This window comes from Microtus pennsylvanicus, chromosome 5 (assembly GCF_037038515.1).
Source record: "Microtus pennsylvanicus isolate mMicPen1 chromosome 5, mMicPen1.hap1, whole genome shotgun sequence".
Lineage (NCBI taxonomy): Eukaryota > Metazoa > Chordata > Mammalia > Rodentia > Cricetidae > Microtus > Microtus pennsylvanicus.
Genome location: NC_134583.1, coordinates 94,978,640 through 95,050,728, shown reverse-complemented (window position 1 = coordinate 95,050,728; position 72,089 = coordinate 94,978,640). Strand labels below are relative to the sequence as shown.

The window sequence follows — 72,089 nt, the reverse complement described above, 5'->3', positions numbered from 1 at the left end:
ATTTGTTGTTGGGTCCAAACTCATTTTATTTCTTTTGAACTCTTACTCAGTAGCAGAATATGGGTTCTCACTAAAATTATATGTAGTAGTTATGTTAATCATATCCCAGGATTCCAGATACTGGGCATACTTATCAGATTTCTCATAACTGCTAGGGATCAAAACTCGTATTTGTACAGCAAGCTCTTTATCCACTGAGTAATCTCCCAAACTTTGCAGATTAATTGTTTTTGCTCTAAATTCATGAGATTAGGAAAGATGGTAAGACCTATGTTGAACCAGTTCTATGACAAATAGTCCGGAGGTAGAGCTGAATGAATCAACTTGAGCTCAAATACCTGACAATGATGAGGGAAAACTGTAATTATTGTATTCTTGGAAACTGAGAAAATGAGTGGGTATGGGAGAAGAAAGGGGATAAATATCACTTAATAACTAATTTAAAGAAGGAGGTAACTCCTTTTTCCACAATTTGCTAGTTTATCCAGATCAGTACTCCTTGGGTTAGATGATGAGGAAACCTGACATTTTTAAGGTAACTCTGCTTGTTTCAAGTAGAACTCTTTAAATATAACCTCATATTCTAGTCATTAAACAACATTAAATGTTTTCTATGTTCATTTGGATATCTCTATGAAATTAGCACAATTAAATGAACACAAAGGTAGGCATATAATACAAATTAATGTTACATTTTATTCTGAGAATTTTCTGACATCCATTTGTATAAGTCGTCCCTTTAACTGTTTGCTCAATGTACCTGTATACCTAGATTTATATTGATGTAACAGGAAAATATTGCATAAAAAGTGATTAATTATGATAATGTAATAATTTAGGTATTTCACAATCTATCCTAAATTTATCACACATATTTTATTCAGGTTTCACTCCTCTGAACAAAACATCATCTTTTTGACAGGAACACACATTGCAGGGATAAAGTTGTCACTTCAAGTTATTGAATTCAATGTAACAGGGAAATATGTGATTCAGTATAGAGTTAAGAAGAGAGAAATTATTCCAGATGGTTGGTGTGTATCCCAAAGAGTTAAAATTAAAGCTTCAGCATTATTTTGACCTCAATACAATCTTTGTGAATGCACTCTTCACTTCCTTATTCCTTAGGCTGTAGACTAGAGGGTTCAACATGGGTATGACCATGGTGTAAAAGACAGATACAATTTTGTCAGTGTCCATGGAGTGACTGGAGCTGGGCTGCAAGTACATGAATATGAGTGTCCCATAGAAAATGGAGACAGCTGTGAAATGGGATGCACAAGTAGAGAGAGCTTTGCGATATGCTGCAACAGAGTTCATCTTTAGAATGTTGGCAAAAATGAATGTGTAGGATATTAAGATAAGTATAAGAGCAAAAAAGATATTGAAGCTGGCCACATAAATAAGAACTAGTTCATTGACATGTCTATCAGAGCAAGATACAAGCATGACTGCTGGAATATCACAGAAAAAATGATGGACCACATTGTACACACAGAAGGAGAGAGTTAAAACATTTGCAGTATAGATGGAAGCATTCAGGAAACCACAGATAAAGCATCCAATGACTAAACATGCACATACATTTGTTGTTATGGTGGTGGCATAGTGTAGGGGCTTACATACTGCTACATAACGATCATAGGCCATTGAGACCAAAAGGTAGTTTTCCACATTGGCAAAGGTTGCAAAAAAGAAAATCTGAGAGGCACAAGCATTGTAGGACATGATCTTGTCTCCTGAAAGGAATCCAGCTATGACCTTTGGAGTGACCGTTGAAGAGTAACAGAAGTCCACTAAAGACAGGTTACTGAGAAAAATGTACATGGGAGTGTGAAGCCGAGAGTCAAAGAGAATCAATAGGAACATCCCTAGGTTCCCCACCAGGGTGATGGTATAGATGAGGAGGAAGATGATGAAGAGGGGAAGTTGCAGGTGTGGGTCATTAGTGAGTCCCAGAAAGACGAACAATGTCACTTCTGTCTTGTTCTCCATCAATGATATCAGTTAGTCAACAGGAGGCCTTAAACAATTTTTAAAAAGAGAGACAAATAAGGGGCAGGAGAGATGTTTCAGCAGTTGTAAGTACTGGCTTTCTATTCCAAATGACTCAGCACCTATATGACAGTTCACAACTGTCTGTAATTCCAGTACCAGGGGATCTGACATCTTCTTCTAACTACTTCAAGCATGAGACACACATGGTGCACAGACATACATGTAGGTAAAGCAGCAATACACATAGAATTATTTTTTTAAAAAACTTTAAGAATAGGTTCTTAAAAAATTAGAATCTGTAAAATCATAATTAATTTTCTACCAAAATAAAAATTATTTATATAAATTATATGTGTGTTTTAACCAGTTGCAGAAAGCTTAATAAATGTGTGAAATGATTCATTTTAATTTATCTATGTGCCAGTTCACTTTTCTTGAACTAACATTACTGGCTACTCTGCTAAAAAAAAAAAAAACTATAGAAACATCCTGTTCTCTGTCAATGACATAATGACTTTGATAAATTGCTAGATCCATCTAAATTTTGAAGTAAAAGAGATAAAAATTTCCTACATATTTGAATAACATAATTTTCAATTTTTGTTTTGAATATTTTCACCCATTGCAAGCTAATGATCAAAAATAATTTACCTTAACTATAATGAATATTTTTTCTTCTGTTTATTTTCAGTGAACTGAGTGTAATTAAGTTATATATTAATTTTAATTATAATTTAAATATAATCTTGGTTACTACATAGTTGTTCTCATTAAAAGTCAAGTAAATGAGTTCTCCAAAACTGTGAAATGTTTGTTCTGAGTACTAAAAGGTTCTGAATGGAGTAATGAGCTTTAATTGCAGTTTAACTTTTCTTGGCACACACATTGTCATGCTTTTAATGTAGCAAATCTCCATACATTGATAAGGATATAACCAGAACCAAGAAGTTATGATTAGTTCAACTAAGGCTTTATCTTGAATCAATATTTCTAAATATTGTACATAATAGATTTTTTTAACTTACAGGTATGTTAGAAAAGTGTTCAACCTCAGAAGCAGTTTATAATGAAAAAAAACATTAACTTAAACCCAGAGAGCTCAAGTTCTTAGAAGAGATACATATTGAGATCATCCAATGACTACCTAGAAAGTACCTAACTCTTCTAAACACAGTATAGCCATCTACAAAATAAAGACCTATTTGGGGTATTATTGTGAAAGTATAATAGTGTATCAAAGGTAATGCATCCTTTCCAGCATAAGTTGCCATAAATGTTTTTGATCTTGGCCATTCTTACAGGCATAAGATGGAAACTCAGAGTTCTTTTGATTTGAATTTCTCTGATGGCTATGGATATTGGGCATTTTCTTAAATGTCTTTCAGTCATTTTAGATTTATCTGTTGAGAATTCTCAGTTTAGGTTTATACTCCATTTTTTATTGGGTTCTTTTGATGACCAATTTCTTGAGTTCCTTGTATATTTTGGAGATCAATATCACTTTTGGGGATATACCTAAAGAATGCTCAATCATACCACAAGGACATGTGCTCAACGATGTTCATAGCAGCATTATTTCTCATAGCCAGAACCTGGAAACAACGTAAATGCCTCTTGACCAAATAATGGATAAGGAAATTGAGATATATATATACACAATGGAGTATTACACAGCAGAAAAAATAATGACATCTTGACATTTGCAGGCAAATGGATGGAGCTAGAACACATAATACTGAGTGAGGTAACCCAGACCCAGAAAAACAAATACCATATGTGCTCACTCATAAGTAGCTTTTAGACATAAAAGAAAGGAAACCAGCCTGTAGTTTCACAATCCCAGAGAACCTAGACAACATTGAGAACCCTAAGAGTGAAATACATGGATCAAGTCTACATGGGAAGTGGAAAAAGACAAGATCTCTTGATTAAATTGGGAGCATGAGGACCATGTGAGAGGGTTGAAGGAAAGGGAAGAGGAAGTGAAGTAAGGGAGGGGAGCAAAGAAAAATGTATACTTCAATAAAATCAATAAAAATTATAAAAAAGAAAATGGTTAATAAGCAAGCCTTAGTGAGTACTACTGATATTGTCATTACTATATGAAAATAGCATACAGGGCTTTAGTTCTGAGTAAGCTTAAATCTTGAAAACTTTTACTCCAAATTGCCCTTTCTGCATTTGGGTCCCTGGGATTTTCTGTGCCTTGTCATGAATCTTAGTTTGTTTTTACTCTAAGAATATCAATGTTTGTCACCATTCTTTTTAAAAGTTTCATTATTATAATCAATAATTTTAGGCAATACATTCCTCTTTTGCTAATTTTTAGTTTTACTTTTCTCTGAACATCACCCCACAGAAAGAACAGAGATTCTGGAGCCCAAGTTCCTAGCATATGAGCTTTGTTTATCTCATAGACATAGTGTTCTTATGGTCTAACAATACTTAAACTTTCTTGTTTGGCTTCACATATTTGGAAGACTATTCACTCTGTTATTTCCCTGTGATTATTTACATGAACATTTGTCCACTTTAATTATATACATATACCCTGAAAACGCCAGTCCTATGTCATATGATACCTTCTATCATTTGCTATATTATCTACAAAGGCTGTGTTTGTGTGTATGAGTGTTTGTGAAAAGTAGAAATGAAAGTACTGTTTCCTACATTATTTGTAGGAAAAAACTAAAAACTAAGAGGTTAATGGTAATCTTAGTTTTTGTAAGCAGTATGAAAAACACTCAAGATGCAAGAGTTAAAGCTTCCATCCAGCAATGAGCCTGAGCTCATAACATAGGTGTTAAAATGTGGTTGAGAGAATATTTGCTTATTTCTAATCCTTTATCTGTGTACAGAAAGATTATTTTATCTTCTGGGTTTGTATATTTTGATTGTTTTTTAATCTCCAAGTAAATTTAACATATAGTGATGAAAATAAAGCTACATCAACAAAATTACATTTTATACTCTGAGAATAACTTATTATATGAATCATTGTCTTTTGCAGTATGTTGACATCTATACCTAGACTCAGTTTTGGAAAAGCAACCCTTAGCTTTTAAATTGTTTTAGTCCTCAAAACTCTTTTTAAACAACTGTTTTCAAGTAACTTGTAGTAGGTATACATAGCCCATTTCTTTTCAGGAATTATACTTCTCACTAATGTAGATGGAAGCTTATTAGTCCCAAATAAACACACAAAGGCCTTTATTAATTATTAACTCTTAGGCCTATTGCTTGGGCTTATTATTAACAACCTCTTATAACTTAAATTAATGCATAATTCTTATCTATATTTAGCCATGTGGCTTGGTACCTTTTTGCAGTAGGGCATTCTCATCTTGCTTCCTCTTATTCTGGGTGAAGCCTCTATCTCTGCCTTTCCTCTTACCAGTATCTCTTACTCTGGTTTCCCCACCTACACATTCTGCCTGGCTACTGGCCAATTAGTGTTTTATTAAACTAATACAAGTGACAAATCTTTACAATGTAGAAGAGCATTATCCCCCAATCAATGTTTCAATCTTGTCTAAAAGAAGAGGGTAAGACAGAACTTCTGCAAAGAGTAAGCTCTTAATTCACCATGTATTACTCCTCTTCCTTTGGAAGAGTCACTTACCTCCTTATAATGAATACATACTACAGGAAACCAGACAAGATTACCCCTCTCCCATAGTTCACAGGTTGTGTCTGCATATAAAAAAATAAAGTCTGTAAGAAAACCCATAAAGAATTTGCCAGAGAGGAGTTAATCAATGGGATTTTTTTTGAGTGTTTTCCTTCAGCTTACTTGAAGGCCCATAGCTGATCTTCAGGTTAGTTCAAAGACCTGCATGTGTTAAAAATTACTGCCATTCAGAAAATAAACATCTGATGATAATAGCAAGCAGTATGTCCCCTGGTGTGCCACATTGGGATTTCAGAGGCTAGTGCATAGAGAAGTAGAGAATTACAGACACTTAGAGAGCTCTGGAGAGTTCCCCTAGAGTGTATCTGAAGATGTGCATTCTGTCTTCTTAAGAGAAAAGCAATTAACCTACCTTGGGGAGCAAACTAGTTTCTGTATGTTAGAAGTTAAATTTCCTTTTTAATAGATAATGAAAATATAAAAGTCATACATATTAAATGAGGTACCATGTGCAATATTTCTATACATAACGTCTTTTGTAAAAGTTCAATGTAGATTAAGAATGTCTGTCTGCTTAAGCACTATTTCTTTATGGTAAAAACTTTCAAAATCCTTTGTTCTAAAATTTTCTTTTCATTTCTTCTAGTCTAAGTAAAAAACTTTCAAAATCCTTCATTCTAGAATTTTCATTTCTTCTAGTCTTTCCAAAAACATAATACATCATTGTTATCTATAGTAACCTTTGTGCCCAATAACACATCTCAGCTTCTTGTTCCTAGCCAACTGTAACTTGCTATAATATTAATGATTCTTGATTATTTTTATGTAATGTCCTTTATAGTACTATACAGAATATTGTGTTTCACTTTTTACAAAAAATATGCTAATTTATATTGACCAATATTTTTTTAAATTTTTAATACATTTATGTGTTATTATGTATTTATTTACTCATCTATGATGTTTGTGTATAGACCTCTGAGAATAACTTGTAGAAGCCAGTTCTCTCCTTCCTGCATATAAGTCCCAGAATTTAAACAAAGACCATCAGCTTGAAAAGCAGCTCCTTTATCCACAGAGGCAGCTCACCATAGCCCACATTCATCAGTTTTCTATGGACTGTGTAATTATTTTTCTACTCTGAAAATCAGAAATACCTTTACAGATGTAAAATTTGCTATTGTTTCCTATTTTGTAATTTTTTCTTATTCTGTAGACTATTTTCTTTGCAAATCAGGTTCTTTCTACATTCAAAGTCATATTTTTGTTTGTTTCTATTTGTTTTGTCATTTGTTTTTAATTATTAAATGAAACAATTTAAAAAACTGAAAACACTCCATCCATTGTAGTGTAGTGTTCTCAAGTGTCTCCCCTATATTTTCCTTTAGTATTTTCATAGCTTGTGTCTTTCTTTTAATTCATTTTTTTATTTTGAAGATAACGTTGTAGTTGGAAAGCTGAGGTGTATGTAGTTTTATTCTTCATATAGATATCTTAGTCTCCTTGTTTCATTCATTGAAGTTGCCATGTGTTCTCTTGGGAAATGGCCAAGCAACACATGGCTATGAATATACAGATTTAATTCTAGAATCTCTGCTTTATTAATTTTTGGGACATTTCCTGCAACTGGAGACTGCTCGTTCATTTTCCTGCCACCCAGGCCCAAATAATCACACAGAAACTATATTAATTACAATGCTGTTTGGCCAACAGCTTAGGTATGTTCCTACCTAAGTTCTTATATCTTAAATTAACCCATTTCTATTATTTTGTATTGCCACAAGGTCTACTAGTAAGGTTCCTTTTAGCATCTGTCTCCTTCATCTGCTACATGGCTTTTCTTTGGCTCCACCTACTTTCTCTATATATATTTCTTCCAGCTTGGCTATATTCTGCCCTGCTATAGACCAAAGCAGCTTATTTATTTGCAATGGTAATAAAACATATTCATGGCATACAGAGGGGAATCCCATATCAATATCCCATTTGATCATGACAAGTACTTTTTCTAATACACTTCTTGATTTAGTTCATAAGTAACATGTTGAGGAATTTTTATCTATATTCACGAGAGATATTAAGCTTCCACTTCCCCATTCATTGTGCCATCTTCCATTATTGTGCCCTGGTGTGGGACAATGATCTGTATCCTGTTATATTTTAAATAAACATTGATTGGCCAGTAGCCAGGCAGGAAGTATAGGTAGGACAACCAGATAGGAAGTAGAGGTGGGTCAATGAGAAAAGGAGAATTCTGGGAAGAAGGAAGTCCTAGTCTGGACTCATGACCCAGCCACAAAAGAAGTAAGATGTGACTGCCTTGCTGAATAAGGTAATGAGCCACATGACTAGCATAGATGAGAATAATGAGCTAATATAAGTTATATATATATATACATATGTTTATACATATAGTTATAAATATGTATACATATGTTTATACATATAGTATACATATAGTATACGTATGTTTATACATATAGTATATATATATATAATATATATAATATATAAGTTAATAAGAAGCCTGAGCTAATGGGACAACAAGTTTATAACTAATGTAGACCTCTGTGTGATTTCTTTGGGACACGGCAGGACAGAAACCCTAACAACAGTGCCCTATCTTGGCTTCCTTTCCTGTTGCTGTAACAGAAAATACTGATAAAAGCAACTTAAAGGTTAGATACTTAATTTGGGTCACAATTCCTGGTTATAGACTATCATTACAGGGAATTCATTCTCACATTAATCACAAGTTTATCCAGGGTCAAGGGGGTTAGCTTTGCTGAGTACAGCGTATGAACTATTTCTGTATACCCTTTTCCTCCTTTAAGTGGTTACTTCTGCTTCTGTGTATGCCCCTTGTCCTCCCTCCAAGCAGTTATTTTTCTGCTCCTGTCTAGACAATAAAGCTAGTAGCTGCCAGAAACAGTTGGTTTTTCCAGCTAATTCTTGTGATTTTGCAAAAAGCTCAGAACCGGTGTCTCAACAAGCTCCTGACCTAACAATGCTTTTTGAAAATTTTTTTATGTCCTTACATTTCCATGTCCTTACATTTCTACGTTCTTACGAGAGAAGGATGCCATCCACAGTGCCCAAGCCTTCCAATACATCAAGGTCATCCCCTGCAGACACAGATTAATCTAGACAATCCCTTAGTACTTTCTACTTCCGATTTCCTTTCTTATTTCTCCTAATTTCTCTCAAAAATCAATGCTCTGTCCTCTTTTTCTTTGTATTTGTGTGTGTGTGTGTGTATGTTCCAAAATATATCATACATTCTATTCAGTCTATATGTTGTTGCTTGTATTCATATGATTTCATTTTTTATGATAACAGTAAAATTTGGAAAAAGTTTTTAATGCTTGTTAGAATTCATTTGTGATGTCACCCAGTTTGTTTAATGGAATGTTTTGTTATTAATTCAAATCATTGGTTATTAATGTTCTGTTAGGTCCATTGATCATGTTTTATTGCATTTAGTGAGCAATGTTGTGAATAAAGAATTTGCAGTTAGAAAGATGGCAATGATTTGAAGCTCAGGGTGTCTTTGAGGGTTCCCTGGCAATGGGACCAGGATCTATCCCTGGTGCATGTGCTGGCTTATTGGAGCCTATTTCCTATAATAGGATACCTTGCTCAGTCTTGATGCAGGTGGGGAAAGTTGTTCCCTGCCTCAACTTGATGTGCCAGGCTTTGTTGACTTCCTATGAGAAGGCTTACCCTTTCTGAAGTGTGGATGAGGTATGGATGGGCAGAGGAGCAGGAGGATGGAAGGAAGGGGGAACTGTGATTGGTCTACAAAATAAATTTAAAAATTAGAATAAAAAAGCTGTTTTATCCATGTTTTATCCATCCATATGCTGCATTTTAGTCCTTCTTATGCATTATTACCCTTCTTATCCCAATGAAACCCTTATTCCCAACAAGTTTCCTTGCTACTTTCATATCTTTTTCTCCCTTTTTCCGCCTAGTGACTTTTTAAACTTTTTATTGATTTTATTGAGCTATACATTTTTCTTTGCTTCCCTCCTTTCTTCTCCCCTCCCCTTCTACCCTCTTCCATGCTCCCTATGCTCCCAATTAACTCAGGAGATCTTGTCGTTTTCTACTTCCCATATAGATTAGACCCATGTATGTCTCTCTTAGGGTCATCATTATTGTCTAGGTTTATTTGGGTTGTGAATTGTAGGCTGGTTTTCTTTGCTTTATGTCTAAAAGCCACTTATGATTGAGTACATAGGATGTTTGTCTTTCTGGATCTGAACTACTTTCATATCTTTTATGTGTCAGTCACAGAGTTAAAATAAGTTTGCTTATATGAGTGTTGGTACAAAGTTACTTACTGAAACTGAGCAACTTGTAATTGAAAAATATAATACCTTATTCAATATTAACTGCTAATAGTCATCAGAGATGGGTAGAGCCCCATGAGCCTTTTTCTTTTCCAGTATGAAATATTGAGGGGCCCACTCTTATATGGACATTATGCAAGTAACTTCAACTGCAGTGAATTCATGGGCATGTCTAGAAGTCTTGTCATACCTAGAAGACACTGTTTCCCAGAAGTCCTCTCAACCTCTGACACTTAACAGCCTTTCTGACCCCTCTTTCTCAATGTTCCAAGATCTTTAGGGGAGGTAATATATATTGACTGTTTAAGGATGAGCAGTCTACAGCCAATAGGGAAGAATTCCCATGTGTAGACTTACAAGATATTTTGCCATAAGTTCACTTAATTATAGAAGCCAAAATTACCCACTTGTGGAGGCCCGAAAATATGATCCTATTTCCACATTGACCAAAGGTTAAAGACTTGGAACTTACCTCTAGTTCCTTCAAGGTTATTGTGCTTCTACCTCAAACAAAGTTCCCACCTAGATGTCTGTCAGAGAGTTCTGCTCTCTCAAAGTTATTGTCAACAGGTGTGGCTAATAACCAGACCTTGTGCTCCAGGATTAGAGAAGTAGATCTGTTCCTTCCTCAAACAAAAGTCTAAAGATGCAGTTCCCTTAAGGATTCCAGGGAGTGGTTTGCCTACAGAATGTTTTGGTCTAGGGTATAAGCATGACTTATTTTGTTGTAGCAACAGAATGTCTAACTATGAATGCAACCCATGACCTTCAATTAGTATGTTCATTTCCTCGTATCATATTAATGCAGTCTTTTGTCTTATACCTTCCTTTTGGGGTCAGGGGTATTTTGAGCAGTTGGAAATTAAATGCGGGCGAATTTTCAGTACTCACTGGAATTCCCTTCTGATACTATCTTATACGCTTCTCCATTTTATTATTTTTATTTGCATCTTCATATTCTTTACTATATTTCTAAATCCCCGAGACTCTACTCTGGTCCCCAACACCCACTGTGTTTTCTGTGAAGGCTGGAAACCAGGAAGGCTAATGGTTTAATTAAGACACACTTCAAAGAACTGAGAAATGGGAAGGGGGAGAGATCAAGGACTTGTGAGCTGGTAGCTCCACTATCTAGAAGTGACAGAAGAGAGACGTCTCTCTCAGACAACAATAGGAAGAAAGAGAGAAGAAGTGGAAGGAGGGAAAGAGAGATGGAGAGAGGCAGAAAAGGAGAGAAAGGAGGGAGTTTTTACTTCAGTTTTTACTTCAATGAGCCTTCTCAGTTTGAATGATGGGCACCCATATTGATCAGGGCAAATCTTTGCTGATCCCACAGCTTCCAGGAGGAGTTCCTTTCAGAAATATTATTATAAGCTCTCAGAAAGACATAGGTTGGGACATCCTTGTTACTGAATTTTTCTATTGATCTTTCTTTTCTTCTGTTTTTAATCCTGACACTGTTTTGCCATGTAACTTAAATTTATTTCAAAACACTAATCCATGCATATCACCCTCTTCATTGCTGATAATCCATGGATTTGCTAATAAATTTGTCAAGAATAAATTTATTACTAAAGTATTACTTAATACAGTCAAAATAGAGCATAAAACAACCATATAAAAGCAAAGTACATTTCTTCCAAAAATTGGCCACATCTATGTCCATATGCCCTCCAACATAAAGGACTTTCAGTGGGCTCCAATGCATAGTCTGTATTGTGTTCTTATCCTACAAACATTTGCAGCAACACAGGTAGAAATGAATTGCTAACTGATGTGTATCTTATTTGTGTTTGATAAGAAAACCCCAGTACCATTAGCAGTCTCACTTGGATATTACGACTCTGAATATACCTGTATTCCTGTTAGGTATCACTTCAGGTAACTGAACTCAGAGTTGGTTTTTGTAAGTCAGGTCATATCAGAGAAACCATAGAAATCACTGCTCCATGAATGGGGGATTAGTTTTTGTTGTAAATAAGAGATAAAATAGTCAGATGTATCTGAAAGAGTCCAAAGCAGAAAGAATAAGAAGCAGACTAGACATGGTCAAGGGTATCTTTAAAAGAAGTAAGAATAGCAAGAGAGAGAATAGCGGCATTAGTGAGGACAAGGGAATAATTTTGCCTTATATAGGGAACCAACTGATATCTTGGAGGAGGGAAACCAGCTACACACAACAGCCTGGGAGCTATCATAGCGGAGGAGGAAGAAAGGTGAAAAGGGCCAGAATTCTAGACTAGACTTTGAAATGCATAGCAAGTATGTACGAGTAGGGATTGAAAGAGTCTAGAAGCCAGCATGGATTTTTATATACAATGGCATTTATAGCCAAGAAAAATGACTTTCTTAGCCGGGCGGTGGTGGCGCACGCCTTTAATCCCAGCACTCGGGAGGCAGAGGCAGGCGGATCTCTGGGAGTTTGAGGCCAGCCTGGTCTACAAGAGCTAGTTCCGGGACGGGGACCAAAGCTACAGAGAAACCCTGTCTCAAAAAACCAAAAAAAATGACTTTCTTACAGAACCCCAAGTGTTTGTAGGTTCCTGATGAATACTGACCTTGGGCTTTTATCTGTCTGCCAGAAATCCTTCTATAGTCCAGCTTGAGCTAAGCCTATGCTGTCATTTCTGTACTTACACACTGACCCATGCAGTGTGAGAAACTGGAATTTCCTTTCAACATGAGAATTTTTTAATGTGATTAAAGTTGACTTAGTGAGTAAAGGTGCTGTTTGCCTAAGCTGAGAGCCTGTTTGATCCTCAGAACCTGTGTGGTAGAAAAAGAGACTGCCTTTCACCAGTTGTACTTTAACCTTCAAATCAGTTCTCTGAAATGCCTGTCACACATTGTACACTTATACATGCGCGCACACACACATGCACACACAGACAGACAAGTGATGGATAGATAGGTAGATAGATAGATAGATAGATAGATAGATAGATAGATAGATAACAAATTAAATATGATTCGATGGGAAAACATGTGAGAGAAATAAATCCAGAAATTGCACACCTCAAATGTGTAAAATCAGTATTGTAAATGCTATTTTGCCCTGAAAACAATCTTTCTGAACGCACTCTTGACTTCCTTGTTCCTCAGACTGTAGACCAGGGGGTTCAACATGGGGATGACCATGGTATAGAACACAGATACAGTTTTGTCAGTGTCCATGGCATGACTGGAGCTAGGCTGCAAGTACATAAAAATTACAGTACCATAGAAAATAAAAACAGCAGTAAAATGGGATGCACAGGTGGAAATGGCCTTCTGATGCCCTGCTGCTGAGTGCATCCTTAGGATTGTGATAAAGATCATTAGGTAGGATATTAAGATGACAATGAGAGCAAAGAAGATATTGAAACTGGCTACACAAACAAGAATCAGCTCATTCATGTGTTTATCAAAACAAGAGAGTACCATTACTGCTGGAATATCACAGAAGAAATGATGCACTACATAGGGCTCACAGAAGGAGAGACTGAATGCATCCCCAGTGTAGATGCAGGCATTCATGAAGCCACAGGCATAGCAGCCTGCAATCATGCATACACACACACCTGTAGTCATGGTGGTAGTATAGTGTAGCGGCTTACACACGGCTGCATAGCGATCATAGGCCATTGAGGCCAAGAGGTAATTTTCTACAGTAGCAAAGCCAGTAACAAAGAACATCTGAGTAGCACAGTCATTGTAGGACATGACTTTGTCTCCTACTAGAAACCCAGCCATAACTTTCGGAGTGACTCCTGAAGAGTAACAGAAGTCCACCAGTGATAGATTACCAAGGAAAATATACATGGGAGTATGGAGTTGAGAGTCCAGGACAATAAGCAGGATCATCCCCAGGTTCCCCATCACGGTGATGGTATAGATGAGGAGGAAGATGATAAAGAGAGGAAGCTCCAGGGCTTGGTCATCAGTAAGTCCCAGCAGGATGAACCCTGTCATGTCTGTGCTGTTCTCCATTAGGGTTACTAGAGAATCAAAGAATGCTCTGTATCAACGTGTCAAAAGTTACAAAAAGATTAAGAAGTTAAATTGAACATCACATTATCAAGCAACATGTACTTTGATATTTTCTATAAAGGCATGATCTTGAGAGAAATGATTGCAACTTATAGGGCTAAAAGTTATTAAATCTGTAGAATCTTTAACAATGTTCCGCCCAATTTCAATTTTATAGATTGTTAGCAAACATGTAAACAGTTTAAGAATCAAATCAAAATGTTTTTCTGACTGAATCTATTTTCTAATTCATTACTCTTTAGTTCAGTCAAACACGTGTTTCTCATTTGCCAAGAACTGCCATAAAAACTTTACGGTGTATTAATTGCTTCCTCCCAACAGAATTTTGTGTTTGACTGCCTGTTATAATCTTATAAATTAGGAAGCACAAAAGGTTGAGACATTTATTCATATTTATACAAGTTTATTTTGGTGATTTCTGTTCAAAAGTCAAGTCATTGTGTGTGTGTGTGTTGTGTATCCTAATCTATTTTTTATTACTTTAAAAAAATACCAATCCAAATTTCTACTTCCTCCCCTCCTCTCATTCCCCTCCCACTCCCTCCACACATCCTCCCACCCACCCCCAATCTTAAGAGAGGGTAAGTCTCCTTGCCTTGTGGAAAGTCCAAGGCCCTCCCCACTACATGTAGGTTGAGCAAAGTATACATCCAAAGAGAATAGGAGCCCAGAAAGCCAGTACGTGCAGTAGAGACAAATCCCAGTGCCATTGTCATTGTCCCCTCAGTCTTTCCCAACTGTCAACCACATTCAGAGGAACTAGTTTGATCTCGTGCTCATTCATTCCAAGTCCAGTTGGAGCTGGTGAGCTCCCATTAGCTCAGGCACATTGAAGTCAAGTCATTCTTATAGCTATTCTAAGTCACTTCTAATTCTAATAGTCTAACATATTTAACTGAACTTATGCCAATGTACAATTTCCACTTTGGTTCAGTCTCTATTTTGAGTTTCATAATGAACTAAGTGATTTCACAGGTAGCAATTCTATCTTGTTTACTGAGTATTTGCATTTCATCAATGGAACAAGAAACAAACCCAGAAATGAAGGTACAAAAGTACCATTAATAAGTTAATAAGTCCTGAATTGTACTTTATCTCCACCAACACACGCTCATTTTATGCATCATACAGCTAGGACACATTAATAGCATTGTGGTTTAAAGCATAAACTTTTGACTAAGTTGAAGATAATACAAGGTGTACTCTGAAATTATCTTCGTACAACTCAATGCCTAGTGGATATGGTGGGATAACTAACAGGATGGAAATGAATAACCTCAGAAAGATTCTTACTGAAGATCTGTCATCAGATATAGACACAGAGTTCATCTTCCTGGAAATGGTGCACATAATATTGGACATTTACTACACCAATCCTGATCAAAATTTCCTGAGTATCTTGTTCTCACATGCAAAATGTAGACAGTGCTGAGACCTGCTTAAAGATGTTACTCTGAGAATTTAAACAACTAATATGTAAAAGGCAGAAAAATGTGTGCTCAGCACAGTCAGGAAAGTTTTGTTTATCATGTTACTGTTAAACTTTCCTAGTATTGTATATACTGGTTTGATCAATGTGGATGCTGACACACAAGACTTTGATTTTCAGTAAAGATTTCCCATTTTAAAATTTTTCTCTCCAATGTGGAAGGACTTGTGGGAGGGGAAAATATGACCAAAATACATTTAAACTTTAAAATTATTTTAAATAATAAAAACAAAAATGAATAGCTGTCTCCAAATTGTTTCTTTCTATATTAAAGCCACTAGGATTTTCTAAGCTTTCTGATGGTGTCAGTCCATTCTTCTTCCACAAATGTGATTGGTGATTCCATGATTCAAGGTGAGTCTGTATTTTACTTTTGATATGATGAATTGATTTTAACTAATCATCTCATCTCCAATGAATGGTATACCTTAGCCAAACTAGAGTCCATAAGTTGAAATATTCCTGAATTATGGGATGTCTTCACCTCACAGTTCCATCCTAGATGCTATTATATCTGAGTCTCTTCTCATGTAGTAAGAGCATATTTAATTTCTTGATTATAATTGAAGCTTTTGAAGAAGAGTCATCCAATATTAATTATTATTCCTGACTTTTCATCCTCATAACATCAATTTATAAGATTGATTTGAACATTGTTTTCTATCTTTAACAAATACAATATTAACTTAGAAAATACTTAACTCTACAACCAGTAATGAAAGCTTTTATAAATATATCTGTAAGTTCCTGTGCATCTAAGTTTTGGGAGACAAGTAGCATTTTCATTCTTTACTATTAGGAAGTTGACAATTGAAATGTATATATATTCTAAAAATTATGTGTCCAGTTTTTTAAAAAAGGTCAAGATTCAAAAGTTAAAGGTGTTTTCAACCTAATTAAAATTCTGTGAATTTTATTCATACCACTGTCAACATGTGTAGGTGTATTAGTGTTAATTGGCATGAGATCACAGGGCAAAAGTTAAAGTACACTTCAACTCTTGTCATGAAGGAAGCATTCTTTCACTTTGAAGATTATATGTTTTCTTTCCTTGTTGCCTTCCTCTAATAAGAAGCAAATGCATAGTTAACAATGTGAGAGTATAGCTTAATCAGCTAGGATAATGTATGCTTTGTTTTGTTCATCATTACTGAGAAATAAGCATGATGTGTCATAAGAATATCTACATTCCTTATTATGGAAATTTTTAGATTTACCTCAGATTTTGAAAACATATTGAAATCATCTAATCTTCTTTTAGAATAACCTACAGTGAATTTAGTTGCCTTGATGGTTTTGCAGACAAAAATTATGAAAAGTTCATGGAGAATAGATGCTTACCAGTTTTCTAGGAGAGAACAGTCAATCTAGAATAGCATTCTGAAATTCCCAGATCAGCCATGGAATAGCGTGTAAGTGCTGTGTGAGAAGCTCCCTCTCAGGCAGTGGTCAAAAAGTCCCAAATACTCTACTACAATGAATGGAGAAGTAAAGAGTATTAGCACTGATTAAGGCCCGGTTACTCCATTAATTCTTGGATCTCTGGAAGAGTCTCTGACTTCATCCTAACATGCTTCATGGACACAATAAAATTGTGTAGCCCACAAATTGTGCCTGTACATGGTGAAGATCTACAAAGCTTCTCATGAAGAGGTTAGTAATTAAAAGTCGATCAGTGTGAATTTATCTTTGTTTCTCTAGACCTTAGTTGAAGGCTTGTAGCAAATCCTCATTCAGGTCAAGAAGGCCTTTAGATGCTAAGAATGATGATCATTTAGATCAAAAACTAATGGCCAGTGAAGCATGGCATATGGTGTGTGCCTCCTAAAATGACATCACTTTGAGTTAAATTATACTTAGAGGCCAATACAAGGAGACGTGGGGCCTCCTAGAGACCATGAGACCTCTAGAGAGTGATTCAATGAGATTGTCTAAACTTCCTAATCCTACAGGGTAGAAGCAATTAAGTTGTCTGTGGAGATTCAGCTAGTTATTTTTATTATACACATTTTTATTACTTTTCTTTCTTTTCTTCTAATTGATGCATAAATTGCATACAGAAATATCTCACTTTCCAATGTGTAGCTCTGGAAAATCTCATTCAAATAATACTAAGATAACATATACAGTGTCATCTAAGTCAATTGTCTGAGCTTCTCTTAGATAACTTTCCATCCCACTTTGATAGCTGGATTTATCCAAATATGTTTGTCATGCCATCATTAGAGCATCCTTACAAGAATAACTATGACTGAATACTGTGAAAAACTATACACCAACAAAATGGGTAACACTGTTAAAATACAAACTTGGGATAATGTTCATTCTACCAAAATTGACTCCAGCAAATCTGTTTCTAAATATTTTTATATCCATAGAAACGTGCTGCTCCCATCCTTTGTCAGAGAAGCTTCTTTTTGCAGTGGATATTGCTTAATGGAGAGTCTCATAACTGCCAAAAAACTGAGAATAAGTGGCCATGAGCACTTAATTTGGGGGCACCATCCATATCAACTTTCCAACCCAACCTTTCTTCTGTTTCTTCTGAAGATACCCTCTCTTCCTCCTCCTTCTCCTTCCTCTCTCTCTCTCTCTCTCTCTCTCTCTCTCTCTCTCTCTCTCTCTCTCTCTCCTTTCACTCTATCTTCCTCCTTCCCTTCATTCTCTTTAATAAAACTCCACACTCAAGCTTTCTCTGCATAGAATATTCTATCACTCAAAGCAGTTTGGACCTCACCCACCATGGGACACACTGCCAAGGTCCCTCTAGCACTGTATCATAAAAATGACTCCATACAAACATCTGACAGGCAAGTGGCCTTAGGCTACCCCTATACAAAGATCTTTCAAGCCACGAAGAGCTGAGACTTAATAGGTTTAGAAGCTGCTCCAAGCCTTTTGCCCATCTGTCTTGCCTCATCATAAGGGAAAAAGACCCCAGTTTCTAGTGTTTAGTATTTGGTGCTCATAGACAAGACCTTAATTTGTGGCCTTTTATCTATTTTTTAAGTTTAAATATTAATAACATAAAACATTTTATAACTTAATATGTCCTATAGCCTTATAAATTTAAATATTTTAAAAACTGTTCCTTAAAAATTCTAGCTTTTTAGAATTTTCTATAAAACTCTAAAATTTCCTCTAAAAAAAGTAAAAATCTCTCAACTGTGTGTTCCTGCAATATCAAAAATAAAGTTTTTTTTCTTCAGGATGGAGAAAGCAGTGCACAGCCACAATCTACATAAGGCATAAAACATCCTCCAATAGTGTAAAGAATCCAAAGCTCACTATCTGTGACTCATTAATAATCTGTTTTCTCAAGAGGTTTCACTCACCTCTTTGGCCTCACCCTCAGCAGGATATATATGTCCTGCCTTCTAGATCTCAGTATACTTCATTTCATTGTGGCTGGCACTTTTGAAGACTATAACATGGCACTAGTATTTCCAAGACTACTATGGTCCACCATTGCAACTGGGCTCTCTTGCCCTTCACACGTTTGCAACTGTGTTGAACCATTATCACCTGGGTGATTCTTAATTAACACAGTTTATCTGCCAGAGCAAGGTACTTTCTTGCATTTAAAAGCATGGAAGTGCAGGTTTAATAAATTATTAAACAAGCATTGTTTTTAAATTCTATTGTTCATGAACCTTGTTTTCAGTACAGGACATGAATTATCATTCAAAAATACATCCTCCAAAATATCTTAGAGACCCATTGCCTCCTTGGTAGATCACATGGTCACCCATAATCAAGATGAAGGTGCCATCACATGACAACTGAATTCAGTTCTGACTAAGAGGGACAGGCTTGTTCAGGATCTGCTTGGATTTAGATATAGGCAGGGGAGGGAAGGAATACTTCAACAAGTGTTCTGTTTGGGAACTAGGGATGAGTCTGAGAGAGTGGGGTGTGCATAGGATGGAAGTGAGTCTTCAGTTAACTTTATTGTTTTCCCAACCTGATTGGGTAGTTCATTCACAGAGAATGCCTGCTAGTGTTGGAGGCTGGATACTGGCTCCTAGGCAAAAGTGGCTTGAAGGTTAGCAATTGGAGCCTTTTAGATTTGGGCCATTTCCCTGGCCTGCTTGGCTGGTGTGCTTACAAGTAATGCCTGCTGTTGCTGGAGGCGTAGGATACTGGGATGAGTTGGAGAGGGAAATAGATGTTGCATGGAGAAATCCATTGTCCTTAGTGAAAAACTTAGTAAAGGTATAGGTACTTTATGCAATGGTACTCTTGGAAAAACAAGCTACCACTAAAATAATTTAATGAATTCATGCAATTACACAGATTTACTTGCTTTTAAAACATCAAAGGAAACAATACCAGCATATCAAAAGTATATCTGTGTGCACTTACACCCCAGGGAGATTATTGCTACACAACATCTAAGATACAAAATCAGCCTAGACACTGATCATTGAGTAAATGCACCTTTAACACGACATATAAACACATGGGATATTATTATACTTCCCACAATGATGTTTTCATAACATTTGCATCAAAGCTGGTAAATCCAAAAATCATAATGTTAAGAGAAATAAAAGCAGGAACATAAATACTACACTATCTTCAATATGTGAATATTAAGTGATAAACTGATTGTTAAAGACTAAAAAAAAGTAATAAGTTCTAGTACTCCTCCATAACATGGGAGACTACAACTCACCATAATGCTGTAAGATAAATATTCAGTGGTCCCAAAAACCAAATCTATTAAAGGAGAAAACATCAGTTATCATGATTGGGTAATTACATACTTGGCAATATCTATATAATATCACAGTAAACTATAAATTCATCCTAATTATTATATAATAATAAAAGAAATGTTTTATAAGGTCACACAGTAATTCACAGGCATTGGAATTGGTTTGGAGGTGTGTCCCTGTGAATCTACCAGGCTGCATGTGCCTTTTGTGGAACATAGGTCAAGGATCATGGGGACAGACCTGATTTCTTGGCTCTGCTAAGCCATAATAAATTTGGTAGAGACTTTTGCAGCCAGTCTTCCTCTGTGGCAATTCCATGCCTCACCCAATGCTGTCTAAAATATCTACAGTTTATGTGGGGAGTCATTCCGTATATGTGTTGCTTTAACTGGTTAATGATTAAAGGGGAGATGATGTGGGATTCCCCTCTGTATGCTGTGAATATGTTTTATTACCATTGATTAAAAAAGAAGATGCTTTGGTCTATGGAAAGGCAGAATATTACCAGGTTAGGAGAGATACAGAGAGAGAGTAGGCACAGTAGCTGCCAAAAAAGAGGGACACTAGAATCTTACCGGTAGGCCACAGCCTCATGGTGATATATAAATTAATAGAAATAGGTTAATTTAGATTTTAAGAGATAACTCGGAATATGTCTAATCTATTGGCCAGACAGTGTTGTAATTAATATAGTTTCCATGTGATTATTCGGGTCTGGGTGGCCAGAAAATAAACACGCAGTCTCTGTCTACTTACAGTGGTTTGAATGAAAAATGTTTCTCATAGGCCCATGTATCTAAGCACTGGCTCTCCAGGGGTGGCACTGCTTTAGGGAGTTTGTGGGACCTTTAAGAGATGTAGTCTTGATGAAGTATGTCACCGAGGGTAGACTTTGGGGGTTTATAGCCTTATCTTACTTCCCATTTACTCTCTTTGATTCCTGTATGTGGCTGAAATATGATCAACCATCTTTTTGCTCCTGCCACATGCTGCAATACCTTCTCACTGTTATGAACCCTCAGTCTGGCACCATGAACAGAATAAGGTATTTCTTCTAAAAGCTGTTTTTGTAGGGGTATTTTATCATAACAACAGAAAAGAAACTAATAAAAAATATTTTAAAATTGAAGTGACAATAAAATGTATCTCTACTCAGCTTCTGTTCTCTGCACTCTTACAGAATTAGCTTCCAATGGATGCCACCACCATTATTCCTATAATTATACTTGCAAAATCACTGATGTGAGCTTGAATCAGGATTGCTACATAATAGGCATCCCACTGGGATGCGAAATGCAGAGACATTTGTGTTCACCTTAGGTATCATAGTCCAAGGTCTCATAGGAACCATGCATCATTGTCTCAAAACTGCCCTTGAGGTCCTCGCTCTATAGATCTTTTTTTTCTTTTTTTTTTTTATTGAGAAAAGGAAGAAAAAAAAAACAAGTTTCCACCTCCTCCCAGCCTCCCATTTCCCTCCCCCTCCTCCCACCCTTCTCCCCCTCCTCCCACTCCTTTCCCCCTCCCTCTCCAGTCCAAAGAGCTGTCAGGGTTCCCTGCCCTGTGGTAAGTCCTAGGTCCTCCCCCCTCCGTCCATATCTAGGAAGGTGAACATCCAAACTGGCTAGGCTCCCACAAAGCCAGCACATTACATAGGATCAAAACCCCGTGCCATTGTCCTTGGCGTCTCATCAGCCCTCATTGTTCGCCATGTTCAGAGAGTCCAGTTTTATCCCATGCTTTTTCAGTCACAGTCCAGCTGGCCTTGGTGAGCTCCCAATAGATCAGCTCCACTGTCTCAGTGGGTGGGTGCACCCCTCGTGGTCCCGACTTCTTTGCTCATGTTCTCACTCCTTCTGCTCCTCATTGGGACCTTGGGAGCTCAGTCCAGTGCTCCAGTGTGGGTCTCTGTCTCTATCTCTATCCATCACCAGATGAAGGTTCTATGAAGATATGCAAGATATTCGTCAGTATTGCTCTAGGATAGGGTCATTTCAGGTTCCCTATCCTCAGCTGCCCAAGGAACTAACTGGGGACCTCGGCTTGGGCACCTGGGAGCCCCTCTAGGGTCAAGTCTCTTGCCAACCCTAAAGTGGCTCCCTTAACTAAGAATTGTGGTTCTGTGCTCCCCTGTCCAACCTTTCTTTATCCCAATCCTCCTGTTTCCCCAAGTCCCCCCTCCTTCCCTTCTAACTTTTCTCTCCCCATCTCCCCTTACCCCCATCCCACCCCACCCCAAGATCCCAATTTTCTCCCCGGCAATTTTGTCTACTTCCCATAGCCAAGAGAATAACTATGTTTTTCCTTGGTTTCACCTTCTTACTTTGCTTCTTTAGGTTCACCAATTGTAGACTCCGTGACCCTTATTTATAGCTAGAAACCAATTATGAGTGAGTACATCCCATGTTCATCTTTTTGGGTCTGGGATACCTCACTCAGGATAGTGTTTTCTATTTCCATCCATTTGCATGCAAAATTCGAGAAGTCATTGTTTTTTACCTCAGCGTAGTACTCTAATGTGTATATTGATAAACAGAACAGCCTCTCCAAATGCTTTCAGGATAATTTTCTCATTGTTTTGCTGAATGTCATTTGATTTCCTTGTATCCATATAAATGTCCTTTATCCATATAAATGGTCTCTGAGCCACACTATTGGTTTTACTTCTAAATATAATTTTTATTCTTTAAGTAGCTGGACTCAAAAATTCTCAGACCTTTGCATTCTGTATAGTGAACACTTAATAGCTTAGTGATCTCTTCTGCCATTCTAACATGTATCCAAAACCCTTACATGTCATGCCACATTCTGCTAGTTTGCCTTTCCACCTGTCAAGTGAAGACAGGGTACTCATTCCAGAGGATGCACTTCTCACCAGACAACTGAACCAGCTGGTACCTTAATCTTGAAATTACCTTCAAAGCTAGAAGGAAACTTATTTATTCTTTATTATCACCAATTTCTAGGTGTTCAGGTATAACCTAGGCAGAAAATGTTGGTAAAAATTCAAATGTATTTCAAATACATAAAAATGTTTAGTTTATTTTGCAAGTAAATTATGAGTAGAAAATGGAACAGATTTGAGCTGAATAGCAGCACTAGCCTTAATCTTGTGAATATAATTTTCAAGGTAATTCCGATGAGCATTCAGGAGACAAAGGTGATAGAATATCAGTCTTTGGAGGAACTGCCTAAATATTCGTGATCAGAGTGCTTGCACGTGGACAGAAAATCAAAGACTGTTCTTAAGGGATCAGAAAAAGTAATAAGGAATATATTAATAGGAACTAAAAGAAACTAGGCAATTGTTTACCTGTTGAGCTACCCAGTCTAAATCTAACTTCTTACTGCAAGAGTTCTCTAGGAATTAAATACTATTTTCATATTGATAACTCTCAAATGTATTACTTCATTTTAGTTTTAAATTTGTTCTGGGGCATCCAAAAGAAACTTCAGGTTTAAATGTTCAAAATGAAGCTCATTTCCTCTTTCTGCTACTAACTTTATACTATTATGATATTTCTCATCAGCCATTTACTATTCTACTTACTTAAGCAACTGGATTACTAGTTTCTCACACTTGCATCCAACAAATTATTTACTTTTCAGAAACATTTAAATAATCCATAATGGTAATAAAAAAACATTAGGTCCATTTCATGTGTGACTTAATCTGTGTCTACTATTTCTCTGTTGATTTTTGTCTACATGCACTGTTAGTGAAAGTAGGATATTGAAGTTTCCTGTTACTACTGTGTTATAGTTAATCTCTAGATTAATGACTAGTATTGGATGTATCAAAGTTTAGAATATATATACATATATATGTTCAAAATCATAATTTCCCACTTATTAATTGCTCCTTTTGTCAATATGAAGATTTTTTAATCACTGTTTCACTTTATCACTTCTGATTAGTTTTCACACGAAGAGTGAAATTCAGATTTTGTAGTGTTGTATATGATTCGGGAGATTCAAACATAAATTACATCATTATATTTGTTTAATAAAACACATAATATTTATGATATTTATACAAATTAAATTCATAGGTAAAAGTCCTCAAGTGATTACTAGCAAGAGGGAATGATAAGAATGATGAAGAGTGACTTTGTTAAAGAAGTTACTCAAAGTCTATTAAAAGAAGTTCTAGGACAGGAAAATATAAGATTCAGTTATTTTTTAAACAAGTTTGATAGCTTGGATTCAGACAGCACTTGTCAGACTGTTCACTCCCAAACTCTACTTTTTTTCTCTTCCAGAATAATTAGATTTCAGGTAGTCACTTTGTCATTCAGCAAGACATTTAATACCAATAGCAATTAGTCATGTCCATGAGACAAAATTCTGGATAGAAGATTGTGCTCTGCAGTAGTGTGCATAACCAGTACCTGAACCGGCAAAGAAGACATTGCTCACCTCTTTTCATTTTATTTCCCTGGATAAACAAAGAAATGAATAAGAGATACTTTTACTACTCCAAAAGATGAAAGAAAGAGACAATGGGAACAGACATTCACCCTAGCATAGCATATAAAACATAACAGTCTAGACAGTTCATTTACACAATTCTACATGAGTTCTGCTATTTGAGAAATAGTGTATATTTATGGCTTCATATTTTGTATCCTTTCAAATAATATTTTATCAATTCTTTAATATTTTCATACGATATGTTTGCACATAGCCACTCATCCACCAGTTCTACTCATAACCAGCCTCTCATCCTTTCCCACCAAACTTTGGGTTTTATTTTTCTGCCTTCTAGCATATAAAAGTCTAATTGTGATCCCAGTCTTGGGAATGAGGCCTGTTCTGGTGTATAGCTGATCTGCTCACAATCACATGGCTAAAGAAAACAGAAGTTGTTAAATTTCAATAATTCCTCAGCTAGCAATAAGTTTTTGTGCCCACTTCCTCCTCCTAACCTGGAATTTTTTATGGCTGAGCCTGCGCAGATGTTATGTGTGCTGGTCACAATCATTGAGAGTGCCTATGTATAACTGCCATGTTGTGTACAGAAAACACTGGTTGCTAGATGTTGTCTATTGTGCCTGCCTCTTAAAGATCTCCCAGTCTTCTTTTTCACAAAGATTCTTGAAGACTGGGAAAGGAGGTCTGATATGTATATCCCAATTAAGACTGAAAAATCCACAGCCTCTTATTCTCTGCACGTTGGACATTTTTTTTATTCTTTAGGAGACTAGCATTATTGTTCCACATTTGCTGTGATCTAATGAAGCTCTAGTCACCCCAAAATGGCAAATTCTTACATCCTCTCTCAAAATTAGTATCTCCTTCATATTTGAATCTTGGTAAGGCTTAACTGCCGTCTTCTGGGGTAGAATGGTAGAGGAAATGCATACATGTTCTACTTAACATTTGAATAATTCTGTGAGTTTTATAATAATCTATGAGAATACTGCCTGAAAATGCCAAGTAAGCCAACTGAATCATGCTCTAAAGGATAAGAGATCTAGTGAAGATGAGCAAAGATTGCCTAGAATATAGCCAGTATCATTAACATAAAATAAAATGAGACTATTCTGGACCGCCCAGATCGGCTGAAATAATAAAACATGCAAAAACTCATGAGTGAGCCTAGACTAGAAACAAAGGGCCTTCCCTGTCCAGACAAGTATATGTGGTAGCAAACCATTGCCTTGAGCCACTAAATGAAGGAATTTTCTGCTACACAACATATAAATGATTAATTGCAAAAATTGTGTAAATCTCTAATTAAAGCTAGGTGTTGAGCAGACTTCATCTTCTCAATGGTTTTCTTTAAGGCATTATGGACCTCTTTATTTCTTAAGCTATAGACAATTGGGTTCAACATGGGAACTACTATGGTGTAGAACACGGATGCCATTTGATCATTGTCCAAGGAATGACTAGAACTGGGCTGTAGATACATGAAGATTATAGTTCCATAGAATATGGTCACAGCGGTGAGGTGGGATGCACAAGTAGAGAAGGCTTTCTTCCTTCCTTCTGCTGAACGCATCCTCAGGATAGCAATGAATATGAAAGCATAGGAGGTCAAGATAACTATCAGAGCAAAAAAGACATTGAATGATGTTATGATAAAGAGCACAATCTCATTCACATATATATCAGAGCAAGAAAGATCCAGGATTGGAGGGATATCACAGAAGAAGTGATGAATCACATTAGAATGGCAAAATGAGAGATCAAAGATAAACCCGGTTATAGATAGAAGATTCAGCTAAGCTGAATACATAGCAGCCAATCACCATGTGAGTACACACTCTAGTAGTCATGGTAGTGGTATAATGTAAGGGCTTGCAAACTGCAGCATGTCTGTCAAAAGCCATGACAGCAAGTAGGAAACAGTCTACACTCGCAAAAGACACAAAGAAGAACATTTGAGCTACACATCCCCCATAGGAGATAACTTTATCCCCTGTGAGAAGCCCAGCCATCACCTTTGGAGTCACAGCTGAGGAGTAAACACAGTCTGCCAGAGAGAGATTACTGAGGAAAAGGTACATGGGAGTGTGGAGAAGGGAGTCCACCCAGATCAACACAATCATGCCCAAGTTCCCGATCAGTGTGATGAGATAGATGAGGGTGAATGTTGTAAATAGGGGGACTTCCAGTTCTGGGTTGTCAGTTAGTCCCAAGAGTATAAATGTACTCAGTCTGCTGCTGTTTGCCACATACAACATTTCGATATTGTATTTTACCTGTCAAAATCATGAAAGGACATGAACAGGTTGATGAGTGTGTCTTTCTCAGAGTGCATGAGACACTGGGTTCAATGCTCAGTAATCCCCACAAGTAAGCACATGATATAACATGAGAACACAGCGTAATGAGTTGTGGATTTATATTGCTCAAAATACTACTTAATGTATAGTTAAAAGAAAATGAATAATCATTATAGCATTCTAAATATATATGATATTACTAATAACAGCAATGATGTATGCACATGTTATTGGAATATAGAGAATGAGAAAAAAATTGTTTGAACCTTATCACTCAAACAGTTTATGTAGGTAACTGTCTAACTTTCATTGAAATTTTCTTAGGCAAAATAAAACTTTCACAAATATTAAATGCTAGCAAAGGTAGTGTTTCCAAAGTAAAAACAAAGAGGAATTTTCAAATGCCATTTTGTGCTACAGTATAATCTGTTGAAGTTTAAGTTTGACCACTTACCTTCTTCAACTAAATAATCTCATTATAAAATAGCCTCCATAGTTTTTAAAGTCCATGGTAAATATCTGCTGTAAATATGATAAATCCTTCAGCAAACAAATATTTGACACCAGAATAATTCAAACTTGGGCTTATTACTCTATTGCTCCACATGTAATCCATGAGCATACACTTAATGCTCTCTTCAACATATATCCTCAATGCATTCCTCAGTCACTACCTCCAGGAGAGCTGCTTCCATTTGGGTCATAGTGGAAAGAACCGAGATTTCAAATTAGTCCCTAGGACAGATGGGATAAAGAAACCACATATCATATTCAAATATCTGATCTTAAAGATGGTTGGTCTGACAAATAAGTATTCAAGTTTTGTCTTTTCAAATAGAGAGCACATCTTGCTCAGACAACATCTTTTAATTGTTTGTTACTTATCTTACAATTTCACACATGTATCATATCAGTCATTCCTGTTACTCTCTCCTGTCACCATGTCTCAACTTCTTTTAACAGTGTTCAACCCCTCTCCTCTCTAATGGTGTCTTTCCCAAATTCATGACTTTTAATTTTGTTTTGTGACCCAGGCCATCTGAGTGACCATAGGATTAGGACTATACATTGTAACATACTGTGGTTAATGAAGGATACACACTGAAGGTAATATCTAACCCCTTTTCTGAATCTAGCAATAATAGCTTAACAATGAGGGATAGTGTCCCATAAACCCTTCTTCATTTATGACTGTTACTGAGTCCATTCTTTGTAACTCTAAATATAACACTAGCAACAATCTTCTTTGGGCCAGACACTGTTGTGCTAAGTCTTATAGATTCACACTTTAAACATTCTAAATTTAAGCGTGAGAACCTAAACAATAAATTCTTTGGTTATGATGCTAATTCTCTGTGAATCATTATACTTAGAATAGAGCTAAACATATAAGAAAATGCCATTCTACCTGGGAAGCAAAAATAGGAAGATTGTGAGTTCAGTCCTATCTGGATGACAGAGTGAGTTCAAGGCCAGCCAGAGTAACTCTGACTCTGTCTAATAATAAAAAATTAAAAGTAAATAAGAACAATGGGTGGGAGCAGAACATCCCAATAAAAATTTTATCTGCCATGAACAGGATCCTGGGTTAATGGTCCAGTACCACAAAACAACAGAGATTGAAACACATAAGATAGAGAAAGGACAGAGAAGCATATAAAGGTACAGAATGACCCAAGAAGTATAGAAATGTAAGTCAATCTGAGATAGCAAAAGTGCCTGAGCTGTACTCTCTATGAATTTGCCTAATGTGTGTGTTTGAGAATTTAGCTATGACAGGTTTTTCATGGTATTTTATGAATTAAAAGTCATAATCCATTAGTGGATGGTAAAATTAAATGATGAACTGAACCAACAATTTAAAAAATTCTGTTAAATATCATGTGTATTATTATTAATGGTTTCCTTTTTGCTTGGTTGGTTTTGTTTGGTTTAGTGTTGTTTTGTTTTGTTTAGTTTTATTTTTTTGAGACAGGATTTCTCCGTGTTACAGTCCTGGCTATCCTGGAACTCACTTTGTAGACCTTGAACTGGCCTTGAACTCACAGAGATCCACCTGCCTCTGACTCCTGAGTGCTGGGATTAAAAGCATGCACCAACGCCACCTGGACAGTAAATGGTTTCTAACACAGGTGACAGGTGTTTTATGTCACTGCTCAGCTTAATGCTTGCAAATATTAACTTATTTAAGACAAAAGGAATAGAAGGATAAACCTAAAAGATGAGGGGAAGTGGGAGTATGTGGGAGCTTTACTTATTCCATGAATGTATTTGTGTTGGTGTACCTGAATGTGTGTGTGTGCGTGCATGTTTGCACGTGTGTGTGTGTAGAATGTGTTTCTTGTGTCCCAATATAAACTGTACTTCTACCTAGAAATTCCATATTCACATAATGCTTGATCATGGACCCATAAAAATCCATTTAAGTACTGTAATAATGTTGCTTTAGAAACATATGCTAAATGGCTCAACAAAGAGGAATGTGGTTGTTTATAGATAGACTTCATTAAGTCCTTCATTTGTTTGCTTAGTGTGTCAAAACTCACTTATTGAGCACACTCCACGTCAAAAACACTATCTTAAAAATGGATTTCAAAATATATGATAATGATGCCATCTTCTATTTGGAAATGTCCTTATTGCCTCTGTTAGAGTAAGCATTTGTGATTCCTGACACTTGGTAAAAAGGTGTGAAGCCAGGAGGAGATTAGATACTAGAAAGATAAGCTCTGATCAATCAATAGGAGAATAGTTATCCCTGTACCTTTGCACAGCAGATATGCTGTTTCTGCAGTCTGAACAAAACAGATTCAGCTAGAAACCTACCTTGTTCTTTAAGGGAGTTGGCACTGTGTCATTTGGGATCCAGGTGGAAGACCCTCTCAAAGAGGGAAAGCTTCTGATGAAGTTATCTCCTAATGACTAGTTGAACAACAAAGTTCTCCAGAGACAGACAGATACAAGGAAAAGGTGATTTTTTTGTAGTGGTTACAAAATAGTCTCTAACCTGTCACCCAGGGATGCTGTGAGAAAAAAAATAAGAAGTCTCTGATTGCACTCTGTGAAGTGTCCAGCAACTCTAAGAGGAAAGAGTACACCATTGTGAACTGGATATTAATTTTAACTTGAGATTTGCTTGAGCTGGATGTTGTTGATGACTCATAATAATATGCAATTGTGAAATAAAACTTCACAAAAGAGCAATTTTCTATATTTCAATAAATAAATAAGAAAATGCCTTTGGCACATAGGCTATTCCTTCTAAAATGATGTCATATAGATTCATGTCGGATACTAGACACCAATGTCTTGAATTCAAAGAACTTATACATGCACAAAGTCCACAGAGAAATTGATGCCCAGGAGGACATCCACAGATCTTCATTCCACTCAGCTAGAGAAGCAGTAATTAAATTGTCTACAGAGACATACCTACATCAGCATTTTGAGGGAAAACAGTCATGCTTTACGCTACCTGGAGCTTGTGTGTGTATGAGTGTGTGTGTGCGTGTGTGTGTGTGTGCGCGCACACACACACACACGCACACGCTTTATTGTGTAGCTACATCATACAAATGAAATATTCCCTCTTAGAGGAAGTAGGGAACTTCATAAGATTGGGGGAACTAATGAAACTTATAAAGGTGTGAGTTTACATGATTCTCAAAGCTTAGAAAGTTACCAAATGCATGATTCCATAACTTCAGGTTGTATAAGCAGCTAGCAGTAACTCGGGGAAGAGAGACTTGTAGCTCTCTACAAGCCGTATTCAGCTGTTGTGTTTCATTTGTGCTGGTGTAGGATTCCAGGCATGCCGCTGCCTTTGACGCTCTCACGGCTCTCTACTACAAGGAATCTCTCATCATCCTCCTTTAAGGAGCTGCGATGTACTCATTTGTTCTTCAAGGGAGATTTTTGATGGAATTAATTTTTGGTCTGTTCCTGGCACCCCACCCCCTTCTCTCTTCAATGATTTTTTATTAATTTTTTACAACTCGTTTTTTCTCCCCCAACCTCCCCTCTGCACCCCATCTGCTCATTCTCATTTCCATTCAGAAAAGAGCAGACCACCCATGGATATCAACCAAACATGGCATATCAAGATGTGGTAAGACTAGGCACCACTCCTTATATTACGGCTGGACAAGCAACCTAGTACAAGGAATAGGGTTCCACGAGCTGGTAAAAGAGTCAGAGAGTTCCTCTGCTCTCACTGATAAGAGTCCCACAAGAAGATCAAGCTACACAAGTAACATATATGCAGAGAGCCTAGGGCAATCCCATGTGGGCTCTCTGGGTGGTTCAGTCTCTGTGACCCCTATGTTCCCAGGTTAGTTGATTCTGTGGGTTTTCATGTGATGTCCTTGACCCCTCTGGCTCCTAATGCTCTTTTCGTCCTCTTCCACAGAATTCCCTAAGTTCCATCTAATGTTTGGCTCTAAGTCTCTGCATCGGTTTCCATCAATTTCTGGATAAAGCTCTATGATGACAATTGATCTATGGAGCCTTCTCTTAGATGAAAAGATGTCCATTCATGTCTCTCTAGGAAAAACAAATTATGTACCATGAGTCTGCTTTTATTCAATTCAAAATATTTTTCTTTTTATTACTTCTTTTAGCTTCATATTGTTAGTTTCAAAAAATCAAATTTGAAAATATGAATCCTTTCACACTGCTGGTGGGAATATAAATTAGTGTGTCCACTATTGAACTCAGTCTGGAAATTCTCTAAAAGACACTGAAAGGAAAGCACCTTATGATCTTGATATGCTCCTTCTCGGTATAAATGTCCACAAAATAAGTCAGCTTGCTCTAAAGATACTTTCATAACCATGTTTATTGACGATATGTTCAAAATAGTTGAGTTATATTATTAGATGAATTACCAGTCAACAAATTAATAAACTATGATAGATCAATGATGATGATAGATAATAGGTAAATACGAGATAGATAGACAGATAGATAGATAGATAGATAGATAGATAGATAGATAGATAGATAGATAGATGATAGATAAGATAGTGTATTATTAAACTTTAAAGCAAGAGTAATTCATGTCATTTCTAAATTAAAATTATCCATCATGCAAGTGAAATAAAGCTTTCTATCAATACGTTTCTCTCATATGTGATATTTATAAGTAAAAATATATAAAAATAAAAGTAGAGAATTATATATAAATAAAGGATAAAGTAGCTAATAATGAATAATAGTGTTAGTAAATATGATCCAAATATATTCAAGGCATGTACAGAGTCCTATTGAAAACCATCTACACATTCTGTAGACTTGTTCATAGAACTTCAGGTAAAGGAAATACAAAATAGACTTGGCTTACAAGAACAAGGGGTAGTAGGTTTCTGTGAGCATTTTTTCTTTTTATTAATATGGCTCTGGTATTAGCAGAACCTTCATTATAAAATAGGAGAAATGTCATAGCATACACAACAGTGCATCTTCACATTGCTACACTAGCTTCTGATTTTTGAGAAGAAGATTGTTTTGTGCCACTATATTTTGATTTCTTTATTTTAGCATTTTAGTTCAGTCAAATTATTCTAATGTCACCAGATTGGATTCATCATCTTAAGACCACAAATTCTTTGCTTCTCCTTTTCCCAAGAGTTGGTAACTCTTTCTTCATACATAAATTCTAAGTCAGACATAGGTCTTACATTAGCCAGTGTAGGATGATACTTTTAAAAAGAGGAATTTGTGAGTTTAGAGGTGATGAAGTATTTTACTTTCAGATTTTGAATATAATCTCTTGACAGTATCCTACATAAGCTGCCTCGGACACTAGAAGGCAGACTATCATATGGTGATGCAGAAAATAGACCAGACAATACCCAAGTTCAATACCAATAAAAGAGTAGAACTATCTTAGGCCTTCAAGTTCAGTTGACCTTGTATAATATAAAGAACCTCATGGGTGAACATGGATGAAAATAGAATTGTATTGTTCAAATGATTATATAAAATACTAAACCATCGTCTTAAGACATTAAATTTTGAGAACGCTTGTTATACAACAATAGATAACTGATTAACCATACAGATTTTTTGGGGGGGGGATGGGGGTTCGACACAGACTTTCTCTGTAGCTTTGGAACCTGTCCTAGAACTAGCTCTTGTAGACCAGGCTGGCCTCAAACAACCATACAGATTTTTAAATCTCCTGGATTCAAATTGAGTGCTGACTGGACTGAAATCCCAAGGTCCAAATCAGGAGCAGAAGGAGAGAGAGCACGAGCAAGGAACTCATGACCGCGAGGGGTGCACCCACACACTGAGACAATGGGGATGTTGTATTGGGAACTCACCAAGGCCAGCTGGACTGGGTCTGAAAAAGCATGGGATAAAACCGGACTCGCTGAACATAGCGGACTATGAGGACTGCTGAAAAGTCAAGAACAATGGCAATGGGTTTTTGATCCTACTGCACGTACTGGCTTTGTGGGAGCTTAGGCATTTTGGATGCTCACCTTACTAGACCTGAAAGAAGGTGGGAGGTCCTTGGACTTCCCACAGGGCAGGGAACCCTGACTGCTCTTCGGGCTGATGAGGGAGGGGAACTTAATTGGGGGAGGGAGAGGGAAATGGGAGGCAGTGGCTGGGAGGAGGCAGAAATCTTTAATAAATAAATAAATAAATAAAAAACAAATTGAGTGCTGGCAAGCCTATAATCACAGTACACAAAAGTGAGAGGCAAGTGAATCTCTGGGAATTCAAAGCCAGCCTGCTTTTCATTAGGAGTGCCAGTTCAATTAAGGCTACACAGTGAGACTCTTGTCTCCAAAAACAAAAAAAAAAAACATCATAGCAGGAAAGAAAGGAAAAAAGTAACAAATTGGAACACTGAAAAGTTGCCTTTGCATGCAAATAACTAGTTTTGCTATTTTCACTGTTCTGTTAACTTAGTTGAGGTATCTGACTTATAGTTTGAATTACTTTAAGACTTTCCTGTGCTTCTTTTCTTTTGTATGTATTGACAGACTTTTCTGTCTTTAAAAACAACCTTCCTCAAGACCCAGCAATACCACTTTTGGGTATATGCCCAAAGAATGTTCAATCATACCATAAGAACACATGCTTACCTATGTTTATACCAGCATTGTTTGTCATAGCCAGAACCTGGAAAGAACCTAAATGCCCCTCTACTGAAAAATGGATAAGAAAAATATGGTACATTTACACAATGGAGTATTATACAGCAGAAAAAAATGACATCTTGAAATTTGCAAACAAATAGGTGGATCTAGAAAACATCATACTGAGTGAAGTAACCCAGACCCAGAAAGATTAATATCATATTACTTTCATAAGTGGCTTTTAGACATAAAGCAAAGAAAACCAGCCTACAATTTACAATCCCAGAGAACCTTAGACAACAATGAGAACCCTAAGAGAGACATACATGGATCTAATCTATATGGGAAGTAGAAAATGACAAGATATCCTGAGTAAATTGGGAAGATGGGGACTATGGGAAAGAGTTGAATGGGAGAAGAAAGAAAGAGAGGGGAGCAGAGAAAAATGTATAGCTCAATAAAATCAATTAAAAAAGAAAAACATATTTTAAAAAGACAGTGATGGGGATGTAGTGCAGTTGGTGAATGGCATTTCTAACATGCAGAAAGCTCTGGCTTCTTTCTCCAACACCACATAGAGCCTGGCCTGGTGGCTCACACCTACAATCAGCACTGGATATGTAAGGAATACAGAAATTCAAGGTTAATGTTGGCTATACGGTGAATTGAGGCTAATCTTCATTACAGGAGACCATGTCTAAAAAGGATAATCAAAAAAAAGTTAGGAAAAGATATTTTGTGCAGAGCTTGGCTAAGTGTCAGTGAAAGAGACTTTTTAAAGGAGTTTGCTGAAGTGTCATTTCTTATTGACTTGGAGGGAAGAAAGCAGAAAGATACATACACATTGCCATATTTGCAGTAATTCTGCTTTGAAACTTTGTGTTGTTAGCAAGTATCAATTACTACCAAGTGTAGTAGAGTACTTGTTCTTAAGTAAAAATAATCATCAAGGAAAAAATATAATCCTTTAGAAAAACAGAATAAACCAAAATAATACCTGAAAATTTTATCAATATTTTTTAAAAATACCTATTGACAATAAAAGCATATAATTCAAAATTTAAAATAAAATTAGGAGCTTACCAAAGTCTTCATTTTCTCTACAACTTTCTTGAAAGCACTATGAACTTCTTTATTCCTTAAGCTATAGACAATTGGGTTCAACATGGGAACTACTATGGTGTAGAACACGGATGCCATTTGGTCATTGTCCATGGAATGACTAGAACTGGGCTGGAGATACATGAAGATTACAGTTCCATAGAATATGGACACAGCAGTGAGGTGGGATGCACAAGTAGAGAAGGCTTTCTTCCGTCCTTCTGCTGAATGCATCCTCAGGATAGCAATGAATATGAAAGCATAGGAGGTCAAGATAACTATCAGAGCAAAACAGACATTGAATGAGGCTAAGATAAAAAGGACAATCTCATTCACATGGATATCAGAACAAGAAAGAGCCAGGATTGGAGGGATATCACAGAAAAAATGATGGACTGTATTAGAACGGCAGAAGGAGAGGGAGAAGGTAAATCCAGTATGTACAGCAGACTCAAATAAGCCCCAGGCATAGCAGCCAATCACCATGTGAGTACACACTCTAGTAGTCATGGTAGTGGTATAATGTAAGGGCTTGCAAACTGCAGCATGTCTGTCAAAAGCCATGACAGCAAGTAGGAAACAGTCTACACTCGCAAAAGACACAAAGAAGAACATCTGGGCAACACATCCCCCATAGGAGATAACTTTATCCCCTGTGAGAAGCCCAGCCATCACCTTTGGTGTCACAGCTGAGGAGTAAACACAGTCTGCCAGAGACAGATTACTGAGGAAAAGGTACATGGGAGTGTGGAGACGGGAGTCCAGCCAGATCAACACAATCATGCCCAAGTTCCCGATCAGTGTGATGAGATAGATGAGGGTGAATGTCATGAACAGGGAGACTTCCAGATCTGGGTTGTCAGTCAATCCCAAAAGGGTAAACTGAGTCACTTTAGTGCCATTCTCCAAGTATGACATTTTGAAATTGTGTATCACCTGTCCAAACAAATAAAATAAATATATTGCTGATTCATAGGAATTGATGCCAGAGAACTCCTGTTATTCAAATGATATTATCTGCATAATCTCACTACTAAAGCAGGATTCTCAATAACTTTTAGACTGCCTCAATCTTATCACTTCCTTACAGTGTAATCTCTAGAGCCCTCTGCATGGTATCTGTTAGTTCCCCACAGCACTCCTTTATTTAAATGACCACTCAGGTGTCTTCCAGATTTTATTCACATATTCTCATTTCGGTTGAACGTTTCAACAATAAACTACTCTGGTTTTTTCGTAACTGTCATTTCAGAGTCAGGTACAAAATAACTAAACACCATGTACTATGTGACTATAAAATAATGGATATTAATATGTTTAATCTTCCTGTCCTATTGTATAATTGCTTGAGGACAAGAGGTACATCACTGCCTTTCTGGATACATCATGGTGAAATATGAGATTTTCAGCCATACAGCTGGAATCTGTTTGAGAGCTAAAGAAATATACTCATCATTTGATCCTTCACAGTCCTCTATGAAAGACATGCCCCAAAAGGGTACAAAACTCAACACTTATTTACCATTCAAATAAACACTGCACTGAGCAACCTACATCTACTTCACACCCTTGAGGGAAGCAGCAAAAAATCAGAGAGCTGTTCATTATTAATTATCCCTTTCAACAAACATGAACAACCCAAGAATTTAATCAATTTGAAAAATGATCACTGTCCTTCCTAGTTTTCCTAGGTTGTGTAATTCTTGCGGGTGGTTTTTAAAAGTGCTTTGGAGCCATACAAGCATCCTAAGACACAACATGCTGTGATTGAACAGAACAGTCTCTGGCACTCACCTGTGTGTTCTTTATTCCTGTTTTATCCACTTACAGATCACCTAGAATTAGGTAAGTCGCGACCTTTCTGTGTCTCAGTTTAAAATGAAAAACGTCCTTCACCAGGATGTTCCGAAAATGTAACAAGTTGATAGGTTTAAATCACTAAGATTTCTGCCTCATTGTTAGAACACAATAAATCATAAGTATATTATCATTAAATAAATGTTACTATTAATAGAGTAATAATAATAATAAATACAGTAACTTGGAGGAAAAAAACAAAATATCAAAAGAAATTCTACACAAATATTTTAACCATATTTCTTTAAAAAAACTATGTAGGTAATTTTTAGCTTAAATTCAAACTTGTTTAATTATATATACAACTTTGACAATTATAAACAATATAAAATTTAACTCTGAGACACAAACAATGCGATGCTACCCTTTCATTGCATGACAATCTTTTGAAGGTTGTAATATTATATTCCACAGTGTAATCACATCATGAAATATCTTCACAATTTTCGTCATTGTGTACCCTCAGCCTCCTTATCATCGACTCTCTGTGCCAACTGGTATCTTCTCCATGGAGGTAGATCCACTCCAAAGGTCAGAAAATTCAAGCACACTTCTGCTCCTTCTTTTGAATTAGAGGGTTTGCCCGAGGGAGTGGCTGCCTTCAGGATACTTGGTCTAAGGTGGGCTCACTGCCTAAGCAACAGAATGCCCTTCTTAAGAATTCAGTACTTGATGTTTCAAAGCAAGTAACTGTTCTGGGTGTCCATTGTATCCCGTTAAGGCAGTCTTTTGCCTTCTCCCCCGCTTTGAATTGGAATATAAAGTGTATGGAAAGTTAAACAAGTGTGAACTCAGAACTCAGTACTTAGTACTCAGAACTCAACATACAGGAGACACTGAGTGACTTCCTGATATTATCCTATGTCTCTGTGTTTCTTTCTTATGTCTGTTCTTCCTACTTAACTTTTCTAATCCTCATGACACTACCCTGTAACATAATAAATGAAAGGAGAGTAACTGCTGAGCGAGTGAGCCAGAGCCAGAGACCTCTGGGAGTCTGGACATGAATCTGGGACTCCAAGGGAGTAGGCAGGAACCATAGATCTCTTCAGGGCCAGGCACTGAGTCTGAGAGCTCAAAGGAAGTAGGCCTGGTCCAGGACCTCTGTGGGTCATCAAAGGGAATAGGCAGGAACCTGAAACCCCTGCCCGTCTGAGTCTGGAATCTCTGAGAGTGTAAGCCTGAGCCAGGTCGTCTGGGGCTCTGGGCACATCTGAGCCTGGGAACTCTGAGGCAGTAGGCCATAGCCAGAGACTTTTGCAGGTCCAACTCCAAACCATGGACTTTTGCAGAAGTGGATTCAGACCAGGAGTTACAGAAACAGGCCAAAGCCAGAAACCTAAACCATAGTAAGCCTGAGGCTGGAGCAGGATTGAGGCAACAAATTCCACAGAAGTGAGTTTGACTGAGCTATCTAGGCCAAGTGGGCCTGAGGAAGCTAGCTCCACAGGAGCAGGAGTTGGGAGTCAAGCCAGTCCCAGGACACTGGCGGATCAGGACTGAGCCAGTGAACTGGTCCAGAGCAGACGGGAGACAGCAAACTCCACCAGAACAGGTACAGGTGAGTAATTGCTGAGCAAGTGAGCCAGAGCCAGAGATTGCTGACTGTCCAGATGTGAATTTGGGATTTTCAAGGGGGTAGACCTAAACCAGGACCCTTGTGGGTCTGTGCATAGGTCTAGAACCTCTGAGGAATTAGGCCTGAGCCAGTACCTCTGTCAGTCTGGGCATGAATCTGGGACCTCCGGGAAAGTAGACAGGAACCAAGCATGAGACCGGGACCTCAGAGGGAGTAGGCCTGAGGCAGGACCTATGTGGGTCCAGGCATTGGTCTGGGACATCAAAGGAAATTGGCAGGAACCTGAAACCTCTGCAGGTCCAAGTGTGAGTCTGGGACCTCTGAAAGACTAAGCCTGAGCCAAGTCCTCTGGGCTTCTTGATGCACCCAAACCTGGGAACTCCAAGGCAGTAAACCGGAGTCAGAGACTTTTGCAGGACAAATTCTGCAGGAAGGATCCAGACTAGGATTTACAATAACAGGTCAAACCAGTAACCAACCAGGTAATTAGAACTAGAACTATGGCACTGACTGTACCATGAGGAACAACTATCTGAGCTTTGGATTCACTGGCACCTAGAAGATTATTCAAAAGAATCTCAAACAGCCCCAACCACACCTAAAAATGAGAAGAAAAAGGTAAGAACACATGCAACACGAAAAAGAGCAACACAACACCAGTAAAACCTACTGACCCTAGAACAACAAGAGTTAAACAACCAAATATAGATGAAGCAGAAGAAATTGATCGAAAAAATAAACTTCAGGAGAATGCTTGAAACTCTCAAAAAGGAAATGAGAAATTCCCTCAAAGAAATGGTGGAAGAGACAAACAAAAAAAATGGAAGACATCAGCAAATTCCTTAAAGAAAACCAAGAAAAAGAAATTAAACATATGAAAGAAACTATTCAAGACTTGAAAACTGAGTGAAGTTATGAGCAACTGTAAAAGAAGGTCATCATTCTGAACACTGACTTTATTCTTAGCCAGAGATATAATTTTTAAAGCTAGAAGCTTATAATGATATGCAAATGTGTGTTTAAAACAACTTAGCATAGAACTGAAGAGGTAGGAAATTGGTTAAGAGCATGTACTACTCTTTTTATTTACTAAGAGAAGGTCTATGAACCATATTTTGTATATTACACATATTGAAAACAGAAAAAAAATTATAAAAACCCAGAAAGCACCTTTTTTTCCCCAGAGTCTGACTATTTAGCCCAGACTCGCCTCTAACTTGTGATCCTTCTGCCTCAGCTCCCCGAGTGCCTGGGTTATGTGTAGACCACCAGAACTGGCTAAGAGGTTACTTCATATTGCAACACACAATTTCCTGGAGAGGTGAACTGCGAGACCAGTGGTTCTCAGCTGTCGTAGGAGTCTGTTTGTTTGTTCCCAGCTGCCCAGCACCAAAATAATCACACAGAAACTATATTATTTACAATACTGTTTGACCAATAGCTTAAGCGTATTTTTGGCTAACTCTTCTATCTTTGGGAGTGTATGATCAAACACCTACCTTGGGATCTGCTCAACCACCGATAGCTCCAGCGCTAGGATTTGCAGGCATCTATGTTCACATTGCATACATGCATACATGCACACAGTTAAAGAGTAACAATAATAAATCTTTAAAAACAAAACTGCTGAGAAAAATAACAACCTTTACATTAAATCCTGTAAATGACCACCAAAAAAATCTTTGGCTGTTCCAGTGAAAACAGTGTCAAAGCCGTGCTCGGATTCTAGAGAACAAAAATGGGATCAGGAGAATTTATTCAGACATGAAGTCCTCCAGAGACTACATGCCCAGGAGGACAGTAACACCTCTCATTCCAGTCACCTAGAGAAACAGCAGTTAAACTGTCTTTGGAGACCTAGCTCAGTTTCTTATGAATAAAAATGATGTATTACTTATATGTTGTGAGTTCTCTTTATCTATATAGTGCACTTCTCTTTTTTTAGTTGAAAACATTTTATTTTTCCAATATTTCTTCTTAAACCTGCATGCTGCCAGTGGAAAATATCAAAAACTAACACTTATAGCCTCATGAAAATAATTTAAATAAAGTTACACACTGTGAAAATCAGATGGAAGTTTCTTCAAACAATTAAAATAAAATTATTATATAACTATATATAGCATTTCTGAGCAGATACTCAAAAAAAATCAAAGTCAGCTTACTATAGAGACACACTTGCACACCCATGGTTACCACAGCTTGGTTCACAGTGGACAGGTTATAAATCAGTCTATTTTCCCAATAGCTGATGAATGGTAAAGGAAATGTCTCTTCTCAGTCTTGAAGAATGAAATCATGTTTTCTGCAGAAAACTAGATGGAGCTGGACATCATCATGATAATTGAATGAAATAATCCAGCTATTATGAGAGCAAATAGTTCCTGTTTTCTTTAATATGTGGAGCAAGAGGAAAAGTAAGTAAGGGAGAGCTATAATATACTAGAACAGGAAAAACGTATAAAAAAAGATAAAAAAGGAAAGTCTATGTGATCAAATTACACTATATGCCTAAATAAAATTTATAATTAAGCTCATTAATTTGCACTAGTACAGCAATAAAAAATTCTTAGGGAAAATTATTCCCCCTCATGTAATTAATATTTGCAATTTACATCTTCCTTGTTGTAATAGTAATGCATGTAAGTATATATTTGTGAGTTTAATGCTGATATTCTCTTTATACACGTATCATGCTTCCATACAATTGACTTCCATCCCTTATCCCTTATTTCCCCCTTTCTCCCCTCTCCCCTCTTCCCACTCTCTTTAGTCACTCATCCCTAGTTGTCAATTTACTTACTGCTTTCAGGGTGACTTTAAAATATTTGTTATTTACCTTCTGGCATGAAAAAAGTAAAAGTAAAAATCCCAGGCAAAGAGATCAAATGCTGGCCTCAAATCCAATCAGAAAAGGAATGTATTTTCCTGATAACAGCCCTCCCCCTGCACTATTACAACAGAGGACACAATTATCCTGGCAGGTCTATACTGTAGCAAGCAGGATTCTGGGTAAGATCACTGCTCTCTTTTTGCCACTATCAGCCTGAATAGGACCTTCCAGTCATAGGAAAGGTAGCCCTCAGGGAGAGAATTTTCTGATCAGTTTGAGATTGAATTTGCTGTATCCTGAAACTATGATGTGTGGCATCTCAAGCATTATTGTCTTACCATCAGTTACAGTGTACAGTCACAAGCGATGATAATAGGCTTTGTTAGACAGGCTTAGGAGGAGTTGGAAAGGAGAGTCAGGAATGGATATGATCTCAAATATTGTATACATTTATTGAAAAATGTAAAAATTAATAAGCAGGCCAATACTGGACATAGTGCTTGATTTTTCAAATGCATTGCAGAACCAGAGTATTAAAAACAACATGGTATTAGCATAAAAGTAAATATGTAAACAATAGAATAGAATAAAGCAATCTGAAACAAAGTAGGGAGTGACTGAAGAAAGTACCCAAAAAATACTTCTGAGCTAAGCACTGGTGGCACATGCCTTTAATCTCAGCACTCAGGAGGCAGAGACAGACTGATTTCTGTGAGTTCAAGGCCAACCTGGTCAACAGAACAACTTCCAGGACAGACTCCAAAGCTATACATGTCTCAAAAAAAGGGGGGGGGGGAATGACTTCTGGCCTTTACACACAAGTCAACCACATGCTTCAGCGTACTTGTATACAAAAAAAAGCCCACACACACAAATAAATGAAACTACAAATTATGATGTCATATGACATACCAGAGACCGGGGACTATCTGGCAAACAAGATAAGATAAAATTTCAAAAACTAATAAAAATTTTAAAAAGGAAAGCTCTGACACATTATGAAACAAGGAACGTCCATAGATGCCACTGAGTATATTTTCTGTAGGGATCTACTGTTGAGAGGGCAGCCTACCCTTTAAAGTAGTAATGTTTGCCCAGTTAGATTATCTGGAGGAAACTAATTTTTTTCATTTACAAGTGATTATCAATTAGATATTCTTTTAAGTTAAGAATGGAGACATGTATCCACTAATTTCAGTTCCAAAAATTTATAAACAAGTTAAGATCATTTTACATACTATTCAACACTCAGTCTTCTTGTTCTTTCAATAATTATATCACAATACTGTTTACTGGAAAGTTATTTTTATTCTCCAATCTAGATTACATAAAACATCTCCAAGATGCAGGAATCTTTAAAACTGATTATTTGAAAATTTACAGCTTAAAGGAAAATGCTATGTTTATTAACTTAGTGGCTAAAGGGACAAATATTTAGAGCATTTTGGGTGACTTCTGTAACAATGGATACTAACGAATTCTGACTGAAAGAAATGACCAATTTCAGTGCCCTTCCTTAGGGGAAATTATTTTCCCATTCCCAGCTATATTTTGTTTCCTGTAGCTCTTTGTATAAAACTGAGACTTGCTCTGGACCACTTTAGAATGTGGGTTGTTGTCTTTGCTCAGCTCCTTTGTAGGCAGTCATACTGATGAGAATTTACAGGTGTAACTTCTACATTACTCAAAAAGGCAATCTTATATCAACATCGCTGCTCTTCTGGCCCTTTTAACCCTTCCTGCCCTCTCTTTCACAGTGTTCCCTGAGCCTTGGTGTTGGAGTGTTTTGTAGATGTCTCTGTAACAATGCTCTTAGCGTGCTAATGCTAAGGATGCAAACACACATACCTTGGTGGTAGCCAACAGTTCTCTAACTGAACGTAAGGCATACTTAACAACATAGAAACCATGCTTGGTATTGGAAAATTAGATAACTAACTACTCAGCACTAGTGAAAATGTATATTTGAGGGGAACTTAACAGCAAAAAGTTTGCTAGGCAAGCATGAAACCTAGCAACAATCTGAACATGTGTATTATACCAATGACTACGTGTAGTCTTCGCCCCTCATCAAAGAAAATTCTCTTTGGAACAGACAGAATCACTTATTTTAAAAAACACATAACCAAACAAAATCCATACTTGTTTGTGGTTTGGAGGAGGATACCACCATGGATATTACAATCAATGAACATTTGTTGATGCTGTCAATACATGGTTTGAATAAGAGCTTGGATTTCTTTTGAAACTCTGAACTTTTAAGATGTAATCTTCATTTTGCTTGACACACTTGTTTATGTTGGTTCACAGTCACGTTTAGGACATAATGAAAAGTTTACTTTCCTCAGAAAGTATTATGACAAGATAATATAAAGCAAAATTCTTCTCTCTTTCAATTTTTTACCAACTATTTCTTTTCTTATTCAGCATGATGTGTATGTTTCTGTACATACATTATGCACTTCTTTTGTTGTTTGTTTTGTACTTATTATAACCACTGTGTTTAAGCAACACAGATGCAAAGACCATTTCTTATTTTGGATGGACTTGGTAACAAGACTCAGCTCTGTAGTTCAAACTCAGCAGGAGTCAAAACAATTGAGCACATTGACATTCCTTCTCAAAAAATAAATAATGTCAATTAAGGGAAGCATACATATAATGTAGACATAAAAAAATATAAATTTCAATCCCTTAACCTGAACATCAAATTGGAATCCTGTAGTTCTTTCATTACCAAAAGAATTATTTTTAAAGTTACTGAAACTAATCCCATGATGTCCATTGATAAGAAAAGCTGAATTCCCACCGAATCTTTAATCACTTACTCCCTAGTTGTGTGATTTAGGGCATGGTATAATCCTCTTATGACATTTTTCCCATGAGAGCTCCACAGCTGTAGCAGTCTCTCCTTGTTACAACATTAGTGAAGTCTTCTTTAGCCTATCACTAAAGGGAGCAGCCCAAAACAGGGGCCTCTTTAATATCTGTTATTGATCTATCATTAATGGTTGTCTAGAACTAACAATTAATTGCTTCCCAAATGGCATGTTAGCAAGAGCATTTTCACTTTGGAAACATAAATATGTTATTATTTATTGGGATAAAACAGTAATCCCATGTTACAAAGTACAAGAATGATGAAGATTACTTTTTTGTCACACTCGGGCATCCTTCAGGGCAGGTATCCGTGGGGTTACCTGTCTACTACTCCCTCTTATGGATGGGTATATTATGGAATGTAAAGAGGTGAGATAATTTTTCTACAAAGGAAGATAAGGATACCAGAAGTCAAGCTTGTCTTTGAGGGTTCCAAAACCAGATTCTATGTATTTCTCCAAAGAAATATATTTTCTTACTTTTAGGGACAGAATTATTAATTAAGCCCTAAATATGTATGAAAGTGGTAGAATTACATGCTATTCTGGTCAGGTAAGAAGGCAAGCCTCTGAGTCACACCCAAAACCTTCATGAACTTGAGGACAGAAGCAACCAGGAAAATACAAACTGTGAGTTCAGTCATCTTTCCTTTGGGTCATTGAAAGCTTAGACTTCAATGTTTTATATATTGCTATATTTTGTATCAGAGATATTCAAAGGCTGTATGCCCAAATACAAAGATGAATTGTAATATATATATACATATATAATGTTTTTGTTTAAATAATGTATTAAATATATAGAAAATATTATATAACATATATGCAGAAAATATTATATATATATTTATAATATGACATGAGGCAGTTAATAGGTTATGGGTCCCAGCTTCACTAAAATTGAACTTGATTGATTTTGAAATAAGTATTTGAACTACTATAATCTTGGTTGGCTTTTTTAGGGAAATTAATAACATGTCTTATCTTAACTAATCCCAGAGATGATGAAAAGATCAAATTGAGGTATCATTGCAAAATGTTCTTACAATCAAGAAAATCATAGTAATATTTCAAAAGGAAGAATAGCTATCAGCAAATAAAAAAACATACTTAAGAACATCTATAAAATACTCAGAAATAGTCACAAAATTATAAGATATGACTATGATGCAAATTAATGTTTTATTTCTATCATAGAGACTTACCTGGTATTAGAGACAAGGCTCTTTAACCAGTGAGTGGACTGAGCAACGCTAATTCACTGTTTCACAATTGTAAAAAACAATAAAACACTGTGCTCTTCATGAGAAATAGAAAATATGAATAAAGCTCAATATTTATTGGCCTGGATGCTTACTTTAGTCACAAAACTCCTAACATCAGGAAATGTGTCTTGTGTGCTCCTGGGGATGAGGAAATCAGCAAAAGTCTTGTGCCTAAGACAGACACTGTATTTATTAAGAGAATTAGAATACGGACAGCACCTGGTACTTTATGTGGCTAATTTGCTTTGACTTTTTAAATAGATACCCAAAGATTACACAGCAGGACATTCTAAACATTTGAAGATCCAGTTGTTTTTAAACAAATGAGACACAGAAAGGTCATTTGCTCTGAGTTGCACTTCCATGACTTATGTATAATTCTTTGAATCATTTATTTTATACTAGACTCTCTTTATAATATTCTGTTAATGATCAAACAGATGCTGTTGCTCACAGAAGACACAAGGGAGTATATTTAAAAATGAATAGTTGTATCAAACACCTATTTGCAGTTATGTGTCGTTGTGAGCCCTCATGTGAGTGCTAGGAACAGAACCCACATTCTCTTCATGAGTACTTAGTGCTCTTAACCTCCAAATCAATTATCCAGCCACAACTTCTAAATTCTGACATATTTCAGTAAAAGACGTTTAAAAGAAAATGCAAATTCAAACATTATTTGTAAACATTCTTGATTTACAAGTAAGTAGAGATTCAATAACAGGCATGATGGAAACCTGACGAAATATTTTTTACAAAATTCATAACATCAGTGAAAATAGGCTTTTAAAATTTTCTAAATATTGAAAACTAACTTCTACTGTGACAGAAAATATGATATATATATTTCTAGGTTTGGGTTACCTCACTTGGGATAATTGCTTCCATCTCCACTCTTTCACCTGCAAATTTTATAATTAATTTATTTTGTGTTTTATCTTACCCAAGGTATCTTGTATTCTGAGAATAGAAAGATAATCATACAGCAGAAAGCTTCTCCTATACTTTAAATCTTATAAAAATAAAGTCATTTATTGGATGCATATGTTATCCATGTTTTGTGAGTCTACTAAGATATAGATATGTAAGTTTATAACCATGATGACTAAAGCATAAAAGGATACTTGTTCTTTGCTCAACTGTAATGGCTATCCACATACAAAGAGAAAAGGGTTACATAAGGGGCTATATAAAGGATAAAAGAAGAAAGGAGTATAGTAAGAATCATAATGAAATTTTGTCAACAGACTTTTAGTTTTACTTCATCTGGAAACTCCAATTTGTGTATTGTCCACTTCTGAAATCAAGATATACCAAGACCCTTGGCTGGATCACAATGTACAAAAGTTATGTACTTCAAATTTGGATTATAATTTAATCTAATAAAATGTTGATGGGAAATTTGTGGCCAAGCCATATGACCACTAACCAAATTCATGGACATTATTTAAAGCAGAGCTGATTTTTGCGCCCTGTTATTTCTGACCTGGAGACAAATTAAGACCATGAATCAAGGGCATTCAGATGTGAAAGTAAAATATGTGTATTGTGAAAAAGGAACTTTGATTGTATATATTCCATAATTCATAGTGTAAAAGTTACTCTTTTCTGTATGTGGTAAATGGAACATCCCATGTATCTTACTCTATGATGAGACCAATTAAAGTTAAATTCATTACCTTAAATATCATCATTATATAAAATATCCTTTTTATATAACATAGATAGACAAAAATGAAATCAGAGTAAAAGTACATCTTACAATATTTCTGAAAAGGTTCTCGTTATAAATGCTTATGTGCTACCAGAGTTTTTATGTTGAAATCCTAACCTCCATGTTGATGATACTTTAAAGCAGAGTGATTAAAGGTGTATATGCAGTGGGGGTAGACCTTATGTGGCTGGAGTTAGCTTCACAGTGAAAACAATCTCCAAGAGATAACAAATTCCCTGCAAGAATAAACAGAAGACCTAAAGCCATGTGTAAACACAGAAGTGGGCATTGAGAAAAACCACTGCTCTCCAACCTGAACAATACTGAGAAATAAATTTGTAGTGTTTAGACTCTATCGATAGTGAATAGCATTAGCCTAACATTTCCAAGCAAAGAGTTTGATTGGACATGCCATTACAAAGCAGAAAACTGAACAACACATAGCAAAAATTTAGAAAATGAATAAAAGGTACATGTTCCCTGGAATTGCATTATATTGCCATAACTTAATATCTTACATGATTCTAGTTCAGTGATAAAAATGATTTATGCTAGTTTTTCAGAGTTCGCATACAGGCTTTGGTATTTTCCAGAAAGCAATTAATGTGATGTTCTTATACAAAGACTACCCTCCACCTTGGCCTCAATTCAGTAATCATGGAGTTTCAAGATTCAGATACAATATCTCTTGGAATATAGTGGGATCTTATATCACTTAATTTAATTTACTCAGTTTTATTTAAACTTCAGTTTTGCTCCATAGCTTGCTTAGGTCAGAATGCAGGAAAGGAACATTTGCACAGTGAGAGAAGGCATGGAGAGGACAAGCAGAGAGGATCATCAGTCTCCCCTCATCTCTCATTCTGATCTCCTTTCTCTTTGCTGCAGGGAAGCCACCTGATCTCTAATGGAGAACAGTACAGAAGTGACTGAGTTCATTCTTGCAGGTTTAACAGATGACCCAGAGCTCCAGCTCCCTCTCTTCATTGTCTTCCTTCTCATCTATCTCTGCACTGTGCTTGGGAACGTGGGAATGACAGGACTGATTCTGCTGGACTCACGCCTCCACACTCCCATGTACCTTCTCCTCAGTCACCTGTCTCTGGTGGACTTTGGTTATTCCTCAGCTATCACTCCCAAGGTAATGGCAGGACTCATTTCAACAGATAAAATCATATCCCACAATGCTTGTGGCACCCAATTCTTCTTTTTTGTGGGATTTATAACCACAGAAAGTTTCCTGCTGGCTGCCATGGCTTATGACCGCTATGCAGCAGTGTGTAAGCCCCTGCATTACACCACCATCATGACGACAAACACATGTACTTGTCTGACCGTAAGCTCCTATGTCTGTGGCTTCCTGAATTCCTCCATCCACACTGGGAACATCTTTAGGCTCTCCTTCTGTAAGTCCAATGTTATAGACCACTTCTTCTGTGATGCCCCTCCTCTCCTGGCCATCTCATGCTCAGACACCACTGTTAGTGAGATGGTAATTTTCTTTGTGGTGGGTTTTAATGCTCTCTTCTCTATTGTAGTCATCTCTATCTCCTATCTGTTTATATTCATCACTATTCTGCGGATGCGATCATCTGAAGGGCGCCAGAAGGCCTTTTCCACCTGTGCTTCCCATCTCACTGCAGTCTCTATCTTCTATGGAACAATCATCTTCATGTACTTACAGCCCAGCTCCAGTCACACCATGGACACTGACAAGGTGGCATCTGTGTTCTACACCATGGTCATCCCCATGCTGAACCCGCTGGTCTACAGCCTGAGGAACAAAGAGGTCAAGAGTGCATTCAGAAAAGCTGTGGGAACTGCAAAATCTTCTGTAACATTCTTATTTTAGTTTCACATCAAATCTACAATAAAACATCTTTACTGTCTTTTTTATTATTATTATAAAAATTGTCACCTCCTCCCATTTCCCTCCCATCCCCCTTCCCCTCCCCCTCTCTCTACAGTTCAAAAAGCAGTCAGGGTTCCCTGCCCTGTGAGAAGTCCAAGGTCCTCCCCCCTCCATCCATATCTAGGAAGGTGAGCATCCAAACAGACTAAGTTCCCACAAAGCCAGTACATGCAATAGAATCAAAATCCAGTGCCATTGTCCCTGGCTTCTCAGTCAGCCCTCCTTTTCAGCCACATTTAGAGAGTCCAGTTTGATCACATGCTCCATCAGTCCCAGTCCAGCTGGCCTTGGTGAGTTGAGTGAGGTAACCCAGACCCAAAAAGATGTACTCACTCATTAGTGGATTCTAGCCATAAATAAAGGACATTGAGCTTTAATTCATGATCCTAGAGAAGCTAAATAGGAAAGTGAACCCAAAGAAAAGCATGTAGTTATCCTCCTGGATATTGGAAGTAGACAAGATTGCCAGGCAAAAATTGAGAGCTTGGGGGTGGGGTGAGGTGAGGGTAAAGTGAGATGGGGAGAGAAAAGTGAGAAGGGTAGGATAGGGAGAGCTTGGGGGAATGGGAGGGTTGGTATGGAGGAAGAGTGGATATGGGGACAGGGAAGTATATATCTTAATTAACAGAGCCATTTTAGGGTTGGCAAGAGTGTAGACTCTAGAGGGGTTCCCAGGTGTCCAAGGGAATGTCCCCAGCTTGTTCCTTGAGAAGCTGAGGAGAGGGTGCCTAAACTGGCCCTATTTTATAGCCACACTGATGAATATCTTCCATATCACCATAGAACCCTCATCTGGTGATGGATGGAGATAGAGACAGAGACCCACATTGGAGCACTGGACTAAGATCCCAAGGCCCATATGAGGAGCAGAAGGAAAGAGAACATGAGCAAGGAAGTAAGGACTGCGAGTGGTGTGCCCACCCACTATGACAGTGGAACTGATCTAATGGGTACTTACTTTCTAAATATATAGAAAATATTGGCTATCCAGTCCTTGTAGTTCTAATTGTTTAAATAATTTTTCAGCTAGTTGTGAATCTTAAAGATGAAAATACTTCAAAATAAGAGTGCTAAAACCTATTAGAAGCAATCACACATCAAGAGGCAATAGTAGATTTATATAAGATTTTTTTTTAATTACTAGGGTCACATCCACAATCTCGTGCTCAGACATGTATATACACTAGTGTGTGCATATATATATATATATATATATATATATATATATATATATATATATATATATATCCTTCATGAGAAACAAATGGAAAATATTTACAAACTATATAAATTACCATGCTTAATATCTAGAACATACAAAGTTCTAAAACAATAATGAACACGAAGAAAATAAATAACCTAACTTAAAATCTAGCATGGAACTAAACAAAGAATTTTAAAGGAAACACAGGTTACTACTGGTTGTTCTTCAAATGTTCAAATTCTGAAACATTAACACTACTTTGAGATTTCATCTTACTCCTATAAGAAAAGATTAAGAAAGTGCCACTGTCTACTGAATTCTTTCACATGACTTCAAAAATTGAGATGATATCCTGGTGATTCCTCAAATTATTAGCTGTACTTACTATATAACTATATAAGCAGCTCCTCTCATAGATAGACTGGAGAGAAACAAGCCCCCATGTAATGACACAAATTTTAACAAGAATGTTCATAGAAACATTAATTAAAATAGTGAAAAAGGTGGGAAGAATTGAGAAGGGAATTCTTTTAATGTGCCTGTATTAGTCAAATGTCCACTAGAATGTAATTCTTTAGATAGTCAAATTTAGAAGAAAGGTTTTCCTATGGTTTAAGTCCATAGTGGGGCTGACTCCACTATTTTTCTTTCAGCCTTTGTCAGAAGAGTGGAATAGAGGAAACCTATTAACCTTTAGATTGAAAGTAAAAGACATTAGGAAAAGGTGACCCTGGGTTCTATTTTAAAGCAGGCTGAACAAATCATGGAAAACAAGAAAATAAACAGCATCCCTCCATGGCTTTTTCAACAGTCACTGTCTCGGTGTTCCTGCATTAAATTCCAGACATCATTTTCATCAAAAATGAATATACATCTTATGCTGAAATAAATGCCTTCCTCTTCAAAAAAAGCAGAGATAAAAAATGCTGACATCAATGAGAGAAAAGAAAAACACTTTTCACTGTTTTCACTGAAGTAAAAACTGTTGTAGTCACTATGGAAATCAGTATAAAATTTTCTTCTGAAACTAGGAATAGATCTACTGTGTGATCGGTTGTACTTGTCCTGACATATTCCCAAAGGACTCGGTAATCTACTACAGAAATACTTTCTCATCCATGTGGTGTTATTCTGTTCAATATTAGGAAATGGAGACGTGAAACACACACACACACACATCCACAATGTATATATGTATGTTTGTATGTGTATGTGTTTGAATATATTCACCTGTGAAGAAAAATAAAAGTATTCATTTCACAGGAAAATGATAGGACTGGAAAATATCATTATAAGTTAGGCAGCCCAAATCCAGAAAAACAAACACTGAATGTTCACTTTCATATATAGATTCTTTTTAAAAAATGTTTTTATTTAGCTATATATTTTCTTCTGCTCCCCTCCACTGCTCTCCATCCCTTTCAACCCTCTCCTCTGATCCCTATGCTACCAATTTACTCAGGGAATATTGTCTCTTTCTACTTCCCATATGCATTAGATTCATATATGTCTTTCTTAGGATCCTCTTTATTGTCTAGGTTTCTGGGATTGTGAATTGTAAGCAGATTTTTCTTTGCTTATGTCAAAAAAACACTTATGAATGAGTACATATTATACTTGTATTTCTAGGTCTGGGTTACCTCACTCAATATGATGTTTGTTAGATCCATCCATTTGCCTGCAAATTTCAAGATGTCATTAATTTTTCCCACTGTGTAGTGCTTTAATATGTATTTATCAAATTTCCCTTATCCATATTCAGTCAAGGGGCATTTAAGTAGTTTCCAGGTTCTGGCTATGACAAACAATGTTGCTATGAACATAGTTGAGCACATGTCTTTGTGGTACAATTGAGTATCCTTTAGGTATAAACCCCAGTAATATTGCTGAGTCTTAAGGTAGCATGTTTCCTAATTTTCTAAGAAAACACCAGACTTATATCCAAAGGTGCTGTACCAGTTTTCACTCCCACCAGCAATGGAGGAGTGTTCCTTTTACCCCAAATCCTCTCATCAGTGTTTTTGAACTTGGCCATTCTTACAGGTATAAGATGAAATCCCAGAGTTGTTTTGATTTACATTTTTCTGATGGCTAAGGATGTTGAGCATTTCCTTATGTGTTTTTTCAACAATTTTAGATTCCTCTGTTGAGAGTTCTTTATTTAGATCTGTACTCCATTTTTTATTGTATTATTTGTTCTTTTGATGACCAATTTCTTGAGTTCTTTGTATATTTTGAAGATCAGACCTCTATCCAATGTTGGGTTAGTAAAGATATTTTCCCACTGTGTAGGCTGGCCTTTTGCCTTTTTTACCATGTTCTTTGCTTTACAGAATCTTCTCAGTTTCTGGATGTCCATATTATCAATTGTTTCTCTCAGTGTCTATGCTACTGGGGTTATATTTAGGAAGTAGTCTCCTGAGCGAATGCATTCAAGTAAACTTCCCACTTTCTCTTCTCTGGGGTTCAGTGTGGTTGGCTTTATGTTGAGGTCTTTGATACATTTGAACTTGAGTTTTGTGTATGGTGACATGGATCTACTTTCATTCTTCTACATTTTGATATCCAGTTATGCCAGCACCATTTGTTAAATGTGTTTTCTTTTTTCAATTTGATATTTTTTTTGTTTCTTTGTCAAAAATCAGGTGTTCGAAGCTGTGTGGATATCTATGATTTCAACGTGGTTCCATTGGTTCTCCTGTCTGTTTTTATGCCAATACAAGGCTGTTTTTAGTATTGTAACCCTGTAGTGGAGTTTGAAGTCAGATCTGATGCTTCCAGATGTTCGTTTATTGTACAGGATTATTTTGACTACTCAGTTTTTGGGGTTTTTTTTCTTTTCTATTGTTCTTTCAAGGTTTGTGAAGAATTTTGCTTGGATTTTGATGGACATTGCATTGAATCTGCCGATTGATTTTGGTAAGATTGCCATTTTTACTATGTTAATTCTACCTACACAAGAGCATAGGAGATCTTTCAATTTCTGGTTGCTTCTTCAATTTTGTTGTTGGGGAAGTCTGCTTGTTCATCCTGGCTGCCAAGAACAGAAGAATCACACAGAAATTGTATTAATTAAAACAGTTTGGCCCATTAGCTCTAGCTTCTTATTGGCTAACTCTTGTATTAATTTAAACAATTTCTATTAATCTGTATATTGCCACATGGCAGTGGCTTACCGGCAAAGATTTGGCATATCTGACTCTGGCAGCTACATGCCTGATTCTGGTAGCTCCATGGCATCTCTCTGACTCTGCCCTTCTTCCTCCCAGAATTTAGCCTAGCTTTCCCTGCCTACCTAAGTCCTGCATTGGTATAGGTCCAAAGCAGTTTCTTTATTAATTAATGGTAATCACAGTACACAGAGGGGACTCCCAAATCATTTCTTTCTTCAAAGATTTAAAGTTTTGTCATGCAGGTCTTCCACTTGTTTGGTTATAGTTACTCTGAAATATTTTATGCTATTAGTGGCTATTGTAAAGGGTGTTGTTTCTCTGATTTCATTCTCAATCCAAATATCTTTGTAAAGGAGGGCTGCTGATTTTTTTTTTTGAGTTAATCTTGTATCCTGCTACAGTACTGAAGGTTTTATGACTTGTAGAAGTTCTTGATATGGAATTCCCCTCTGAAATCAGTGAATACCATTGGCTAATAAAGAAGCTGTCTTGGGCCTGAGCAGGGAATAGATGTAGGCATGAAGGACTGAACTGAATGCTGGGAGAAAGAAGGTGGAGTCATGGAGAAGTCATGAAGCCGCCCCCAGAGACAGACACATCATAACCTTGCAGGTAGGCCACGAGCCTCATGGTAAAATTTAAAATAATGTAATGGATTAAATTAAGATGTAAAAACTAGACAACAAGAAGATAGAGCTAATATACCAAACAATAATTTAATTAATATAGTTTCTGTGTGAGTATTTTGGGAGTCTGGGCAGCCAGGAAATGAACAAGTAGCCCTCCTACAACAAGTTCTTTGGTAGAATTTTTGGGGTCTCTTATGTAAACAAGCTATCATATCATTAGTAAATAGTGAGGATTTTACTTCTTCTCTTCCCAATATGTTTTGACCTCCTTTTGTTGTATTATTGCTCTATCTAGGACCTCAGGAAATACATGGGATAGATATGGCAAGAGTGGACAACATTGTCTTATCCATTATTTCTTTTTTTTTGGAGGATGCAGCTCTTTATTGGAATATTTTCAATTGTGTTTGCAAACATTAACACTAGGGGAAAACAAAAAGTCTTATTCCATCGGAGCTTGCTGGGTAGCAACCTCAGCGACCTCTACCTGAGCCTTAGCAACCCTCACAGGAGACAGCTGGGTGGAGGCCTCATCAACCTCCTCAAGAAGACACTGGGTCTCATCCTCTGGAGAAAGGTCCTCCCCTTGCCTCATTCGCGGGCAGAAATAGTTAACCAAGTTGGAGATCATCTTGGAAACGTCTTCTTGGTAATAAGGAGGCCCGAATATCAAAATCTCTGCATCCTCTTAAGGATGCCAATGGGTCACTTGAAGCAAGGTACGTGATGTACTCTCGACATGTGGGATGTACTCTCCTTCCTTGCCAAATATCGCTTCCATGAACCAAGGATTCAAGTACACTGTTTCTGGATCATCCAGATACTCGGTCCGGAACCACTCGGGCAGCGTTTTGGAGTCTCCGACCACTTCAAATAAGGTCCCTTCTTTGTGCTTCAGCTGGACCAGCGACTTATAAGTCTTAAAAGGGACCATAGTGCACCAGTATCATCACAGACAGCCTAGGCAACTCCAAACCCAGTAAACCAAAAAAGTTATCCATTATTTCAATGGGATCGCTGTGAGTTTCTCTCCATTTACTTTGTTGTTGCCTGTTGGCTTGCTGTATATTGCCTTTACTATGTTTAAGTATGTTCCTTGTTTCCCTACTCTCTCCATGACATTTATCAGGAAGGAATGTTGTATTTTGCCGAGGACTTTTCATCATCTAATGAGATGATCATGTGGTTTTTATTTTTCAGTTTGTTTATAATGTGGATTACATTGACAGATTTTTGTACATTGAACCATCCCTGCATCTCTGAGATAAAGCCAACTTGATCATGGTGGATGATTTTTCTGACATGTTTTTGGAATCAGTTTGCCAGTATTTTATTTAGTATTTTTGGATCAATGTCCATGAGTGAGACTGAACTGTAATTCTCTTTCTTAGTAATGTCTTTATGTGGTTTGAGAATCAGCATAATTGCAATATCATAAAAAGTGATTGGTAAAGTTCCTTCTGTTTCTATTGTGTGGAACAATTTGAGGAGTGTTAGTACTTATCCTTCTATGAAAATCTTGTAGAATTCCAAGCTGAAAACCATATGGTTCTGAACTTTTTTTGTTTGGGAGAATGTTTCTATTTCTGTAGCAGTTATAATTCTATTTAATTAGCTTATCTGGTCTTGATTTAGTTTTGGTAAGTGATATTTATTTGGAAAGTTGTCCATTTCCTTTAAGTTTTCCAATTTTGTGGAGTAGAAGTTTTCAAAATATAACCTGATGATTCTTTGTATTTCCTCCATGTATGTTGTTCATGGTCCCCTTGTCATTTCTGATATTCTTAAATTGGATATTCTCTCTTGGTCTTTTGGTTGGTTTGGATAAAGGTTTGTCTATTTTGTTGATTTTCTAGAAGAACCAACTCTTTTATCTCGTTGATTCTTTGTATTTTTGTTGTTGTTGTTTCTATTTTGTTGATATCAGCTCTCAATTTGATTGTTCCTGCCATCTATTTCTTCTGGGTAAGTTTACTTCTTTTTGTTCTAAAGTTTTCCTAATTCACTAGTGTGGGATTTTTTTCAGTTTTCTTTTGTGCTATGAACTTTTCTCTTAACACTGTTATCATTGCGTCCCATAAATTTGGGTATGTTGTATGGTCATTTTCATTGAATTTTAGGAAATCTTTTATTTCTTCCTTGACCCATTGATGATTCAGGTGAGGATTGTTTAATTTCCATGTGTTGGCTTTCTGAAATTAGTGGTACTGTTGAATTCTAATTTTAAGCCACGATGATCTGATAACATACATGGGGTTATTTCAATTTTTTTTGTATCTGTTGAGGTTTGTTTTGTTACCTAGTATGTTGTCAAGATTTGAGAAGGTTCCATGAAGTGCTAAAAGAAGGTATATTCTTTTGCGTTTGGGTGGAATGTTCTGTAGATGTCTGTTAAGTCCACTTGTATCATGACATCTGTTAGTTCCTTTATTTCTCTGTTAATTTTCTGTCTTACAGGCCTGTCCAGTGGTGAATGTGGAGTGTTGATGTCTCCCACTATTAATGTGGGGGGGGGGGAGTTAATTGTGATTTCAGCTTTAAAATTATTTGTTTTACATGTGAAGGTGCCTTTGTATTTGGGGCATAGATGTTCAGTGTTCAGATTTCCTCTTGATGAATTTTTCCTTTGATTGATATGAAATGACCTTCTTTGTCTCATTTCATTGATTTTTAGTTTGAAGTCTATTTTATTAGATATTAGATAGCTACACCAGCTTGTTTCTTAGGTCCAGTTGATTTGAAAATTTTTTCCAAACCTTTTACTCAGAGGCAATGTCTGTCTTTGAGGTTGAGGTGCATTTCTTGTATTGAGCAGAAGGATGAATTCTGTTTCTGTATCCAGTCCATTAGCCTGTGTCTTTGAATAGGTGAGTTAAGTCCATTTATATTATGGGATATTAATGACCAGTGATTGTTATATCTTGTTATTTTAGTTTCATTGTTGGTGATGTTATTTTTGTGTTTTTCCCTTCTTTTGGATTTGCTGCTGTGAAATTATTTATTGACTGTGTTTTCATTGATGTAGCCAACTTTTGTAGATGAAAGTTTTCCTCCTAGTACTTTGTGTAGGCCTGAGTTTGTGACTAGGTATTAGTTAAATCTGGTTCTGTTATGAAATATCTTGTTTTATCTGTCTATTGTTATTGAATATTTAGTTGTGAAAGTAGTCTGGGCTGGCTACCATGGTCCTTTATATCTGCATAATGCTTCAACAGGACCTTCTGACGTTCATTGTTTCCATTGAAGAGTCGGGTATATTTCTGATAGATCTGCTTTTATATGTTACTTGTCCTTTTTATTTTGCAACTCTTAATGCTATTTCTTTATTCTGAATATTTAGTGTTTTGATTATTATGTCACAAGGGGACTTTCTTTTTGATCCAGTCTATTTGGTGTTCCATAAGCTTCTTGTATCTACAAGGGCATAGCTTTCTTTAGGTTGGGACAGTTTTCTTCTATGATTCTGGTGAATATATTTTCTGTGCTTTTGAATTGAACTTCTCCTTCTTCTATACCTATTATTCTTAGGTTTGTTCTTTTCATGATGTCCCATATTTCCTGGATATTTTGGATTAAGCTTTTGATAGGTTTAATGTTTTCTTTGGCTGATGAGTCTATTTTCTCTATTATATCTTCAGTGCTTAAGATTCTCTCTTTCATATTTTTTATTCTGCTATTTATGCTTGCATTCATGGTTCCTGATAATTTTCTCATTATTTCTATCTCTATAATTCCCTCAGCTTTTTACTTTATTATCTATATTTCAGTTTTCAAGTTTTGAACAGTTTCTTTCATATGTTTGATTGCTTTTTCTTGGTTTTTTTTTAAAGGATTTGTTGATATCTTCCAATATTTTGTTTGTATTTCCCTCCATTTATTTGAACTAATTTTCATTTCTTCTTAAGGGCCTCAAACATTCTCTCAAAGTTACTTTTAGGTCATTTTCTTCTGCTTCATCTATATTTGGTTTTTCAAGTCTTTCTGTTGCAGGGTGTATAGTTTTTACTGATATCGTCTTGCTCTTTGTGGTGTTATGTGTGTTCTTACCTTGTCTACTTATCTTTTCCTCTTATTGGTGTAGTTGGGGCTGACTGTGATTCTGGTGATCAATTTTGCAGGTGTCAGTGGATCCAAGGCTCACATGGTTGTTCCTCATTGTGCAGTCAGAGCCATGGTTCCAGTCAACCTGTTGGTCATTCTGTATTCCTGAAAGTCACTGGGCACTGCCAGGGTTCACTCTGCTCCTGTGGAGATTACTGTCTCAGGTCTGCTCTCGCCTAGGTCACTGGCTCAGACTTGTTTCTGTCGATGTTCCTGTTTTGTTCCTGCTCCCACAAAGTTCCCTATCTAGGGTCCAGTCCCAGAAAGGTCTCTGGCTCCAGCCTACTCCCTTGGAGGTCCTAAACTTATGCATAGTCACGCAAAGGTAGTGGCTCAGGCCTATACCCTTGGTGGTCCCAGACTCATGCCTAGACCAACAGAGATTTCAGTTTCCAACTGATAACTAGGTAATTCTCCAATCTAGGTTAGACATAAAAAGTCTCCAAGAAGAAGTGACATTTAAATTTGATTATTTGAAATATTTACAGCTAAAAGGAAAAGCTACGTTTATTAACTTATTGGCTAATGGACAAATATTTAGAGCATTTTGGGTGATTTCACTAACAATGGATACTAAAGAATTCTGACAGCAAGAAATGACAAATTTCTGTGACCTCCCTAGGGATAACTATTTTCTCTTTGTCGATCATCTTTTCTTTCCCATAGCTCTTTGTATGAAATTGAGACTTGCAAGTGGGTTGTTGTCCTTGTTCAGCTCCTTTTTAAGCAGTCATATTGATGAGACTTTATGGGTATAACTTCTGACATTACTAAAAGACAACCTTACAATAAGATCACTGCTCTTCCAGCCCTTGCAACCCTATCTTCCCCCTCTTCTACAGTGTTCTCTGAGCCTTAGGTTTTGGAGTATTTTGTAGATATCTCTATAACAATAAACTTATCATGTTAACTCTAAGGATGCAAGCACATAACTTGGTGGTAACCAACAGTTCTCTAACGAACATAAGACCTACTTAACAAGATAGAAACCATGCGTGGTATTGGAAAAATTAGCTACCTACTCAGGACTAGTGAAATTATGTATATTTGTTAAGCAATCATGATTCCTAACAACCACATAAACATGTATTCTATACCAACAAGTAAGTGTAGTCTTCACCCCTCATCAAAGAAACATCGCTTTACAACAGAGATTATTTATGAAAAACCACAACCAAACAAAATTCATAGTTGTTTGTGGTTTGGAGGAGGATACCACCATGGAATATAGAACCAATGAAATTTGTTGATGTTGTTTATACATGGCTTGATAAAGAGCTTGGATTTTTTTGGAAACACTGGACTTTTAAGATGTAATCTTCATTTTTCTTGACACAGCATGCTCAATCATGTTTGGTACATAATAAAATGTTCACTTTCCTCAGAAAGTATTCTGACAAGATAATGTAAAGCGAAATTCCTCTTTTCCCTTTCAGTTTTTTTATCTACTATTTCTTATCTCATGCAGTATGATATGTATGTCTCTGCACATATAATTATGCACTTCTTTAGTTATTTCTTTTGCATTTATTGTAAACATTGTATTGAGGGACCACAGATGGACAGAACATTCCTTATTTTGGATGGACTTGTTAGCAAGTCTCAGCTCTGTAGTTCAAACGCTGCATGGGTCAAAACAATTGAGCACATTGACATTTCTTCTCAAAAATTAAATAATGTTAATTAAGGGAAGCATACATATACTGTAGACACAAAAAAATACAAATTTCTAACCCTTAAACTGAACATCAAATTGCAATCCTGTAGTTCTTCATTACCAAAAGAATTATTTTTAAAATTACTGAAAATAATCCCATGATCTTCATTGATAAGCATAGGTGAATTCCCATAGAATCTTTAATCACTTACTCCCCAGTTGTGTGAGATAGGGCTTGTTGTAACCCTCTTGGGATATTTTTCCCATGAGAGCTCCACAGCTATAGCAGTCTCTCCTGGTTACCACATTTTAAAAAGTGAAGTCTCTATTGGCCTATCACTAAAGGGAGCAGCCCGAAACAGTGGCCTCTTTAATATCTGTTATTGATCTTACTTTAATGGTTGTCTGGAATGAACAATTAATTGCTTCCCAAATGGCATTGTTAGCAAGAGCATGTTCCCCTGGAAAAAATAACAGTGTTATTATTTATTAGGATAAAACAGTAATCGTATGTTACCAAGTACATACATAATAATGAAGATTACTTTTTTGTCATACTCAGGCATCCTTCAGAGCAGGTATCCTTGGGGTTACCTGTCTACTACACCTTTTTATGAATGAGGATATTATGAATGTAAGAGGTGAGAAAATTTATCTAAGAAGGAAAACCAGGATACCCAGAAGTAGAGCTTGCATTTGAGGGTTCCAAAGACAAATGCTATGTAAGACGCTCCAAACTGAGCCTTAATTGTGTATGAAGATGGAAGATTCACATGTTATGCTGCTCATGTAATAAGGCAAGACACTGAGTTAGACCCATAACCTTCATGAACTTGAGGACAGAAGCAGCCAAGAGTACAACCTGTGAGTTCAGCCATTTTTCCTTTGGGTCACTGAAAGCTTAGACTTCAATGTTTTATATATTGCTATATTTTGTTTCAGAGATATTCAAAGGCTGTATGCCAAAATACAGAGATGAAATTGTAATATTAATGTGTATATATATTATATTTTTATTTAAGTATTGTATTAAATATATAGAAAATACTTATATATAATATATATTTAACACATATTATATATATATGTATATGTATTTATAATATGACATGAGGCAGTTAATAGGGTATGGGTCCCTGCTCACTAAAACTGAACTTGATTGATTTTGAAATAGGTATTTGAAGTACTAAAATATTGATTGGCTCTTTTAAGGAAATTTATAATGTATTATCTTAACTAATCCTAGAGATGATGAAAAGATCATATTGAGGTATCATTGTAAAATATTCTTACAACCAGGAAATCATAGTAATATTGTAAAAGGAAAATGGATATCAGTAAATAAGAAAATATCAACTTAAGAACATCTATAAAATACTCAGAAATAGTCACAAAATTATAAGATACGACTATGATATAAAAAGATATAAATTAATGTTCTATTACTATCATTGAGACTTACCTGGTATAACAGAAAAGGCTTTTTAACCATTGATTGGACTGAGCAATGCTAAATCATGGTTTCACAGTTGTAAAAAACAATAAATCACTGTGCTCTTCCAAAGAAATAGAAAATAATAATACAGCTCAATATTATTGGCCTGAATGCTTACTTTAGTTGAACATCTTCCAATATCAGGAAATGTAGTATGTGTTCTAGCGGGGATGAGGAAATCAGCAAAAGTCTTGTGCCTAAGACAGACACCATAGTTATTAAGAGAATGAGAATATGAACAGCACCTGGTACTATATATGCCTAATTTGCTTTGACTTTTGAAAATAGATACACAAGATACACAAAGATTACACAGGAGGATATTCTAAACATTTGATTATCCAGTTGATTTTATATAACTGAGACACAGTAGGCCATTTGCTCTGAGTTGCATTCCCATGATTTACATATATTGCTTTAAACCATTTATTTTACAACACACTCTCTTTAATTTTTTGTTCATTTTTTGAGACAGGGTTTCTGTAGCTTTTGGAGCCTGTCCTGGAACTAGGTCTTGTAGACCAGGCTGGCCTCGAACTCACAGAGATCCACCTTCCTCTACCTCCTGAGTGTTGGAATTAAAGGCATGCATCACTACTGCCTGGCCCCAGACTTTCTTTAGAACATTCAATTAATGTTCAAATAAATGCTGTTGCTCACAGAAGACAGAATAAAATATATTAAATAAAGTGAATAGTTACTTCAAACACCTAGCTATTTAGTTATGTGTCATCATAAGCCATTATGTGAGTGCTAGGAACAGAACCTACATTCCCTACATGATCAGGAGTGCTCAGAACCTCAAAATCAATGCTCCAGACCCTACTCAAAATTCTAAACTATTTCAGTATAAGACGTTTGCAAGAAAAAGCAAATTCAAACTTTATTAGTAAATATTCTTGATTTACAAGTAAGTGGAGATGCCATGGCAGGCATGATGCAAGCCTGACTAAATTTTCTTATGAAAGTCATAACATCAGTGAGAATAGGTTTTTAAATTTTTACATTTCTAAAAATTGAAGACTAACTTCTACTGTGACAGAAAATATGATATTAATTTTTCTAGGTGTGGGTTACCTCACTTGGGATAATTGCTTCCATCTCCAACCTTTCACCTGCAAATTTTATAATTTTATTTATTTTGTGCTTTATATTACAAGATATCTTGTTTTCTGAGAATAGAAAGATAACCATACAGCAGAGAGATTCTCCTATACTTTAAATCTTAAAAAATAAAGTCATTTGTTGCATGCATATATTAGTCACATTTTATGAGTCCACAAGATATATTAATTTATAACCATGATGACTAAAACATAAAGGGATTCTTGTATGTTGCTCAACTGTAAAGGATATCCACAAACAAAGAGATAAGGATTGCATACAAATGAGAAGGGGCTATATAAAGGATGAAAGGAGAAAGGAGTATAGTAAAAATCCAAATCATATTTTGTCACCAGACTTTTAGTTTTACTTCATGGAAACTCCAATTTGCGTATTGACCACATCTGAAATCAAGATATACCAAGACCCTTGACTGGATCACAATGTACAAAAAGTTATATAGTTAAAATTTGGATTATAATTTTGTTCAATAAAATGTTGATGAAAAATTTGTGGCTAAACACATAACCACAAAATATGTTCACAGACATTATTTAATGCAGAGCTGTCTTATTATCCTGATATTTCTGACCTGGAGACAAAGTCAGGCCAGGAATTAAGGATATCCAGATGTGAAAGTAAAAGTTGTTTAGTGAAAATGAACTTTTTATTGTACATATTCCATAATTCATAGAATATAACTCACTGTTTTCTGTATGTGGTAAATGGAACATCTGTGTATCTTATTCTATGATGATACCAATTAAAGTTAAATTCATTCCCTTAAATATCATCATTATATAAAACATCCTTTTTACATAACATAGAGAGACAAAAATGAAATTAGAGTAAAATAACATCTTACAAGATTTCTGAAAAGATTTCTGATATAAATGCTTATATGCTATCAAAGTTTCTAAACTGAAATCCTAACTGCCATGTTGATGATATTCTAAAGCAGAGTAATTGGAAGATGTATATGTAGTGAGAGAAGACCTCATGTGGCTGGAGTTAGCTTCCCTATGAAAGAGATTTCCAAGAGATAACACATTCCCTGAAAGAATGAACAGTAGCCGTGTATAAAACAGGAAGTGGGGCATGAAAACAAACCACTGTTCCACAGCATGCACAAAACAGAGAAATAAGTTTGTGGTGCTTAGACTCTGTCTACAGTGAATAACATTACCTTAGCATTTCAAAGAAAACAATTTGATTAGACACACCAGAAAAATGCTGAAAATGGAACAAAACATAACAAAACTTTATAAAATAAATAAAAGGAACATATTATATGTTATTACATTATATTGCCTGACATAGCATCATAAATGATTCTACTGAAGTGATAAAACTATTTTGTTCTAATTTTTGACAGTTCAGATACAGATTTGGATATTTCCAGATAGCAATTAATGTGATGTTCTTATATAAAGACCACCCTCTCCCCTGTATCCAATTCAGACATCATGGAATGACGAAATTCAGATACATCTCTTGGAATACAATGGGATATTATGTCACTTATTTAATTTACTCCATTTAATTGAAACTTGAATATTACTGCCATGTCTTGCTTAGGTCAAAATGCAGGAGGAACATCTGTGTAGTGAGAGAAGGCATGGAGAGGACAAGCAGAGAGGATCATCAGTCTCCCCTCATCTCTCATTCTGATCTCCTTTCTCTTTGCTGCAGGGAAGCCACCTGATCGCTAATGGAGAACAGTACAGAGGTGACTGAGTTCATTCTTGCAGGTTTAACAGATGACCCAGAGCTCCAGCTCCCTCTCTTCATTGTCTTCCTTCTCATCTATCTCTGCACTGTGCTTGGGAACGTGGGAATGACAGGACTGATTCTGCTGGACTCACGCCTCCACACTCCCATGTACCTTTTCCTCAGTCACCTGTCTCTGGTGGACTTTGGTTATTCTTCAGCTATTACTCCAAAAGTAATGGCAGGTCTTATTTCAACAGATAAAATCATATCCCACAATGCTTGTGGCACCCAATTCTTCTTTTTTGTGGGATTCATAACCACAGAAAGTTTCCTGCTGGCTGCCATGGCTTATGACCGTTATGCAGCAGTGTGTAAGCCCCTGCATTACACCACCATCATGACTACAAATGTATGTGTTTCTCTGACCGTAAGCTCCTATGTCTGTGGCTTCCTGAATTCCTCCATCCACACTGGAAACATTTTCAGGCTCTCCTTCTGCAAGAACAATATCATAGATCACTTTTTCTGTGATGCCCCTCCTCTGCTTGCCCTCTCATGCTCAGACACCTCTGTCAGTGAGATGGTAATTTTGTTCGTGGTGGGTTTCAATGATATCTTCTCCATTGTAGTCATCTTGATCTCCTATCTGTTTATATTCATCACTATTCTGTGGATGCGATCATCTGAAGGGCGCCAGAAGGCCTTTTCCACCTGTGCTTCCCACCTCACTGCAGTCTCCATCTTCTACGGGTCAGGCATATTCATGTACTTACAGCCCAGCTCCAGTCACACCATGGGCACGGACAAGGTGGCGTCGGTGTTCTACACCATGGTCATCCCCATGCTGAACCCGCTGGTCTACAGCCTGAGGAACAAAGAGGTCAAGAGTGCATTCAGAAAAGCTGTGGGAACTGCGAAATCTTCTGTAACATTCATATTTTAGTTTCACATCAAATCTACAATAAAACATCTTCACTTGCTTTTTAAATATAAAGAAAATATTGGCTATCCAGTCCATATAGTTTTAATTATTTAAATAATTTTTCAGCTAATTGTGAAGCTTAAAGATGAAAATACTTCAAAATTAGAGTGCTAAAATCAGCAGATTAGAAGCATAGTAGATTTAGTAAAGATCCTTTTTTAAATTAATATGGTCATATCTACAATCTCATGCTCAGAAATGCATAAACACTCATGTGTGCATATATGAACTGCTTACACATCTTTGCTCCATGAGAAACTCCTGGCAAAAATCTTTACCAGCTATATAAATGACAATGGTTAGTATATAGAACATACAAAGTTCTAAAACAATAATGAACACCAAAAAAGTAAATAACTCAACTAAATATCTGGCCATGGATATAAACAGAGAATATTCTAATGAAATATAAATTGCTATTGGTTGTTCTTTGAGTGTTCAATGTTCTGAAACATTAACACTGCCTTGAAAATTCATCATACTCCTGCCAGAAAGTTTAAGAACGTTGCCATTGTCCATTCCGTGCTTTTACATGACGTTAAATATAGAGACCACATCTTGGTGATTCCTCAGATCATTAGCTGTAGTTACCATATAACTCATAGAAAGACTGGAGAGAAACAACCCCATAAAATGACACAAATTTGATCAAGAGTGTTTATAGAAGCATTAGTTAAAGTAGTGAAAAATAATGGCAAGGACTGATGAAGGAAATTTATTAATGTGGCTCTGTTAGTCAAATTCCACTATAACATAATTCTTTAGATGGCCAAATTTATAAGAAGAAAGGTTTAGCTCATAGAGTTGATGGTTTCAGTCCACAATGGACTGACCCCATTGTTTTTCTTCCCGCTTGTGTCAGGAGAGTGTAATAGAGGAAACCTATTAACATCTAGGTTGAAAGTAAAAGACATTAGGAAAGGGATGTCCTGGGTTCTATAAGAAAGCAAGCTGAACAAACCATAGAAAACAAGGAAATAATCAGTATCCCTCCATGGCTTTTCCAACAGTCATTATCTCGGGGTTTCTGCTTTAAATTCCAGACCTGACTTTTCTCAACAATAAAATATACATTTTAAGCTGAAATAAACACCTTCTTCTTCAAAATAAGCAAAAGATAAAAGATGCTGACGTAAATGAGGGAAAATGAAAACACTTTTTCACTGTTTTCGCTAAATTAAAAACTGTGTAGTCACTCTGGACATCAGTATAAAAGTTCCTTCTAAAGCTAGAAATAGATCTGAGTAATCCAGTTATACCTGTCCTGACATACTCCCAAAGTACTCTGTAAGCTACTACAGAGATACATTTTTGTTCTGTTTTGTTTTGTTTGGGGCATTTCCTTTTTATTTTTTTCATTTTTTATTGATTTATATTGAGCTCTACATTTTTCTCTGCTCCCTTGCGTGCCTCTTCCTTCCCCATTTCAACCCTCCCACAAGGTCCCCATACTCCCAATTTACTCATGAGATCTTGTCTTTTTCTACTTCCCATATGGATTAGATCTATGTATGTCTCTCTTAGTGTCCTTATTGTTGTCTAAGTTCTCTGGGATTGTGGTTTGTAGGCTGGTTTTCTTTGCTTTATGTTTAAAACCACCTATGGGTGAGTACATGTGATAATTGTCTTTTTGTGTCTGAATTACCTCACACAAAATAATGGTTTTTTAGCTCCATCCATTTGTCTACAAAATTCAAGATGTTGTTTTCCCAGCTGTGTTGTATTACATTCTGTAAATGTACCATATTTTCCTTATCCATTCTTTGGTCGAGAGGCAATTTGGTTGTTTCCAGGTTCTGGCTATGACAAACAATGCTGCTTTGAACATAGTTGAGCAAATGTCCATGAAGCACGATTGAGCATCCTTTGGATATATACCCAAAAGAGGTATTACTAAGTTTTGAGGAAGGTTGTTTCCTAAGTTTCTGAGAAATTTACACACTGACATACAAAGGGGCTGTACCACCTTGAATTCCCACCAGCAATGCAGAAGTGTTCCCTTTTCTCTACAACCTCTCCAGCATAAATTGTCATCAGTGTTTGTTTTTTTTTTTTTTTGATCTTGGTCATTCTTACAGGTGTAAGATGGAATCTCAGAGTTGCTTTGATTTGCATTTCTCTGATGACTAAGGATGTTGAACATTTTCTTAAGTGTCTTTTAGCTATGTTATATTCCTTTGTTGAGAATTCTCTGTTTAGGTCTGTAGTCAATTTTTATTGGATTATTTGTTCTTTTGATGACCAATTTCTTGAGTTCTTTGTATATTTGAAGATCAGACCACTGTCTGATGTGCAGTTAGTAAAGATATTTTCCCCTTCTATAAGCTGTCATTTTGTCTTGTTGACTAATGCTTTACAGAGCTTTTCAGTTTCAGGATGTCCCACTTATTGTTTCTCTCCGTAGCAGTGCTCCTGGGATTATATTTAGGAAATGATGTCCTGTGCTAATGAGTTCAAGTGTACTTTCCATTTCTCTTCTATAAGGTTAAGTGTGACTGGCTTTATGTTGAGGTCTTTGATCTATTTGTACTTGAGTTTTGTGAAGGTGATAGATATAGGTCTATTTTCATTCTTCTACATGTTGTTATCCAATTATGCCATCACCATTTGTTAAATATGCTTTTGTTTTTCCATTTGATATTTTTTGCTTTTTGTCAAAAATCAGGTGTTCGAAGGAGTATGGATTAATATCTGGGTCTTCTATTCGGTTCCATTGGTCCTCCTGTCTGTTCTTATGCCAATACAAGGCTGTTTTCAGTACTGTAGCTCTTTAGTAGAGTTTGAAGTCAGAGATTGTTATGCCTCCAGAAGTTCTTTTATTGTACAAAATTGTCCTGGCTATCCTGTTTTTTTTGTTTTGTTTGGCTTTGCTTTGCTTTGTTTTGTTTCTGCTTTTCCATATTAAGTTGAGTACCATTCTTTCGAGGTCTTTGAAGAATTTTGCTGGGAGTTTGATGGGCATTGCATTGAATCTGTAGATTGTTTTTAGTAATATTGCCATTTTTACTATGTTAATTCTGCCTACCAAAGAGCATGGGAGTTCTTCCCACTTTCTGGTGTCTTCAATTTCTTTCTTAGAGATTTAAAGTTCTTTTAATTAAGTCTTCCACTTGTTTGGTTAGAGTTACTCTGAAATATTTTATGCTATTTGCGGCTATTGTAAAGGGTGGTTTCTCTGATTTCTTTCCCAGCCTTTTTATAATCTGTGTACAGGAGGGCTACTGGTTTTTTTTTTTTTTAGTTAATCTTGTACCTGCTACATTACTGAAAGTATTTATGAGTTGCAGAAGTTCCTTGGTAGAATTTTTGGGATCGCTCATGTAAACTATCATATCATCAGCAAATAGTGAGAGTTTGACTTCTTTTCCAATTTGTATCCCCTTGATCTCCTTTTGGTGTTTTATTTCTCTAGCTAGGAACTCAAGAACTATATTGAACATATATGGAGAAAGTGGACAACCTTGCCTTGTTCCTGATTTCAGTGGAATCACTGGAGGTTTCTCTCCATTTACTTTGATGTTGGCTTGTTGTATATTGCCTTTATTATGTTTAGGTATGTTCCTTGTATCCCTACTCTCTCCAAGACCTTTATCATAAAGGGATGCTGTATTTTGTCGAAAGCTTTTTTGGCATCTAATGAGATGATTATGTATTTTTTTATTTTTCTGTTTGTTTATATGGTGGATTACATTGATAGATTTTTGTATGTTGAACCATCCCTGAAACTCTGGGATGAAGCCAACTTGATCAAGGTGGATGATGATTCTGATGTGTTTTTGGATTCGATTTGCCAGTATTTTATTTAGTATTTTTGCACTAATGTTAATGAGTAACTTTGGTCTTTCTCTGGTTTGGATATCAGGGTAATTGTAGTCTCATAAAAAAGAGTTTGGCAATGTTCCTTCTGTTTCTATTATGTGTAATAATTGGAGGAGTATTGGTATTAGCTCTTCTTTGAAAGTCTTGTAAAATTCTGAGCTGAAACCATCTGGTCCTTGGTGTTGGGCAATGGTCTATATTCTGTCAATTATATTTTAAATAAACACTGATTAGCAGGAAGGAAGTATAGGTAGGACAACCAGACAGGAAGTAGAGTCAGGTCAATGAGAACAAGAGAATTCTGCGAAGAAAGAAGTTCCTTCTGCAGTCCTGCTCCAGCCACAGAAGAAGCAAAATGTTACTTCCTTGCTGAATAAGGTACCAAACCACATGGCTAGCATAGACAAGAATATGGGGTAATATAAGTGATAAGAGCTAATAAGAAGTTGGAGCTAAGGGGCCAATCAGTTTATAACTAATGTAGACCTCTGTGTGATTTCTTTGGGACTTAACAATTTCAGGGAACAGGGCAGGACAGAAAACCTTAGTCAGCAAGTCCTGGGCTTTTTTTGGTTGGGAAACTTTTGATGACTGTTTCTATTTCTTCAGCAGTTATAGGTCTGTTTAATTTGCTTATCTCGTCTGATTTAATTTTAGTATGTAATATTTATCCAGAAAGTTGTTCATTTCCTTTAAGTTTTCCAACTCTGTGGAATACAGGTTTTCGAAATATGACCTGATGATTCTCTGTATTTCCTCCTTATCTGTTGTTATGTCCCCCTTTTCATTTTTGATTTTGTTAATTTGGACATTCTCACTCTGCCTTTTGGTTAGTTTGGATAAAGGTTTGTCTATTTTGTTGATTTTCTCAAAGAATCAACTTTTTGTCTCATAGATTCTCTGTATTGCTTTCTTTGTTTCTATTTTGTTGATTTCAACTCTCAATTTGATTATTTCCTGCCATCTAGTTCTCTTTGGTGAGTTTACTTCTTTTTTATTATTATTGATAAAAGTAGAGTAAAAAAAAAACCAAATTTCCACCTCCTCCCAGTCTCCCATTTTCCTCCCCCTCCTCCCACTCTTCTCCCCCTCCTCCTACTCTTCTCCCCCTCCTCCCACCCCTCTCCCCTTCCCCCCACTCCTCTCCCCCTCCCTCTCCAGTCCAAAGAGCAGTTTACTTCTTTTTGTTCTAAAGTTTTCAAATGTTCTCTTACTTCACTATGTGGGATTCTTCCAGCTTCTTTATGTAGGCATTTGGTGCTATAAACTTTCCTCCTAATACTGCTTTAGTTGTGTCCCATACATTTGGGTATGTTATGTGATCATTTTCATTGAATTTTAGGAAGTCTATAATTTCTTCCTTTATTTCTTCCTTGACCCATTGATGATTCAGGTGAGCACTGTTTAATTTCCATGTGTGTGTGGCTTTTCTGGAATTAGTATTGTTGTTGACTTCTAGTTTTAAAGGACGGTGATCTGATAAGGTACATTGGGTTTTTCCAAATTTTTAGTATTTGTTCAGGTTTGTTTTGTTACCGACTATGTGATCAATTCTTGAGAAGGTTCCATGAGGTGTCAAGAAGAAGGTATATTCTTTTCTGTTTGAATGGAATATTATATAGATTTCTGTTGAATCCATTTGAGTCATAACATCTGGTAGTTATCTTATTTCTCTGCTTATTTTCTGTCTGACTGATCTATCCTTTGGTGAGAGGGGATTGTTGAAGTCTCCCAATCTTAGTGTGTCAGGTTTAATGTATGATTTAACCTTTAAAAGTGTTTCTTTTACATATGAGGATGCCCTTGTATTTGGGGCATAGATGTTCAGTATTGAGATTTCTTCTTGATGGATTTTTCCTGTGACTAATATAAAACGACCTTCTTTGTCTCTTTTGATTGATTTTAGCCTGGAGTCTATTTTGTTAGATATTAGGATAGTTACACCTGCTTGTTTCTTAGGTCCATTTGATTGGTATATTTTTCTAAACACTTTACTCTGAGATGTCTGTCTTTGAGGTTGAGTTGAGTTTCTTGTATGCAGAAGAAGGATGGATTCTGTTTTTGTATCCAGTCTGTTAGCCTGTGCCTTTTTATAAATGAGTTGAGTCCATTTACACTATGGGATATTATTGACCAGTGATTGCTATCTACTGTTAATTTAGTTCTCTTATTGGTGATGTTAATTTGTGCATTGTTCCCTTCTTTGGTATTTCCTGCTATGAGACCATCAATTGTCTGTCTTTTAGTTGGTGTAGCCAACTTCCTTTGGTTGGAGTTTTCCTTCTAGTATTTTGTGTAGGGCTGGGTTTGTCGCTAGGTATTGGTTAAATCTGGTTTTGTCATGGAATATCTTGTTTTGTCCTTCTATGGTAATTGAAAGTTTTGCTGGGTATAGTAGTCTGGGCTGGTATCCACAGTCTCTTAATGTCAGCATAATGCTTGACCATAACCCTCTGGCTTTCATTGTCTCCAATGAGAAGTCAAGCGTAATTCTGATAGGTCTACCTTTATAGGTTACTTGGCCTTTTTCCTTTGCAGCTCTTAATAGTCTTTCTTTACTCTGTATGCTTATTGTTTTGATTATTATGTGGCGAGAGGACCTTTCTTTGTGATCCAGTCTATTTGGTGTTCTGTAAGCTTTTTGTATCTTTATAGACATAGCTTTATTTTATTTTGGGAAAATTTTCTTCTATGATTTTGTTAAATATATTTTCTGTACATTTGAGTTGGACGTCTCTTTTTTCTATACCTATTGTTCTTAGGTTTGATCTTTTCATAGTGTCCTGTATTTCCTGGATATTTTGTGTTAAGCTTTTGACTATTTCCTCTATTGTATCTTCAGCGCTTGAGATTCTCTATTTCATATCTTTTATTCTGCTATTTATGCTTCCATTTGTGGTTGCTTATTGTATTCTCATTATTTCTGTTTCTATAATTCTCTTAGCTTGTGTTTTCTTTATTGTCTCTATTTCAGTTTTCAAGTCTTGAACAGTTTCTTTCATCTGTTTGTTTGCTTTTTCT

At 36.4% G+C, this 72,089-nt stretch overlaps 5 protein-coding genes and 1 pseudogene across 5 annotated transcripts; 2 read left to right on the top strand and 4 right to left on the bottom strand.

Annotated features, from left to right (window-relative positions):
- Nucleotides 1-1,071: 1,071 nt before the first annotated feature.
- Nucleotides 1,072-1,998, bottom strand: LOC142851116 (olfactory receptor 5B3-like). The gene has a single exon (XM_075975023.1). It carries the CDS (start codon nucleotides 1,993-1,995, stop codon nucleotides 1,072-1,074), a length of 924 nt encoding a protein of 307 aa, XP_075831138.1. The 5' UTR covers nucleotides 1,996-1,998.
- Nucleotides 1,999-13,029: 11,031 nt separating this feature from the next.
- Nucleotides 13,030-13,956, bottom strand: LOC142851114 (olfactory receptor 5B3-like). Its single transcript, XM_075975022.1, has one exon. It carries the CDS (start codon nucleotides 13,951-13,953, stop codon nucleotides 13,030-13,032), a length of 924 nt encoding a protein of 307 aa, XP_075831137.1. The 5' UTR covers nucleotides 13,954-13,956.
- An 11,977-nt stretch (nucleotides 13,957-25,933) lies between these two features.
- Nucleotides 25,934-26,915, bottom strand: LOC142851113 (olfactory receptor 5B12-like; annotated as a pseudogene).
- An 8,207-nt stretch (nucleotides 26,916-35,122) lies between these two features.
- LOC142851112 (olfactory receptor 5B2-like) lies at nucleotides 35,123-36,070 on the bottom strand. Its single transcript, XM_075975021.1, has one exon. It carries the CDS (start codon nucleotides 36,068-36,070, stop codon nucleotides 35,123-35,125), a length of 948 nt encoding a protein of 315 aa, XP_075831136.1.
- A 12,116-nt stretch (nucleotides 36,071-48,186) lies between these two features.
- Nucleotides 48,187-49,131, top strand: LOC142851111 (olfactory receptor 5B12-like). Its single transcript, XM_075975020.1, has one exon. The coding sequence runs from the start codon at nucleotides 48,187-48,189 to the stop codon at nucleotides 49,129-49,131; it is 945 nt and encodes a 314-aa protein (XP_075831135.1).
- Nucleotides 49,132-64,265: 15,134 nt separating this feature from the next.
- Nucleotides 64,266-65,210, top strand: LOC142851110 (olfactory receptor 5B12-like). Its single transcript, XM_075975019.1, has one exon. It carries the CDS (start codon nucleotides 64,266-64,268, stop codon nucleotides 65,208-65,210), a length of 945 nt encoding a protein of 314 aa, XP_075831134.1.
- The last annotated feature ends 6,879 nt before the right edge of the window (nucleotides 65,211-72,089 follow it).

Excerpts from the sequence above, each read along its gene's own strand:
- LOC142851111 (XM_075975020.1), top strand. The coding sequence starts at position 48,187 with ATGGAGAACAGTACAGAAGTGACTGAGTTCATTCTTGCAGGTTTAACA.
- LOC142851114 (XM_075975022.1), bottom strand. The coding sequence starts at position 13,953 with ATGGAGAACAGCACAGACATGACAGGGTTCATCCTGCTGGGACTTACT.
- LOC142851112 (XM_075975021.1), bottom strand. The coding sequence starts at position 36,070 with ATGTCATACTTGGAGAATGGCACTAAAGTGACTCAGTTTACCCTTTTG.
- LOC142851110 (XM_075975019.1), top strand. The coding sequence starts at position 64,266 with ATGGAGAACAGTACAGAGGTGACTGAGTTCATTCTTGCAGGTTTAACA.
- LOC142851116 (XM_075975023.1), bottom strand. The coding sequence starts at position 1,995 with ATGGAGAACAAGACAGAAGTGACATTGTTCGTCTTTCTGGGACTCACT.